This window comes from Girardinichthys multiradiatus, chromosome 7, assembly GCF_021462225.1.
Source record: "Girardinichthys multiradiatus isolate DD_20200921_A chromosome 7, DD_fGirMul_XY1, whole genome shotgun sequence".
NCBI classification, from domain to species: domain Eukaryota; kingdom Metazoa; phylum Chordata; class Actinopteri; order Cyprinodontiformes; family Goodeidae; genus Girardinichthys; species Girardinichthys multiradiatus.
In genome coordinates this window covers 12,346,137-12,400,538 of record NC_061800.1, presented here as the reverse complement: position 1 = coordinate 12,400,538, position 54,402 = coordinate 12,346,137, and the positions used below count along the sequence as shown (strand labels likewise).

The following is a 54,402-nucleotide window of genomic DNA, read 5'->3' as shown; positions in this document are numbered from 1 at the left end:
ATTTAAACTTTGGTCTAAAGATGATAAAACATTATTATCTCTCTTACCCTGGTTAGGTGTGGGCAAATTAATGCTGCGCGTGGAAACTTTAAGTTATCGATTTGGATTGTTTCTAAATAACTCCATAATAGTAGAAGAGGGTCAAAACACAGAAATGAGCGCTATGCGAGCCATGGTAATTCAGAACCGCATGGCTTTGGATATTCTAACAGCATCAACGGGGGGCATTTGTGTTCTATTGAATAACACCTGTTGCACATATATCCCAGATAATATACACTCTGCAAACATAACGGGAGCATTAAACAACCTACGGAATCTGCAAAATGTCATGGCACATGACCACCCAGATCCTAACTCTTCTTGGTTAGATTGGATGCTCACAGGGGGGTGGATAAATCTGTTTAAGGTTCTCCTAGTTGCAGTAATAGCATGCATGGGCCTTCTGTGTCTCCTGTCAATATGTATTATCCCATGTTGCAAATGCATGGTACAAAGAATAGTAACTCAGTCAGTCACGGTGGCATATGCAACACTGAACCAGGTAGAAATGCACGAAAATGAAGGGGACGATTATGATGACATGTTGTAAATAAATCACATCAAAAGCCTGAGTGTACTCATACATTGTATTTTATAAAATGACCTTACAGCAGAAAATCGAAAGAAGTTGTTGCTTAAGTGAAATGAGAAAAAGTACAATGATGACATAAACAGGGCAGATTTTTAAATTCCTTTATTATGTTTTACTCTTTTCATTAAGTATTATTCTTTTATTTTTATGATTTCAAGTATTATTCTTTTGTTTTTATGATTTCAAGTATTAATCAACATTTAACTTTTAATGGTTGCCGAGGGCGGCGGGACCGTATGAGTATTTCCCACAAAATATAATCTGTTTACCGTCCGTGGGTTTCTGCTCATACAGAGTATTTTTCTTATTCGTTTTTATATTAAATGTTTTTACTTGTGATAAAAGGAGGGACTGTTGGATGGGTGCAAAAACTTGTTATCACTCAAGTAAAAACTTTGTGTTGCAAGGCACCTGCACTATGCCTTCCTCCCTGTGTGTGTGAGATCATTGTTGTCTCTGTGTGAACCAGCCTCCTTTCTGTCTCACACACACACACCCTGTCTGAACTGTCTGTTGAATTGTGTATATAAATAAAGAGATAGGGTGTCAAAACTTTGTAGTTGCACTGCAAAGTGGGCTACCCTTGCTGCAAGTAACTCTGACTGTATCGTTCTTACCTCTGAGTTGACTAATTAATACCCAACACATTCCAAAGAATCTCAGAGTGCTACAATTAAAACACAAGAGCAAAACACTAGAGTGCAATAAGTATTTAGCAGTTAAAAGCTTTCCTAAACACAAAAAAAAAAAACAACACTAGAGTAAAATAAGTATTTAGCAGTTAAAGGCTTTCCTAAACAGGGATGTCTTCAGTCCAACTTTAAACGAATCCAGACTCTTCACTTTTCTCAGCACTGGAGGGAGGCTATTTCAGAGCCGGGGTGCAGCAGAGCAAAAGGCTCTGTCCCCCATGGTTCTGAGCCTGATGGAGGGGACCTGGAGGAGGCAACCACTGGACAACCTGAGGGTCCGGGTGGAGGTCTGGAGTAGAATGACTTCCTGTAGATAAGGTGGACCATGGCCGTTGATGAATCTATGGGTGAGCAATAGAATTTTATATTGGATGCAAAATGAGACTGGGAGCCAGTGGAGAGAGTAAAGGAGGGGTGTGATATGATTGTACTTGCGTACTTGCATGAGGGCTCTTGCAGCACTGTTCTGAATATACTGTAATTTTTTTATGTTTTTGGAGGAGATCCCTGTAAGAAAAGAATAATGACCTGGCTGTCAAAGGAGACCTGGGATATAGAAGAGTTGGTGATCTGGTGAGTTGTGCCAACAAGTAGTGCCTCAGTCTTACTACTGTTAAGCTGAAGAATGTTGCTGTTCATCCAGTCCTTAATCTCTTCGAGACCGGAAGCAACACATGACAGGGCTATGGAAGGGTTGGGAGCAGTTCTGATGTATAGTTGTGTGTCATAAGCGTAGCAGTGGAATGACAGATTGTGTCTGCTGATGACACAACCAAGTGGAAGCATGTAGGCGACAAAAAGCAGGGGGCCCAAGACTGATCCTTGGGGGACACCACACGTGGGTCACACACGAATCCAACATTCTGCCAGAGAGCTATGATTCGAACCACGCTAAGGTGCTGCCTGACAGTCCAGCAGTGTCACGGAGGCGGTCCCGTAGGATAGCATGGTCCACTGTGTCAAAAGCAGCTGACAGATCGAGGAGAATGAGGAGAGATGGTGATCCAACATCAGCTGCCATCAACAAGTCATTTGTCACCCTAAGCAAAGCTGTTTCTGTGCTATGTCCTTAACAAAACCCTGACTGGAACTTTTCAAATAAGTTGTTGTTCTTCAGATGGAGTTGGAGCTGGGAGGGAACAACTTTCTCGAGGACCTTGGACAAATAAGCAAGGTTGGAAATAGGCCTATAGTTCGCAAGGTCATCTAGATCTAGACTGGGCTTTTTGAGAATAGGGCGGATTATGGCTGCCTTCAGCACAGTTGGAACTTGCGCAGATTTAAGAGAGAGATTAACAAAGTGGGTGATGATTGGACTAACAATGGAAGTCAGCGATTTCAACAAAGCTGTTGGAATGGGATCTGAGATGCATGATGAAGCTTTTATTGCCTGCAGGATTTCCTCAATGTGGTTGCGTCAGACCACAGTAAACATTTGGAAGGATGGCAGAGTCCCAGATGAAGGTTCAAAGGCAGGTGGAGACACAGAAGAACAACCTGTTAAGGTTCACTTCTTAGTGAAGCAGGGTGCAGAGCGTTCAAAACTGACCTCACGTGACCTAACAAGGGGCATGGAGGTCAAAAATAGCGCTCAGGGAGGAGTTATAATGCACCCCTAGTTCATCCACTGCTGCAGGAATGTGACAAAGGGTACATTGGAGGTCAGCAGTCAAGGTGGTAAGGCCAATGTGTCTCCAGTTGTGGAAAGAAATTTGCCGCTTTTGTCTCACAGCAGGTAGCAAAGATGTGAAGGCCATTGATTCCACCAGGTGGTCAGAAACACTAAGATCATAGACTTCCAAGTTGTTGATGGAAGCTTTGTCAGTGATGACCAGGTCTAATATGTGAACATTCATGAAATGTTGGAGACCAAGACAGTCCAGCAGACTCAGAAAGTCTTTGGCGAGATGGCAAGAGTGGTTGTCAACATGAATATTTGCATCACCAACAATGACAATGTCAGTTGACATGGAGCAAAGTATAATGAGTTTTTCATGTATTTCTGGAAGAAATGAAGGGTGTGATTTGGGCGGGCGGTACAAAAGAAGCACTGTCATGGAATGAGAAGGTTTGGATTTGAAGGCCATACATTCCATGGAGGTAAAACTGGGCAGTGGGACTAGGGTAAATTTCAGTTCAGACCGAAAAATAATGGCTAAACCATGCCCCCGCCCAGTACTGCCGGCCTTCTCAAAGTTGCTGTAACCATTTGGACAGGCTTCTTTCAGCTCAAAGTATAGACTGCCCATAGTGCAGACAAATATTTGATAACAAAGGAAGTTAATGCAAATGAAGGCCAGTCAACAGGCAGCAAACAAAATTTGCCACACCTTTAGCTTAGTGCATCATGAACATGAAACAAACTTTCACCTTTCATCACAAAAGCTGCAGGCTCCATCACTTTGTTCACAGAAAACATCCACACTGTTGGTTAATAATATTACATACCACAGAAGAAAGAAATATCACTTCTCCTTAAATACTCTTTACTCTTGTGTATCCTCCCACAAAACATTCGGTAATGTGGAATTTCTTCAATGTAGACACAAATTTTTGTCCCAGTTTGTGAGGATGTAATTTCTTCAGATTCCCCTTCTGAATGTAGCTAAACGTAACATTCAGGGACAGTGTCAGGGTGGTTTCTGGGCTTTGTTAACAAGGCTGGTGGCAGATGGGAAAAAACTGTTCTTGTGGTGTGAGGTGCAGCATCATAGTCTTTGGCAGGTTGAATTTCTTCAGCTGCCGCAGGAAGAACATCCTCTGCTGGGCTTTCTTGATGAGGGAGCTGATGTTTGGCTCCCACTTGAGGTCCCGGGAGATGATGTTTCCCAGGAAGCGGAAAGATTCCACAGTGTCAATTGTAGAGTCACAGAGGGTGATGGGGGCAGGTGGGGCTGGGTTCTGCCTGAAGTACACAACCATCTCCACTGTCTTTAGAGCGTTGAGCTCAAGGTTGTTCTGGCTGCACCAGTCCAACAGATGGTCCACCTCCAATCTGTACGCGGACTCGTCACCATCAGAGATGAGTCCGATCAGAGTGGTGTCGTCCACAAACTTCAGAAGCTTGACAGACTGGTGACTGGAGGTGCAGCTGTTGGTGTACAGGGGCAGCTGTTGGTGTACAGGGGAACACAAAGCCCCTGCTCTGACCACTAGGACACCACACCCCACAGTTGGTCTTGCTAACATCAGGGAATATGTGGCAAGTTGTGTTTCACCCCATACAGACACAGTTTGATTGACATAAAACACAGGCATGCCACAATCAAATTGTGGGGAGAATGCTAAGAAGGGTTTAAAAAAAACACGCAACCTACTCTTATTATTCTCAACTGAAAGCAGGGGACTCTCACTCCCCTTTAAATACACAAACAAATAACCAATATAAACCCATTCGGAGACCGATGCTTATGCACTCCCCTTTCTAGTGCCATCCTGGTCAGTTACCCATGTCAAAACCCATCAGTGTCACTGCTTATCTGAGGTTGGGTTGTGAAGATAACCCCTGCTCTCTTCACAAAATCCCTGATACGAGCCTCCTGGGGGATTCCAAGGCAATACTGTGCCGGATGTTATACATAGTGCTGTCGATGAGTTCTGGGTCTGGGTTTTTCATACAATAACCCTTTAGGTAATTAAAGTATTATTACAGTGCATTTTTTTAAATAAGTTAAATAAAAAAACAGTTACATCATGAAAAATAGAGGCTTACTGTGAGGTTGAGGAGGTGCCCTTCTGATCTGCTGCATTGCTGTGCTTCAATGTGCCCCTTCACTTCTGTCCTGTCAACACTACAACAGACAGGGAGACAAGGTGCTGAAACTGCTCAGCTCCCCGTGGGACCCAACCAAACTCCCACTGCTAGAATATGCACACATACACTGAGTGTGCATGATTATACACATGCAAAGGTTTTTTTCCCTGCAACATCAGCATATGCACAGGTAGAACTGGTTCAACTAACAGAAAGATAGCAGTCAGGAAAAAAACCACAAATGACGTAATGATAGAAAAAGAAAGTTGTTCACATGAAGATGTCTGATAAAATCTCTCTGTTTACACCCGATGTGGCTGGGCTAAAAAAAAAGTACATTTTAACATATTTTCTCGGCTAAATAGATACAAAAACTGTATGTCCACGAATGCCCAGTGTGTAGGGTATTTACAGGGGTTGGACAATGAAACTGAAACACCTGGTTTTAGACCACAATAATTTATTAGTATGCTGTAGGGCCTCCTTTTGCAGCCAATACAGCGTCAATTCATCTTGGGAATGACATATACAAGTCCTGCACAGTGGTCAGAGGGATTTTAAGCCATTCTTCTGGCAGGATAGTGGCCAGGTCACTACGTGATACTGGTGGAGGAAAACGTTTCCTGACTCGCTCCTCCAAAACACCCCAAAGTGGCTCAATAATATTTAGATCTGGTGACTGTGTAGGCCATGGGAAATGTTCAACTTTACTTTCATGTTCATCAAACCAATCTTTCACCAGTCTTGCTGTGTGTATTGGTGCATTGTCATCCTGATACATGGCACCGCCTTCAGGATACAGTGTTTGAACCATTGGATGCAAGAATGGTTCGGTAGTCCTTGGCAGTGACGCGCCCATCTAGCACAAGTATTGGGCCAAGGGAATGCCCAATGATATGGCAGCCCAAACCATCACTGATCCACCCCCATGCTTCACTCTGGGCATGCAACAGTCTGGGTGGTACGCTTCTTTGGGGCTTCTCCACACCGTAACTCTCCTGGATGTGGGGAAAACAGTAAAGATGGACTCATCAGAGAACAATACATGTTTTACATTGTCCACAGCCCAAGATTTGTGCTCCTTGCACCATTGAAACCGACGTTTGGCATTGGTTTGGCTATAGCAGCCCGGCCATGTATATTGACCCTGTGGAGCTCCCGACGGACAGTTCTGGTGGAAACAGGAGAGTTGAGGTGCACATTTAATTCTGCCGTGATTTGGGCAGCCTTGGTTTTATGTTTTTTGGATACAATCCGGGTTAGTACCCAAACATCCCTTTCAAACAGCTTCCTCTTGCGTCCACAGTTAATCCTGTTGGATGTGGTTCGTCCTTCTTGGTGGTATGCTGACATTACCCTGGATACCGTGGCTCTTGATACATCACAAAGACTTGATGTCTTGGTCACAGATGCGCCAGCAAGACGTGCACCAACAATTTGTCTTCTTTTGAACTCTAGTATGTCACCCATAATGTTGTGTGCATTTCAATATTTTGAGCAAAACTGTGCTCTTACCCTGCTAATTGAACCTTCACACTCTGCTCTTACTGGTGCAATGTGCAATCAATGAAGACTGGCTACCAGGCTGGTCCAATTTAGCCATGAAACCTCCCACACTAAAATGACAGGTGTTTCAGTTTCATTGTCCAACCCCTGTAAACCACACGTTACATTTGTTTGACAGATTTAAAAAATCTCTTAAATATTTCAATTTCTGTGAAATCATTTAATATTCTCTAAGCTTTCCCTTCCAGTTTTTATTGTGGTTGTTTTATTTGTGTCTAGTTTTGTGAATTGAATTATTATCCTACCTTTAATAAAAGTGTAATTTGGGTTTGTTATTGAAAATGCTTTGGTATACATCTACTGTAAATCCAAAATTCTTGCTCCTGGTGGATATAGGTTTACATAATCTTTTAAATTTACCAACAATGTTCTTCTGATTGGCAGAAATATTAATTTTGCTGGTCCCAGCAATGGATAGAGAACAAAATCTAAACTACACAAACAAAGAGACTGGTAAAACTCTGAATCCCAGAATGCACAGCACTGACCTACTTCAGGATAGCCCCAGGAAGGAGAAGTCACAGCTGGAATCCCCATAACATCATAATACAAAATTCCCATAAATAGGCCTGTTTGCCCTCTTTCCCCCTGCTCTTCAGTAGAGCGGCATTGGGGAGAAACACGTGGATATCTGACTGCTGACTGAGTTAGACTACTTCTTTGTAGAACTTTGGATCCCAAACGTTAAGTGCGGTGTGTTGTTTGTGCATCCAACAACCATATCCTGGCTGAAATTAAGACAAACTGTCTTATACCTTTCTGTCTGAGCTTCTGCAGAATAGGAATCTGAGCCAAAGATTCCCCAAGAAGAGAGGACGAAGCAGTTTTCCCAGTCTGAGTAGAACTTTCCCTCCCAGCAGTTACTGAGAGCAGCCACAGCTTCTCATCACATCTTTGAACCTTCTTTCCCCCTGTTTACTATAACAGTTCACATAAGAGGTTGTGTCTGGGCAGAAAAAATTAATTTAGGATAAAAATATTTTTATACTTTTAATATTGTTTATTTCATTGTGTTTTGCTTTGTGATATTTAACTGCCTGAGTGCTAACAGGCCTTTAATCCTTGAGGCTATTGTATTTATTTTGGTTTGTGTTAAAAAATCAAGACTTTATTTTAATGAGTGGTTGAAACAATAATGGTCTGGTAACATGGGTTTGCTTCTTTTTATCTGTGTTTTCCCTCCATCTCCTCTCCCTAACCTATATTAAATATGTCCGCATAGCCTTATAAACATGCTAAACTGTGTCTCCAGTATCTTTTATCCGCAAGGCTAATGCAAAACACTGCTATTACAAGAGCGGAATGCACAGTAGCTGTGTTTAGCTCAGTCATTCTAATCTAATCATTCTCAAACTATTGTTCTTAATTAGGTTACTAATTTGACCTCATTCCAAAGTCCTCAAGACAAACCTTGGTTCTTAATCATAATGATCCACACTGAACTATGATATCATTGCATCATTTTATTGGGTATGTTAAATTTCTCCGAGAATTAGAAAGTTGTAATGAAAGAGGTCAAAGCTCAGGTTACAAATTATATGCAGATATGTTCAGTATTCTGAATGCTGCATAATTTCATGATCAGATCAAGGGCTAAAATTCCATTTCAATTATGGAGGGACAATAAACCGAGAGATATCTCAAGAGCAATTTTTGGGGGGTTGACAAAGGTACAGGGAAATGTAATGTAAAATGTACAGTTCAAATCTTATCAGTACTGTCTACAGTATACTGAATAATTGGTAATGGGGGGGGGTGCCTATGATCACAATATTTTAGTGTTAATAACATAAAAATTATTAACACTAATATATGAAGGAAAAATAGTTCATGTTGTCAACGTGAATTTAACGTGAATTTAGTTTAAAATGTTTATATGATGAACTATTCAGTTTTATCCAGTGTGTGAACTGAACTTAATAAGAGTAAACCAGCACAACACTGCTGATAGATTTTCTCCCATGGAATAAGACGGAGTCAGCAGCCTGTTTAGAGATTTTGGATTGAAATGATGCTGGCAGATTTCATTTAATTGAGCTCTTTTTGACTGATTATATTAAAATTGTTCTTTGTCTGTCCTGCCTGGTTAAATAAAATGTGCAATCCGGACACAGATAACGCTGAAATTGCTATCTGTAGCCTATGACTTGTTGGGGTCTTTGCGGGGTGTACCCTACCTCTTGCCCATTGATTGCTTGAGGTGGGCACCTGTTGTCGTCGTCGCCCCCCCAATTGAGATTAACCTGATCTGAGTGAGAGGTTCTCCAGTTTTAGAAACTAAAGATGTCCAGGTCCTTTGCTGTATGGCTTCACAGAGATTCATGGTAACACTTGATACACCATGTTAACTGTTCATTTAATAACCGTATGAAAATCAGAAAAACCTATTGATAGCTTGAGTATCCAAATACACTTTGCTGTTATTGTAAAGGAGTAGAGAAAATAGTCAAACTCCCCTTTTCACACATGCACAGTCACATGTATTTGTAATGAAATCCAGATCCTCCTCTGGGAACCAAACATTGCTTTACACAAAATACTTTGTCCTGGATGTTTATTATGCTTGCTGAGGCTTCCCATCAGAGAGCAGTGAGAAGGCTGTGTGAGGTCGGCCCCACTTTTCAGTCTCTGACACATTATCTGCATTTCTTGTTATCAGACTATATTGTTGTTTTTATTTTTGATTCCTTCAGCCAGATTCTATTCTCTGGTGTTTAACTTATGATGTGATTGATTGTCCCGCCGGCTGTTCGAATTTGTGTTCATCTGCTCACATCTTCTGCTCAGTCAGTGTCTGTCCGTCTGCTGGTTGTTCCTCTGCCCATCCTTCCACTCAGCTGCCTGGGTGGTGGATGTCCTGTTGTCTCTGAATGCCTGAAATGTCAGAGGGGACACCCCATCTTTCATCATCAGGCAGTGCCCCCTTCCCACCCTTCCATCAAACGTTTCTTGCTGTATTATGACAGGTGGACTGTCGGTCACCACCAGAATGACTTTCCTACCAACATCGCTCCTGTGCTCAGGATGACTGCTGCTAAGAGTACATTTGTGTTTTCTGTCATGTATTCTGTCTGTGAATATAGCATACAAAGCTTAGAAGAGAGACAGATAAATCTGATGAATAATAAGGATAAAAAATGAATACGGGTTTCCAACAAATTAAAAAAGAAATAACAGACTGAAGACAAGGAAAACAGAAGAGAAACTTAACTGATTTTTAGAAACAGATTTCATGCAGACATATGAGATGCTTTTGGAAATATCTTGATAAGTATGAAAAATGAATCACCTTAATGCTGAAAAGTGGAAAAGATTTCTATTAAAAGCATAAAATCTTCACTCATCACCTGGTCGGCCTCTCGGTCCTCCCTGGAGATCAGACTTCCGAGCTTCTGTTTCTTCTTTTCAGCTACAAATTGAGTGATGGACAGTTTTTAAGTTATTTATTCTAGGCTCAATGCAATATTCTAGAGGGCATTATGTAAGACAACCATGATGAAAGAGGAGTGAATGACAATCTAATTCTTATTTAATTTTCATCAATAACTGCTTTGTTCTTCTCTGGCTGCACTAAAAACACTTTTAAGGTGTTCTGCCCTTTACTACAAAATCACATTTGACTTTTAAATATTCATTCATACAGTGACAATTTTATAACTATTTTCCTTTTCATTAAAAGTTACAATAAAATGAAAATGTGTTAAACCTGTGCTATATTATAATACAGAATATTGTAAATATAATAGCATAAAATACAGATCCTCACCACAGTTTTTAATGGATTTTATGTGTCAGACCAACATTAAGTAGCAGATACTTATGAAGAGGGAGGAAATACTTTGTTTTTTTATGAAAATATGAAAGGTGGTAAGCATTTGTATTTATTCCCGTTTATTCTGATAAATAAAATCTAGTGGAAGCAACTTCCTTCAGAAATCACATACTTAATAAACGGAGTCCATCTGTGTGTAATTTTATCTCAGCATGAATCCAGCTTTGTGAAGGCCTCGGAGGTTTGTTAGAGAATATTGCAGCAAAAACAGCAGCATGAAGACCAATGGAACACAGCAGATAGCTCCGGAAAGCTGTGGAGAAGCTTAAAGTAAGATTGGGTTATAAAACAATATCCCCAGCTGTGAACATCTCACAGGGCTGTGTTCAATGTATCACATGAAAATGGAAAGAATATGACACAACTGCAAACCTACTGAGGCATTACCATTTATCTAAATTGATCAGCTGGTCAAGGAGAGCAACAATCAGAGAAGTAACCAGGAGGGCCACAATAACTCTGGAGGAGTTCCACAGCTCAGGTGAGAATCTTTTGACAGGTCAGTCATTGGTTAAACATACAGCCAGAGTTTGTCATGTTTTGGTTGTAAAGGACTCAAATGCAAAGATGAACTGAAGTCAAGCTGAATACTTTAATGGCAAAAAATAAGAAAACTTACAAAATAGTATTTATTGCTCAAGGAGATCTGACATAAGTCATTGAAAATGGACCATGCATAGAATGGCATTAAAACAGAGAGACAAGAAATACTGGAGGAAATTGAGAAAACAGCAAAGAACAAAGAGAAATCAGCAGCTTAAAAACTGAGGCAAAGATGGAGAAATGACAAGAAAATCAGATGAGCTAATCAGAGAAAATGAGTTGCAGCTGAGGCAGAGAGAAAGTGGGAGCAGCTGAAGGAAAGAGAACCATAAACCAGATAGAACTGAACAGGAATACAAAAAAATACAAGGGAAATATCTAACTGAGATCTAGGGGACTGTCAGGTTCTGTCTGTGTGTTTTCTTCTGTTTTGGTTTTTCAGCAGGTTCAGTTGGAGGGTGGAGCTGCGTGCTGCCGTCTCACCAGTGTTGCCAGGTGTACGATAATTATCGTATTTGTACGATCATTTTGCTCTCTGTACGATGTACGATCAATATTCCTAAAATAGGCCAAATGTACGATAATTTGACCATTCCGTGAATTTGTGGTTGTAATCAGTTGTCATCAACCTATCGCCAAAGTCTGTCGGAGTTTTTTTGTGAACCTTGAAGGCATCTGTGTCCAGATTCGGAAACAAATGCTGGAAATTCCAGCCAATCGTGCTTTTCTAAATGTGACCTACAAGTGACGTGAATGCGTTGGCCTCAGAACAACGGCCATAATTGGCTGAATAGTCCACTGCGCCCGCCCATGATTGAGGAAAAGAAAAGAAGAAGAAGCAGAGCCCGACACTGTGGGGCTGCAGATGTTGATAAATCCATTCCGTACTGACGCCACAAAGCTGCGAGTGTCTGTTAGACGCTATTCAACACATCAACAGACATATTTTGGTTATGACGAGTGTATGATAATTTCCCCCAAAATACGATAATTGTATGTCTTTAGTACGATAATCCTACATTTCTCACCTGGTAACACTGCGTCTCACACCTGCCAGCTATCAGGCTCCTTAAGGCAGCTTTTTAAGGAGCGGGTTGCTGAGCATTCGACGCCTGAGTGTCGTCCTTTGCGGTACCTCAAGTCCCCCGCATCTTGTCCTTGACTGAAAACCCTGTGAAAGATTTTTGTAACCTTAAGCTCTGCTCCTTCCTCCAAGGTGCCTCCTGAGGCAAACTCCCTGGATCCTCCCGGTGATCCTTGTGCAGCCTGGTTCAGCATACCTCTGGAGTTCCACGTTAGGATCGCAGGCTGACTTCCACCTGCCCCAAGACGCTCATCAACCGAAAACGGTCCGCCCTCCAACGAACTGCTTACCTGTGGAAAACACAGACCTGCCTACCCAAAACTGACCTCCCCTCCCGGACTCCTAATCCACCTGCAACCGTAAGCTCTCCTCACTCCAACTATTCATCTACGTTCATGAAGCCAAGCTCACCCATCTGCTTTCCTTCCCCAGAGGGCGAACCGCCGGAGCAGCCGAGAGTTCCTCACACATATTATTGTCTCTTCAAAATAAATATCTTAAACTTCCCTAGTCTCCTGTAAGTTTCTGCATGTCGGTCAAGAAGCTCAGTAAAACGATGACAGGGACACCTACTAACAATAATGAACACAGAGAAATGAATTAAGTAAGAACATAAGGAAATGATCAGAATACACACACAAAAGAACATCAAAATCCAAACACTTCAGGATTTGACAAAGCTACAATAGAATGGTTTACATCAAAGCATATTCGTGTGTAAGAAGGTCCTAGTTAAAGTCCAAATCTATATCCATGACAAAATGTTAAAAAAAAAAGTACAAATACTTTTGCTTAACACATACAGTAACACAACATCAAGTTTGGGTTAAGGCAGTAAAAGTATTCATTTCAGTTAAGTAATTAAAAATGTCACTGTACTTGGGAAAGATCATGGTTTGGACTGCACATTTAATCAATTAATGAATCTTAGTGACCATGATAAACCCCATAGAAGACAAAGGATTGTGGAAAACGTGAAAGTTTCTTCACATTAAATAAAAATCTAATTTCCCTAGAAAATAGTTCCTGTTATTTATTTTTTTATAGAAAGTAAAAATAATTTCATCCAAATAATAAAATTCTGTGATATTCATAAGGAGACCTAAATCCAGTAGGGGTCACATCTTTGGATGTAATAGCTGACAGGATAGAGGGATGTTCTGTACCAAACACAAGTGTGAACCCACTCAAGAAGCATCGAGGCCAGTATTCTTCAGACGACCTTCAGAGGGGGCCTGGGGAACTTGTACCTACATGAGTTTGGTAGTCTGAACACGATCAGTCCTGAGATCCTTTGAAGTACCACCAACCGACTCCCCTCAAGCAGCAGTGTTACTTCGGACAACAAAACAGCACTCCTGTCAGCTGAACTAAATCAGTCAGTCAGTCAGTCATTTTCTACCGCTTATTCCATAGTGGGTTGCGGGGAAGCTGGTGCCTATCTCCAGCAGTTTACAGGTGAGAGGCAGCGTACACCTGGACAGGTCGCCAGTCCATTGCAGGGCTAAACTAAATCAATTAAACAAATATCTGGAATATTGCTAATATAGGATAGTTTTTAGAAAAAGGTTTTTCCTGTTGGAATTCACCTCACAAGCCATGATTATATTGATCAGTCAATATCAGGATGCTTTAGGAGTGAGTAACTTTCTGTCAACAATATAATTTTGTTTTGAAGTTGAAGGAACTGCATTCACTGAGTTATAAAATCTTTCTTTATGTGGAATATCCTGTTACCATTACACGGCTAATTGTGCGTAAAGTATTCAAGTTGTGCAACCAACCCTTAGCTGATTTACTGCAGTTGTTGCTTCATAAATTAAAATCTCAGTCCTCTTATACTCATCTTTATATACTCCCACATTTTTTATTCTCCTTTTCCATTGTGAAGCTCAGTTAAACTATGCAGGTGAGCAATAGTCTTTGGCCAAAATAACTCCATAAAATGTGACTCAGATGTTTCTCAGCCTGATTACTAATGCAGTTCAAGTGACCGGATATATCTGTGATGTTACAGACACATCAGTCAACCTGTTTATTGCTCAGCTGACAGTCCACGTGGATCAGCCAGGATGCATGTTGATACCAGGCCTGAACAGGGCCTAAAAGTCTCTGGTTTAAGATGCTAAGATATACAATCTGAAATAGCTTTGATAAACCTATAAATGTGCAGAACAGCCAAGGCTTCCAGTGGAAGCAGTTACAGTGCTATGCTTATATTTTCAACCAGGCTGATGATATTTTTAATTCCTAACTTAACAAAATGGAAAAGGTAGAAACAAAAACAACCTCCAGGGGAAGTCACAAACTCCCTCATTGCTCAATAGTGTGGAATTGGTACTTTATAACCTCCTGAAAGTTTTCAGTGTTGTCATATAGCAAAGTGTTTAACATCTGCATAATTTTTCAGAATGATGTTTGTCACTCTATCATTGTACATTCATTTTAGGATTTACTGTTTATGCTATGGACCTGAATAATCCAGTTGGCCAAGCAGGGTTTGATAAGTTTCAAAGTCCTGAGGAATTCTGCAGAATAATAAATCATTTCACATTCTGATTTAAACTTACACCAACAGAAGCCAACTTCTCCCACTTACCTCACTATGTTATGTTGGATCTGCTTTGTTGTTGCTGATCTCTAAAACATTTTATTTCAGGACAGTATTCTGTGCCACATATCACATAACATGAAAACTTGTTTAATGAGATTCAAATAGCCGAACTATGGGCTGGTAAGAGAAGGAAAAGAAAATGGAAATAAGAGATGAAGCACAGGAGGACCAACATCTACAGGGTGGCCAGGAAAAAGGAGCTGAATATCTCTGCATACACACGCACACACACCAGCCGACATCCAAACCTATCTCCCAACCAGTCTTTCATGGTTGGCCCAAAACAAGATCTCACATCAAGCAGGCGTGAGAGAACATACCAGCTTAGGTCTAAATTTGACACACCAAAGGGCTCTGACACAGTGCCTGGGGAAATAATAATGAATATGGAAAGACAGTCTGTATTTTGTTCTGCAAATGCAACCAGATGCATAAGGTGGAGGGGTAGGAAAAATCAGGAGCAGATGTTCAAAGAAACAAGAGGTCTCAGGGACTGTGAGCAGCCGGTGTGCCCTGCAAACATGTTGTAACCTTACCCAACATGGAGCATAATCACTTGTAGCATGTATATCGCCACTTTGTAATGAGGCAAGGTATAGAACAGAGGAGTTCTGCAGCTGCTGCCTGGGAAAGTTTGCTCGTTGAGAAGGCAGCCAGACACAACACCGGTTAATTGACATGAAGACGAGGAAACCACACATGTCTGATAGATTTCTATAGCCTACTGCAAATATTGCGGTGGGGACGAGTGGAGCTGCATATCTTCGCCTTTTATAGGCTGCCCAGGGCTCAGACATGCATAATGAACAAAGAAGAGAAATCTGGAGTTCAGCTCAGCAAAGAGACCCGAAGGTTCTGTGGTATTCCCACACTATAGAATTAGGGAATGAGGTTTTTCAAAAACGTGTGTCTAATTTATTGCTAATTTACTTTATGTTGATGTAATAGCAATTAGTTCTGCAAAATACATCTGATTTTTGCAGTGATATTTGCACAAATTGCCAAAAGTTTCAAAACTACAAATAAAACACCCTGAAAAAGAGTTACTACTACTATTCAGTTCAATATATTTTTGAACATGTAAACTATATAAAGAAATACATTTAAGAGTAAAAACAAGGAAAAAAACAAACAAATAATAATATCATTAATATTTTCTAAAATAAAACAAGGCAAATAAAGAACAAGAAATGGCAATATTATTAAATACTTTGCTGATTTATTAACAATTATTATTATTATTATTATTGTTGTTGTTGTCATTGTTATCTATAACGAAAATATTTTAAAATCACAAATTAGATTAAAGCGATCTTTCTGTTATTTACCTTTATATTAGAGACAATGGTCCATCTTTTAAAAACAAAACAGCAAAACAAAATTCAAAGAAAATCACTGATAAAATGAACCAAAGAAGGAGGCTGTACGCTACCATTTATCATCCTGTGAACTGAGATTGGAACATGCATGTTTGAGCTAAGTGTCCTACACAAAAATGTCGTACCAATTTATAGTGAGTATTTTCTTATTGTTTTTATACACAGTCTTACTTATTTTATTCGGCAGTCAATATTTATGCTCATTCAAAAACATTCAAAAAAATTTTATATTCAACTATTTAATTGTCTTGGTTGACCTTGCATCCTCTTATATTTTGTAAGATTTTTTTTCTTTTTGGCATACGGCATACCAAGTCCAAGGTTGCCGTTTTCTTGTTAGATCCTTCCAGTTAGTATCTACTTTGAATACTATCTCTTCAACAGATGTTGGATCAGTTTGTGTAATATGCCCAAGCAAAATAAGAGAGTTTTGTTTTCTTTCTAGAAAACTGCCTGTTTGACTCTGGACTGGGTCTGAATCTGAATCCTTCTCCTCCAATTCTAACAATGTTAGATGCAATAACATTTTTACTTTTAATATCTAAAGAACATTTAATTGGACATGATAATTAAAACATTTTTATGTGTAATTATTGTCTTTTAAACATTGTTTTAACTGAGTGCACTTAACTTAACCCTTGCTCGGTTATTTCCTTTTGAGCTGAAACGGGGTTGAGTTTATTGTCCTTTCACAGCCACCGTAGAGGGAGCTTGCCCTAACCAACATGGCGCTTCCCTTGCGGACCAATTTAAAACGTTTCTTCTGTTTCATTCAGAAGTTTAAACCTCCGAAAAGGTGCTTCTGCGCTGCGGTCTGTCCGGAAAACAAGGTACGTGTTTGGGTGAGAAGAGAATGTGGTTCTTGGCCGTGAGAACGTTGTTTCAGAGCATGCTTGTAGTAAAGTTTGGACTACATTGGTCCTGTTCGAGCAGGTCATCTTGTCTGTCGCTGCTGCAATCCCAGCGCTGAGCAGAGGAGCTGTGTTGGAGGTATAAATCTGTACTAAACACGCTGTCAGCACTTGGGTGTGTAAAGAACAAAAACTGGAACAACTGCAACACCTTCCGAGGTGCTTTGAAGCAGTGAAAGACTGATAAAGTCAAATATGCAGGATGCGTTTAGTCTTTGTTGCTGAAATGCTGAAAATATCCGTCTACACCGGGTTATTGCTTTTTATATGTTGTTCAGGACCAACTGGTTTGCGACGTGTTGACGTCATTATGTTTATGTCGCAGAACTACGTGAAGAAATATGCCATTTAATGTCAATTTTATTCACGTATTTTATCTGGGAGACTGAAGGTAATCGTATCAATCATGCAAACTCACTGCCATGCCATTTGATTGTGAATATTATGTAGAAATCTTTGCATGCCTTAATGTGTACGGTCTATGATGGTTGAGAATAATAGCTGCATGCTCCACATACCTGCATAACATGACAGTGCAACTATTCAGAGGGCACCAAGGGTCACAGAACAGTTTTATTAATAAGAAAAATATTTGACACAACTGGAAGATGTTTTAAAATAGACATGAATAAATTAACACACATGAATTTCTTGAAGGTTTTTCTTAGAGGCTGATGTTGTGCATATGTGCTGGATCTTCTTGGTCTTTGCAAGGTTTTTCCAATGCTGCATGTCAAGGTGCTTTTCTATAATTCTTTGCCATCTATTACTGTACAGCTCCAACACAGATCCTTCCGCTCACTCTGGGCAACTTCTCTCTAAAAACAATACTAAATACTAAAGAAAATATTAACTATCGTCAAAGCTAAAGATGCACCAATCAGCCTTTTACGGACCGATAACAGTCCTGGTTTTCTTTCAGATCTTACCTGCCAATTCCTATTTGGTAGTTTAGGAAATAAGAGTTTTTGGTTTTGTGGTTTAATACATAATACAAAAAAAATCTTATTTTTTCTTATGTTTACTGGTCCACGCTGTTCAAGACTAAATTAGCTGACTTGGATCACTGGTTGATAGATCACTAATGTTAAGTTGTTTTTATTTTATTTGAAGACAATATTCGCCCCTGATGGTTGCTTCTGGCTCTGCGGCCTATTTTACATGTTACCGAGAGGTTATGCTTGGTTGAAATAGGTTTCACTGAATCTACTGCCTTCTCACTATGAGCCTTAACTAGTGATGCTTTTGGTAATGTCTGATTTATAAGGTTATTTAAATAATATTGGAAAAACTTCTTACTGCTTACAGTCTTCATTTAATCAACCTTACACTTTACAACCAGCTGGTAAATTTGATGTGTAACAAGCTGAAAGGATTTAGAGACTGTCCATTAGAAATGCACTGATCCAACATTGTGTGGTCAATTTCCAACGACCAGTTTTGGAAAAGTTCTGGCCTTCTGATTGCGATTTTAGCCATATCAGATTTCCTTCATGAGCTGTAAATAACAACAAACTTCTACTTTATGGATAAATTGAAAATTTTTACAATAAAATGTTAACAGTAAATTAAACATTTATAAAGCTAACTAAACAGGTTTTAACTAATATTTCAAAACAAAAAACAATTATCTTTTCCCTTTTAACGTGTGTTTAGCATTTTACATATATGTCCCTTAGCATGATTAGCAAGGTTAGCATTAGCAACCCCAAGTACGTTCCGTGCTGCTCCGTCACCTGTCACAGACTGTGCTGTGCCGCAATTCATGTTGGATATGTTTTACAATCCGTTCCTGCATTTGACAACAGCAGAGGCAACTGGACTCACGAGTTCAAGAGAGAGTAGCAAGTTTATTGAGGAAGTTAAGAGTTCACGGGGTGACAGCCATGAATATAAAGAGCTTCAAATAAACAAAAGGTCTCGTGTCACCGATTCTGACGTAATGTTTACATTGCAATCTGATTGAGGGTCTCTTATTTTGAAATGTATCAGATGCACTTTACTTTTTCCATGTCTAACATTTTGTCTGGTTTGATCTGGTTTTTGGAACTTTACATGTTTGTGTGCCGTCATCCGTGAAAAATAGACTTGATCAGGATTTCTGATGGACATCATGCCACAGCGCCACGTATCCAGTTTGAAATACAGCATTGACTAGAATGGCTTCTATTTGTGACGGAGAGCAAAATGCACAGATGACGTAGTCCGTGTGAATTCGAGGTAACTAAACCAGAAGTCTGTATGTCGATTCCTTGTAGGGAGAGTAGACCCTCACCTTAGCTGTGAGATATCCAACATGTCCTAATCCAGCATGTTCAGTGATGTACTGAAGTTGATGTAATTTCTTTCAACTTTCCTGTTTTTAGCTGAGATGTAAGTCCCTATTTATGGGCAGACTGGATGTGCAGCTGCCATGCCTCTGCAAAACAGTAGAAAACAGTTTCCTTTTAAGCAGTTTCTCACAACTTTTATGTATTTGTCCGTCCGTCCGTCCGTCCGTCCGTCCGTCCATCAAGACACACTCAATAGTTACTACAGCTTTTATAGGAGCGTTGAGATGTTACTGAGACACAGAAGACAACATGAAATGAGTTATGGTACAAATAATAAATAGGTGGATAGCAGACGATCTAAAAACAGTCTCATGAAGTTTTGAATTTGATTTTTATATTTTCACCAAATAAACACCTTTATGGCAACTACTGCCACAGGTTTTGGTATTTATGACATCTGCTCTTAGTTTGTCAGCGGCATGTATTTTTAGAGACATGAAACCTCAGCAGTAACTTTCAGCTTTGGTTTCAGTGGCTTAGAGGTGATGGGGGAAGCACACATGAAAGCAAATATTTAACCCAAACCCTATAAAAAAAAAGGTATTCTGGGAAATAAAGGAAATGATCAACATACTAAACTTAAAAAGAAAAAGGTATCAAATTTTCTTTTTCCTTGAATCCCTTTTATTTTAAAGAATTTGCAACAGTGTGCCACAAGATATTTATCTGACAAGCATCATTTATTTATTCATTATTAATAACAATATACTTGTATGCTTGGCCAATTTCATCATAATAACTGTGACAAAAATAATATTGTCCTTATATACAAATGTTCGCCTATTTGGAATTTTTAAGTCTTAAAACATAAGTTAGTCTTGATCATATATTAATTGGCAGCTGGTGCTTGAAAGGAAACTTGTAGGTCTTTTTATCCCTCATCAGTAAAGGGAGTAGCAGATGTAGACTACTTCTGTAGAAAATGTGTTTATCCTTTTAGCAGCCTCTTATGGCTCTTATACTTCCTCTAACTTGAAGGTTTTAAAGAAAACAAAATCACATTTCTGCTATTATTAGTATAATATAGCTATTTGATTGTTGTGCATTCACAGACTAGGACTTGGATAAAAAACATGAACATGTCATTGGCAAAAAATATCTTAGGGGTGTATTCACACCAGGAAAGTCCTTTAGTCCGCTTGTTTGGTCCGGACTGAAAGTGGACTTTTTTCTTGTATGGTGCGGTTTGCTTTCACATTGTACTTTTTGCAAGTAAACTATTACTTGTAAACAAAGCCACGTTGGTTACGATCATTGCTCCCATTGGACAGAAATGACAGGGGCGCAGAGGCAGCACAAACAACTGTAGACGTGCTGCGTGCAGCAACTCTGTTCTGCTTATTTGTGCTGTTATTACAGCTGCATTATTATTGTAAGGGTGAAAAGCAGCTCATTCAACACAGATTTTGTGACGTTCTATTAATAATTTTGGAACGGCATCGGAGAATGCATGCTGAACGCCAAAGAAGACGACGTTCTCTACGTGCCCACTCCCACAACATACGGTAGCTTGTTAATTCCAAAGAAACGTACGTTTTCTGTAGTTGGTTCGGATCGGGGGTGGTTCGTATTTAGACCATAGGCGAACCGCACTAGAGTCCGTTTGGAACAGACTGAGACAGCCTCAAAAAGTGGGTCTCGGTCCGGTTGTTTGATAATAGAAATAGAAATAGTCAACAATTCATTTTGCTCTGGGGCCTCAGAGGAACACAGCCACAGTTTTTATCCATAGATGTAGATAACATGGAACAGTGGTGAACTTTCCCAGGAGTGGTCATCTTATCAAATGTAAGGATTATGATTATTGATTAATTAATATTTATCACAAATTATAATTAAAAATCATAATTCAAAAAAGTAATTTCTTAACCAAAAAACATTACTTACGAATAGAAGTCAGAGATGTCCTCTGGTGTTGTGATTATGGGCTCAAAGCCCTTAATAAATACAATTAGTTAATTATCATTAATAATTATTAACCAAAACCATGCTAAATGTCACTGTTTAATCAACCGCTTCACCGAAGTTGGGGGAACTTTGACCTTATTTTGACAGATAAATCACTCTTGCATGAAATAAACACAAACGCTTCTGTTTATATACAGTTCAGACCAAACGTTTGGACACACCTTCTCATTCAAAGAGTTTTCTTTATTCAGTGACATCCGTATAAATGCAGACTGTGGAAGAACCACAGTGCTGGTATTATTGGACCTTAGTGCAGCATTCGACAGTGTTGATCACTCCATTTTATTAGAGCGCCTGGAAAACTGGGTCGGCCTTTCTGGTACAGCACTCAACTGGTTTAAATCCTACTGGAAGGACAGGGACTTTTTTGTGTCAGTAGGTAACTTTACATGAGAGACCACAAAAATCACATGTGGCGTTCCCCAAGGGTCCATGTTAGGGCCCCTCCTATTCAATATCTACATGCTCCCCCTAACTCAGATTTTAATAAACAACAACGTAAGTTATCATAACTATGCAGACGACACACAGCTATACGTTACGATGTCACCAGGTGACCATGAACCCATTCAAGCGCTGGGTAAATGCTTAGAAGAAATCAATGCATGGATGGGCCAAAACTTTCTTCAGCTGAATCAAAACAAAACTGAAGTAATAATCTTTGGACCAAAGGAAGAGCATTTAAAAGTTAACACACAGCTTCAGTTAATACAGCTAGAAACCACCAGTCAGGCTCGAAACCTGGGTGTAGTGATGGACTCAGACCTGAACCTTCAGAGGCACATAAAGGTAGTAACAAGGTTGGCCCTCTATCACCTAAAGAACATCTCCAGGATTAAAGGACTAATGTCTCAGCAGGACCTTGAAAAACTAATCCATGCGTTCATCTTTAGTAGAATTGATTACTGCAACGGCGTCTTCACAGGTCTGCCTAAAAAGTCGATCAGACAGCTGCAGTTGATCCAGAAGGTCAAGTATTTTTTCTCCCATCCTTATAGCCACACATCAGCTATAAAACTCCAGCTCTCTGCTCAGATATCCCTGGTCCGTGGTCCAGTTATTGGGTGATATCAGTCATGTCAGCTTCAGGCTGCAGGAAAGAGGAAGTGACTTCTAATTTGCCTCTCTTTTTTCCCCCGTTAGCCTCAAATTCAGTTACTCGGGTGTCAGCTAAAACCATTAGAGCAGCTCCTGCACCACATGGGAGAGGCCAGCAAGAGTGAGGAAACATGGCCTCTCCTTTGAGGATGTTCATTAACTGCCCTATTTATTTTCAACTGTCAGAAACGCCGGCTAATTCACAGCAGTCTCTCCTGTGTAATTAACTGTGTCATAATCATTCTCTAGCCAGAACCTTTACTCAGATGCTCTGCATTTTACTTTTTTTCTTAAAGCAGTCCCACATGTCTACTTATTCCTGTTGTTGAAAATTCATCTCACTAAGTCGAATTACAGAACCAGTCCATAGAAAAGCAACCACAGCGGTGCATTGGGAGTCTTCTAATGGTTTAGTTGTTTGCTGGATCTTTTTTCCTGATTCTCTGACATTTAATTAAAACATACCAAGCATTTGATACTGTGCCTTTGAGCTGCACTCGAGTCACCATTTGCTGCCTTTGCAGGAGGAAATGACTAACCTCCACAAAGATGTTGGTGCTGGAGGTTTTCCCCGAGTGTTACCATAATTACATACTTATAAATTTACGATGTGTGCACTCTGGGTATTTTTTTTGCTGTGGTGGAACTTTTTTGTGTGTATTCAGGTATTAACTTTTCTGTCAGTCATTTGTTTCCTGCAAGTCAAATAAAAACTGAAGCATGTGCTTTGTTAACACTGGAGGTGAAGGAAGAAAAAAACTGTTGATCGGAGGTAAGAAGCCATAGGAAAACTAAGCTATTGAAAGCTTTTCTATCTGCTGCTCTATATGTGATCATACAAAAGTGACTGAAGTGGATACATTTTAGCAGTGTGAACTTCTAGATATATTTTATATTGGAGAACTATCAAACACTGGGATTTAAGTATAAAATTAAACCTAAACTTCTTACAGATGTAGTTGTCTAAACTCATATTTTCAAAGTTGATATTTTTATGTTTATCATGCAATAAGAGCAGCAGAGCTGTGAAAACCTCACATTTACATAATAATCATTTGAGCCGCTGATGATTTTGTAAGTTTGTTGACTTAAAAAGAAATTAACATGCTTAAATTTTTACAACAGTTTCATTTTGTAGAAGAGAGACAAATCCATAAAATAGTACAATACATTTATGTTAAATTTAAAACCTGATTGAAGTCTTTGAGATAAGTATTTGACCCCTTTTGGCTTTCATACTTCGGTATTGTGGACCACTGACCTGATATCTTTTGGACAAGTCATTGTTAGATATTATGAGCGTTAGAAATGAAGGTGTGTGCCTAAACCTGGACACATCTTGATGTAGCTCTTTTTGAGGACTTATTTTGTGTTTGCATCCCAGCTGATATTTGCACAGCTTTTCCATTTCTTGTAGTCTGTTGTAGTTTTTTTATGCACAAATATACATGTCCATTTTGTGTATTTTTTTAAAATTACCCTACTCAGTTGCACATTTCTTTTAATCAGAGTATGCTATTTTAAATAACTCTACAGTCTATTTATTCTTCTTAAATGTACCCTTACTGTACAGTTTTATTTCTTGTTTTTGTTTTTATATTTTTTTACCTTTGTATCTGCATGCTTCGCTTTGCTTTTCACTTTGCTGCTGGTACGCCTGAATTTACAGACTGAGGGATAATAAAGGATACTTCTTTTATTTTATTTAGTAAGTAAGGAAGTATTTCTTGCTTTTTCCCGTTGTGTTAGCAGAGGCAATGCTTGAAGACATCTCATGAGGCTGGCTGACACAACTCGCTTACAGAGTGACAGATAAGATACAAATACAAAACACTGTAAGCACTGTAAGAATGCTGGGACTTGCTAACCATTAGTTGCAAACAAACAAAATCTAAAATGTGCCTCTAAGCTTTCCATTGGCATTTAAATACATTGCTGTTTTAGTTTTTTAATGAGCATGCATTTTATCATCTTTAGTTTAAATTCTAAAAGACAACCGGGACATTTTATGCTCAGTAAGCCACACCCGCGTCTTTAGATCTCCCTGAAGGTCTGCATACAGATGAAACCTGAACTGGACAGTTTTGTACCGAACAGAGATTCCTAAAATACATTTTGAGATTAACCAAACCTTTTTTTTTATTTTAGAAAACACTAAAAGAGATCATTTTCAGTGCTTTTTGACATCAGCATCACCTTAGAATCAAACAAGAAATAAAACCACAATATATAGAATAGTGCAACCTGGACTGAAATATTCTTATACATTCTTTAAAAATCTATTTTTTAAACCTCTTACTATTATCAAAAAAATCAAATGGAAGGCTATTGTTTGTGTACTTATGAAGATTTATTTTTTCTCATGAGTAGTAGTTTCATCCGTAAACTTTGCATTTTGTAAGTCATTGAAGTACTCACATCTTGTCTGGTTTAGTAAATCTGTTAATTGTGGGCCACATTCTTCAGTGGCTTAAAATATGATTATTGCTTTGATTGTTTATTTTCTTTTATAAATGTTGAGTATATTAACATTTGAAGGAAGCATGATACTGTCGTTGATACATAATTTGTATAAATGCCTTCGAACAGACCAGAGATGTGTTTTAATGATCTTTTTGTATTGAGCTTGATAACAGCTTCCGACCCTGAGCAGGAGCCACTCATCTCCCCCAGGCTCTGTTGAAGTGTGGTTCCTTCAGAAGCCTGTTAGGGCTGGAGGCCGGGGCTGCCACCCCTGCCAGGTTGTTTTTGGAGGACTGTCAGGTCCCGTCTGCAGGGAGGGCTGTTTTTGAAGGGCCTCCAGTCCCATTAATCAGCCGAGGGACCCCACGGCGCGAGTGGGCCCTGAGCGGGCCCTGAGCCCTGTCCTGCTACACTGCAGTGTTCTGTTCCTGTACCCCCTCTGTCCTCACAGTGTGAAACTCAGAGGAACCTCATCAATCTCACCTGTCCCACACGTCAACCGCAGATTTAATCAAACGCTCCTTCTGGGCCTTCCCCTTTGCTTTCCCTCCAACATACAACTCCGATGGAAAAAAAAGAGACTAATCACACAGTTATTTTTTACAGCAGACTTCATCCCCAGTTTTTACTTGTTGTTTTTCCATTTATATCTTCTGCTCATTCAAATTGTTTATGGACATTCATGTATGAATGTTTTCTTTGTGGTCAAATACACTGTGTTTCAAGTTGTGGCATGTTCAAGCAGCTAAGTACACACATACCTTCAGGGATAAGGAAGGGTAATACAGTAAGGCCCATTTCCTGTTTGATAACAGACTGAAGTGGCGCTCTGTTGGTCGCTGGCTTTAACAGGCCCCAAAGTGAGCAGAAGGCAGAGATGAAGAAAGACACGCAGGAATGAGTCGAGCATGATGCTGGTGTTAATGGGAGCACCCGTTGTGTCCAGGAAAGAGGAGAAACACTGAATCCTGTGTGCAAGACACCCAGCAGGAGAGACATGAAAACCCTCCATCCGTGGGCCTATCTCTGGGCCAGGTGGATGAAGTCGGACCTGGAGCTCATCGGTGGCCAACAAAGAGCTGATGGTAATTCACAGCTGGGCGAGCCCCTCTACTCCCAGAGGTGTTTCTGTTACGTGTTGAAACTGGCGTGGTAAAGTGTTGTGCCCTCTCCTCGGCTTCGTGTTGAAAGAGATGTTGGTGGACCGCTCCAGGATACAGAGGCTCTGATATGATGGATGGGCCCCGATAAGCAGTACAGAGCAGGTCGGAGATGAGAAATGGACCGTTTTGCAAGCTCAAGCTCAACCATTGTGAATGATTTCCCGGAGTGTAGCAACACTTTAAATCCTGCAGGCCACAGCTCCTCCTCAGTAAATAAAAACCATATAAATCTCTGGTCTGTTTTTGCTGTGTTGCGTATACAGACCATGACAATCCAAATATGTCCCAATGTTAAAGACATACATTAAGAATGATGAATACCTAAAACTGTCTTTGATAGAGACTCATCCAAAAAATCACCTGGCGACCAGATTTTGATGATTTTTTCAGATTGTTTGGCCCTGAACCGGCTGGTCATAAACAAAAAATCGAATTTGGATTTTCTTTTCTGATCAGTGAACACACCATCAGTACTACCAGGTGTGGACTTGGTAGCCTCAGTGTGGACGCTGTTAGCGAGTACAGGAAAGTCAAAGTTATACAGTTTAAAGTATCATGAGATATTAAAAATTAAGTCAAATAAAGCACAACATGTGTAAGAAGCTATTTTTTAAAGTAAGCTGTAATTTCTGTAAGGAAGGCCATTATCTGTTAGCTTTCAACCTGTCATAGAACATGATGAGTTTTAAAAATTTAAGGTACATTCTCCAGGAATACCGCTGTTTTGGTAATTATAGCCCGGCTATTTGTTGGTAAAAGATGCTAAAGATGTCTTAAAGTGTCAACTACGTAATAATTTTGTCTTTAAAACAGTAAAACCCTGCACCTCCTATCTCATACAGGGGCTGACTTCATCTCTGATCCAGTTATTAGAGCTCTTAAAGAGAAATCGCAGTCAGCTAAAAACAGTATCCACTGTTCAGAGCTTTTATAAACCAGAGATCAGTAATTGGCCTCAAAATTTGTTCTGCATTCTTTTTTTTAGCGATAAAGGTTAATTATAGATAAAAGTGAGATGTTTCCATAGCTACCTTGGGTTATACTTTCTCTAAAATTGTAGGGAAGGGGACGGTTTCATTCTTTCATTAGTTAGATAAAACTGATTAGCCCAAACTGAAATGCCATTTGTATTTTAAATACTGCAGCTGATGTGAAGAATTTGGTCATGTTACTCTTTTCAACTGGCTGTCATTTCTTTCTGCTGCTGCCAGACCATGATGTGAGATGTCAGATTCTTATGAACGGACACCTTCACAACTCCACTAATGTTGATGTAGGGTTAAGACTACAACACGTGTGGATGATTGTCTGTGTTTGCACACGACCTCTATCCCAACGGATATTACCACACACACCGGCAGACGAACGTGTATTCTGGGAAAGGAACTGCAAGTGTAAAAACATGGCCTTTTAGTGTATATAACCTTCTAGCTGTTGGTGTTGATGTCACATGCGCATGGCGCCTAATGTATTAAGCATATGGCAGACATGGATGAAGAAGGCTTTCGTCACCTCTGCAGTGGTGCAGTCCGGCCATGTTGTGCCTGTCTAAAATACTGTGGGGAAAACAGCGTTTTGTCTGTTATATTTTGAAGGTGTCTATCCAAAGAGCTCATGTCATTTATTGTGTGAGATTGTACACCTGGTTACAAGCCGCTTTGTTCAAGATGCCAAAGTCACAGTTCGCGTCTCTAAAGCCTTTGGGCATTCCTTGGCTTTTTCCTTGCAGCATTATAACTCTGACTTTGGTGACTTGTTTGAGCGTGTCTCAGTTACCATATGATGGATTGCCATGAAACTTAGCATAGACAGCCAGGTGCCCCTCAGAGTGAACTACAATAACTTTAAAAACCTCTTCATCTGGAACTTTGATCTGCTCTGCTCAGTTTTGTGTTTTAACTAGTTTTGTGACCAAATCCCTTGAACTGCCAGATTTTCAATTTGAATGGAGATTACTTCTGTCAAATAATTCTTAATTTCCAAGGTTAACGCACTAATAAAATGCTTGAAAGAAACTGCTTATTTTTGGTTTGGATTTATTTAAAAACCACCCTAACTGAAGTGGTTAAAGCTTATTACTTAAGAGTAGCAGTCTATTAACAAATCTGATATTTTATGTAGAAAAGCAAACACGTTGCAATGATCCACCTGTGCTGAAAAACCCACAAGGCAAACTCATATGGTCAAAATGAACTCTTGCTTTTGGTTCTTCAATACTATGAAAGATTTATATCATTGCCAAATGTTGTTTAGTAGTGTTATTTCAAAGTGATCAATTCCAGGTCAGAATCGCACACTTAGTGTGACACGCCAGATGAAGTATCTGACAAAAGTTTTGTTGTGCCTCACCTTTCCATTGTTGTTGTTTGTTGTTCTGAGGGATACATATAACCTTTTTACAGTAGCAGCATGTTGCATAAAAACTGGTCTTTCTTACTGACTGCCTGTGTCACTGGTTTTGTTGTAATTAACTGTAGACCTGTTTTTAGTAAATTATGTAGGTCTGAAGGGTGATAAAACAGCAATTGCATTAAAAAAATAACATTTTTTTTTTTGGAGTAATTTTATTGTGGCTGAACATGTTCAAACTCAATCAAACTAGCCATTAGCTTACAGCGATTGGCCCTGTGTTTTTTTTCCCTCCTTTTCCAGACTGAGGAAATTAAGTTTCTACTACAGGTAAGATGTTATCTGCTCCTAACCTCTCAAAACAACCCTGATTCAAAACTGTCCTAGCTACCTTTAAACACCCACTGACCGCTGTAGCCAAAACACTTTATGCTTGTTCTGCTTTAATTTGCAGCAGACATTTAAAACTGGTGTAAAGTTTTCAGTGTTGTGAATCAGTGTGTTTAATTTCATGATTGACATTATTATTTTTAATTTAAATAATACATATTTTAAAGTTCTAATTCATAATTTATCAAAACATGAACAGTGTTCTATTCGAGGGAGACGGCTGCTGCAAACTGAAAGGGGTAAAACTGTAGCCACAATAATAGTAAATTATGTTGTTAATTTCTGGATGTGAAGGTTTTTTCAGTGACCATGTTGAAAACACAGCAAATGGGGAAAATCTGCAAAAGAGAGCAGTTTCATTGGAATATTGACCATTTTAAAAAGCCAATTATAAGACAGCAGTAATTATCATACAAATGTAGTCAGCTGCCAAGGCCCCAGTTGAAAATGCTATGCGATGAATTCATCTCCTACCATTTAATCAGTCTTCATGTCATGAAAAAATTATGAAAGATGTAAATTACACCGGAGATGTTAGTAACTCAGAATGAACATCAATGAATTCATTTTTCTATGTGTTCTTCATGAACCTAAAGTTAGTTCCTCTTAGTATTTGCTTTACAAGAACAAAGAAAATAAAATTGATTGAAAAAAGGACTTTAAGTATTTTAAAATACTACTTTACTAGCACATTTTTACAGAGTGTTGATGTTGAAACTGCATGAAGTGTATTTACTCCTTTCAATAATTTTAATAGGTCATGAGGTATTATTACATATACAGGAAGTGAATGTAAGCACACTGAAAGTATTTCAAAGGTAAAATATGCTAATGTACACAGAGGCATTTTAAAATAAAGTATAGTAGATTTTTCATTATTTTTGCCTTTGCAGTGTAGGATTCATTACAAATATAAATTGCTTTACAACACTCCCCATCTTGTCTGTCAACGTGCTGCAGTTGATTTACCTCTTTTCCCTCCAACAGCTATGTTGGAGCAACAGCACATGTTCCTGTAGCTGTTGGACCCCAGAAGTTAACACTGAGGTGTCTGGTGAAGTAGGGTAATGTGTGATAGACCCTGATTGCCCAGTGGCCAGTAAGTCATGGCGTTGACTCTTATTTGACACTCAATTGGTTCAAATGACACCATTACCATGTCTGCGTGGCTAATAGCCTCCCCTGGGGCACAGAGCGGAGGGGGAACATGCGTTAGGCGTGTCGGCTTGAGGTGAGAACACACATGAGCCAGACTCAGGGCCCAGTCCACACCCAAATCAATCCTGACACCCTTTAAGAGGCTCTCAGCATCAATGGCTCTCCAGTGCAATTACCCCTTCGGTAATAACATAAGCACCTAGTTCCTTCCTGCCTGCCTCTTACTCGCTGGGCAGAAAGCCTTTCCCGCAGGCCAGTAGATGGGGATGTTGTGGACCATGTTGGCCTCAGAGCAGTTGTTACGTGATCCCTCTGGACTCCCGAGATGTGGAAGCTCTAGGCCACGCTGTTGAGAGAGCAGCTTTTATCTGATCATAGATGCTGTACGGAGGCCATCATTCAGCCAGATTGGAGGTGATGGAGCTCAGCAAGCTATCAAGATAACCCGTTTCTCAGCAGTGGGCGGAAAGGATTTCCTCTGAAAGCTTCAGGTTTTAGTGGTTAGTTATGATAACCTTGGAAAGTGCAGCTGGGGAACATATGATCACCAGTCAGATTTAAGGCGATAACACAGAGATCCCAGGGGTTTTGGAAGGAGCCGGTTTAAAAGGGGTCCTCTGAAATGTCCAGGTGTTGCTGCTAAGGGCAACAAATCAATGCAAATTCGCATCAGGCTGAACCTCTTTTTAAACTCTATTACATTTAACGAGGCAATCTAGCATTCAATGTTTTGAAGAGGGAATTTTTAGCATCTGCACATAATAAATAAACGAATAAATGGAAAAACCTGATCTGTCCATAAAAAGAGCAGCCTTCATTATATATTTCAATTAGCCCTGAAAGCTTAAAGAGGAAACCTCCTAGAGCAAGCCTAAGAGAACACATTTTACCACACTGTATTGCAGCAAGTTCTTAAGGTAATTTTGTAGTTAATTTTGAATAAAATCTGCTCGTTTTGTGTAAATGGACATGAACCGTCTGCCGTTCATATCATGGCATCTAACAGTGATGTCATGGTAAAGAGTAAAGCGATGATTTTAAGTATTGAAGTATTTTTAAATGAGGCTCCGAGGTTCACATGAAACACCCATTTTTCAGAAAGAGTACCTACTTACAAAACTGGGAAGCTATCGATTCATAGAAACATGCATGTAATAAGCCATGCACACGCCTTATCCTTCACAATTTTAGTTGAGGAATGCTAGTGACTGTAAAACACATGCTCAGTGTTACATAAACGACTACAGAAAACATAGGAGTATAAACTACTGTCTACAGTGAAAAGTTCTGTTTCACACATTTAAAAATGTTAGTCTGACATAAAGTTGATGAGACAGCCACTGGTTGGGGCAAAATGAATTAAATAAACCAAAAAAAAAAAAAAACTCCTAAGTGGTAGATAGTTTAAATCTGACTAAAACCTGTTTAAAAAGGAAAGCCTTCATCTGCTTTTTAAAACAATCAGCAGAGTCTAAACAGCACAAGTAGAATGGTGGGTTGGTCCACAGTTTGGGTGCCACTGCTTGGAAGGAACGATCACCTCGTATCTTAAAGCGAATTTCTGCAGCCACAAGTAGAAAGTCACCGGCTTACCTCAAGGTACGGCTTGGGGTGAAAAACTGTTGCAGGTCTGAATTATAAGAAGAGGCTAGGCTTGTCAATGCAAGGCTCTTAAAGTTAATACCAAAACTTTAGAACGGATTCTAAGGTGTACTGGTAGCCAATGAAGAAAGTCCAAAACAAGCATCAAGTGAACTCTTTTTTGAGCACCGGTTAAAAGTCTTGCAGCGAATATTTGTACCCTTTGAGGGCGGTACAGCAAGCTTGTTACAGTAGCCCAGGCGTAACGATATGAAAGCATAGATAATCATCTCCATTTAGACTTCAATACAAGGGGTCTCAGCCTTTGCTCTACAATGAGGTTTGATTTGGCTATTAGCAAATAATAATACTTATAATTGATAATTATTAACAAAAATATTAATAAACTTGTAATATAAAATTTTCAGATCAGGAATCATTAGCCAAACATTTCTCAGTCTGTCAGGTATTGTCCTGTGAATACCAGCCCAATATGCTGTGGTATTATGGAGCAGTAGATGGAAAAAGGAGATTTTAGCACTGGTGTTCTCTAACAGCAAGCCCTTCACACATATATAGAATAAACACACAACTTCTCGCCAAAATATAAGAATTTATTTACAGAATTATCCAACTCCAAATTGAAACATTTCTATAAAAAAAAAACTAGTTCAGATGTTCTCCATCTATGGCTGGGCGCAACAAAGCTTTAAAATATTTTGGAGATGAAAGAGACAGTTTTTTATTAACTGTTTAGAGTGGCGCTCTGTGAATATAGCAGTCAAAAATTACACCAAGGAATTGTAAATGAGTTTGGAAAGAGGAGCCTAAAAAAACTAAAGTATTGCCTTATTCGTAGAATAGCACTGTCACGGGCGACAATTATTGTTTCAGTTTTCAAAAGATATAAATAGGCTGTTTCGACGCCTGAAAACAAAAAAGGCCTCAGGACTTGATAATGTTTCCCCATCATGCCTGAGAGCCTGCGCCGACCAACTGGCCCCCATCTTCACTGACATCTTCAACAAGTCACTGGAGCTGTGTGAGGTTCCCTCCTGCTTCAAATGCTCCACCATCATCCCAGTACCCAAGAAATCCACCATCACAGGATTAAATGACTACAGGCCTGTAGCCCTGACGTCTGTGGTCATGAAATCCTTTGAGCGACTGATGTTGAAGCCACTGAAAGATATCACAGACCCCCTGCTGGACCCACCTGCAGTTTGCTTACCAGGCAAACAGGTTGGCAGATGATGCAGTCACCTTGCACTTCTGCACTTCACTATGCACTTCATGCTGCAACACCTCGACCACCCAGGGATGTACGCCAGGATCCTGTTTGTGGACTTTAGCTCGGCCTTCAGCACTGTCAACCTAGACATCCTCCACCAGAAGCTCATCCAGCTCAAAGTCCCGGCCTCCACCTGTCAGTGGATCACCAGCTTCCTGAAGGACTGGCAGCAGCAGCAGGTGAGGCTGGGGAGAATCTTCTCCCTCACAAGAACCATTAGCACCGGCACCCCCTCTGTGTGGATCACTTCCACTTCCTACGAACCACCATTTCTCAAAACATGAGATGGTCCTCACACACAGACAATGTTCGGAAGAAGATCCAGGAGAGACTGTACTTCCTGAAGCTACTCAAGATGTACAACCTTTCCACAGGAGCTGCTGGTCATCTTCTACATGGTCATAATTCAGTCTGTCTTGTCTTCGTCCATCACAGTGTGGTTTGGCTCATCCATAAAACAGGATAAGTCCAGACTGCAACAAAAAATCAGGGCTGACGTTCCCTCTATCCAGGACCTATATAGGTCTAAAGTCAGGAAAAGGGCTGCTAAAATCTCTGCAGACCCCTCTCACTCTGCACATAAACTGTTTAGACAATTACCTTCAGGTTGGTGCTACCGAGACAGTTTCTTCCTCCAGGCTGTCTCTCTGATGAACACTTGACAGTCTCAGTTTCAGAACAACATCATGCATACTAGGACTGATCTCATGTTGTATTCCATTGTAAAGTCAATTGTGTATAAATGTACATTTAAAAAAAGATATCCTTTCATATTGAGAGCAAAGTGTACCAGGGTCAAATTCCTTGTTTGTCTGTACAAACTTGGCAATAAAGCTGATTTTGATTCGGATCTGAGTTTAGCTTTATATAATTATCATTTACTTACTGGTTGATGGTGGGCAAAAAGTGTGTTAAGGAAGAAAGTTTGAGGAACTCAGAATACTTAAAGGAACATTAAAGCTGGATAGCATCTGCACATTAGGGCATAGATGTCCTAATGGGAGGTCATCTATGTCATCTGTTGGTGGTCCCAAACAACCCTGGGGTATCCCACCGGTTTGCTGACAGGATTTAGACATAACTTGATTCATGTAATCACTGACACTGGACGTTGAGAAAAATCTAATGAAACATAAAACTGTGAATCACCACCTTGTGATCAACAGTGTAGACTTGAGAGGTCTAGTAAAAGCACCACAGGGAAATTTTCAAGAAACGGGTAAACTTTTCTGTTTCTATGGTTTAATGCCCTTTTTATTTAGAAACCAGAAAAATTATCCAAGTAAGTGGAGTTTTCTCTGGTTGTTCGAAGCACAGATTAAGGCACTGCTGCACCTCCCCCACTTGTTGTTTCAACCACACTCCCAGTCTTGGTGTAGGCTACAACACATTTCTCACCCTGATCTTAGAAAAAATTCAGTCTGGAAACTAAAGGAGCCTCTGCTTTATAAGGAGCAGATGGCAAAAAGTACCATATTCTGCACAATACATTTTTTTTAATCACATTTATTAGTTGAATAGCACTGTCATGGGTGACATTTTTTTATCAGAAGTGATAGCGATACCCTCATTCTAAATTCTATTGTAAATAAATGTTATCTTTGCAGCTTTTGAACAAAAACAGTTATAATATTTTGTTTGTTTATCTTTGTGCTAATGATATGGTGGTGTTTTTATTTAAGGTTATCATATCATCTGCCTATTTCATCTCTTCTTTGACTTCAGACATCTATCATACCTGGCCGGTGGTGATATCACCCAAGCTGCAAACACTGTGTCTTTTCCTTACAGCCTGTGATTTTGTGACCGCCACAGTTTTGATAAAGAAGCCCAAGTTTGTGGATACCATTGCGGTTTCATGTCTCATGTCAGGTGCTGCTTTTCTTACACTCCAATTGCACCATTTGGAAATAGTGCCACAAGCAGTGGTTAAACTCTCTCTCTACAAAGCCAAAGTTAAGCAGTGGGGGTTGATGCCAGAAGAAACAAAGTGGTTTGATGCAGCTAGACTCAGCACATGGAGCAACAGTGTTGGTGTGATCATACAAACCGAGCAGAACCACTCTGCTGGTGCTCAGTCCACGTTTTTAGGGTAATGCATGTCTTCTTGTGGCCCCCATCTTCCTCCCACTGTCCATCACTGCTTGAACCACGTTGGACTCTTTATTAATGTGGTGTTTCTTTTTATACCAGATGCATTCTGAAAATAATAGGGAGGCTAACATCCTGGTTGAAGAGCTAATGAAACTACAATTTCTACAGGCTTCCTCCTAGTTCTGATTTTTTCTTTTTGTTTGTGTGAATGCGTAATTAGGCATATCATCAGCACTTCATGTTTGACACTGATGTTATGTCAACCACGGCTATACTGACAGTAAAACATGTTGTATGAGCTTGTTTATCCAAAGTTAAGTAAAATTAATTTGACTTAAATGCAACTTCAATACATCCTAAGGGGCAAATTATTGCTTAAGATGTGTCCTAAAGAAATAGAAAACATTCAGGAAGGGTCTGCAGCTGGACTAGACTGACTGCATAAGACTCTTTGTTTGTTTTTTGGTAGAAATTTCCCATTGGCTGTCGGTCTGCTGATGCAAAAATACCAGCTGTTCCTTTAAAATAGGTATCATTGGCAGTTTTCTCTGAGAATCATCGAAACGCCTTCAGAAAGTACTTAGGACAACTTTAAGCATACAAGAAAGGTTATTACACATTAACAAGAGATTCTGCGTTTTATTCGAAATAAGGCCAGCTTTAACTTCCAGACTAATACCAAGCTTGTTTCCCTTCTTTTCCAGAAGCCTCCTGGAAGTGCTCGTGTATTCTCAGGGATCCAGCCAACCGGAGTGCCGCATCTAGGCAACTACTTGGGTGCACTGGAAAACTGGGTGGCCCTGCAGAACCAGTACCCCTCAGTGCTCTACAGCATAGTGGATCTGCATTCCATCACTCGGCCTCAGGATCCAGACCAACTCAGGAACAACATACTGGACATGGCAGCAAGCTTGCTGGCCTGTGGAATAGACCCACAGAAGGTGATCCTGTTTCAGCAGTCTCAGGTGGGTGGGAGAGAGTGATTGATGGCTGCCTGCAGTGTAGTCTAAGATTTGTAAACCAGAACTAATTCTGATGTTATGAGTTAAAAGACTAAGCCTGTATTTGTACCGTAACACGATCGAAAGAAAAGTCAGACAGAAATAGAACTAATTAGTAGACACATGTTTTGTCTCTAATGGCAATGTTTAAAGAGAAATGTGGGATGCTATGGGTCGAATTACCTCTTGTCAGTGTCAACTGTTTTGGTGTCAATAAAAATTAACAACAGGGGCACTAAAGGGACAACAATGAGACCCCAAAACCGGAAATGGTTTTGCAGGTTGAGACCAAAGGCATAGTTTCCCTCCTCATTTGTTTTGACAGCCTTTCGGTAGTTTTAGATTTGACCAGGCTCAGTGTCACTACTGGTAGCATGAGGCGATACCTGGACCCTACAGAGGTTGCACAGGCAGTCCAACTCCACCAGGATGGCACATAAATATGTGCCATTTCCCGAAGGTTTTCTGCATCTCCCAGCACAGTCTCAAGAGCATGAAGGACATTCCAGAAGACAGACAGTTACTCTAGGAGAGCTGGACAGGGCAGTCTGAGGTCCTAAACTCATCTGCAGGGCCAGTATCTGCTCCTTTGTTTGGTACTGGTGCCTGTTTTTACAGATGAGAGCAGGTTCACTCTGAGCTCATGTGACAAACATGATAGGGTCTGGAGAAACTGCCGTGAAGGTAATGCTGCCTGCAACACTGTTTAGTATGACTGTTTTAATGGTGGGTCAGAGTTGGTCTGGGGAGACACATCCATGGAGGGGACTACAGACCTGTACAGGATACATGATGGCACCATGACTGCATTCTTATGCCCCAACGTTGTCAGACCTTCGTACAAGCACATGGAGGCCATACAGACTTCTGAGTACCATTTTGAGTTGCTGGAATACTATATCAGTAAATTGGACTACCCTGGGTTTATCCCACTGCGGGTTCATAATTTTCATTTTCTTCAAATGATGTGGCAACTTGTTCACATATATCAGTCAGGCAGTCAATTCTACCGCTTCTTCCATAGTGGGTCGCGGGGGAGCTGGTGCCTATCTCCAGCAGTGTATGGGCGAGAGGCTGGGGTACACCCTGGACAGGTCGCCAGTCCATCGCAGGGCAACACACAAACAAACTTGCACATACTCATTCACACACCTAAGGGCAATTACCCTGTCTTTGTACTGTGGGAGTACCCGGTGAGAACCCACGCATGTACGAGGAGAGCATCCTAACTCTATATAGAAAGACCCCCGGCCAGGAGTTGAACCCAGGAGTTTCTTGCTGCAAGGCAACAGTGCTACCAACTGCGCATAGAAGTTGAGACGTGTAAGATGTAACTAAGTACAGAATACAATTATTTGCAAATCCTGCTCATATGCATTTGAATCCACTACAAGGACAAAATATTTAATCTTCAAACTGATAAAATTTGGTTTTTTTTGGAAATATTCACTCACTTTAAATTTGCTGCTTACAACATGTTCCAAAAAAGTAAAAGGAATACTAAAAAAGGTATTTGGAACATTCCACAGGCTAACAGGTTAATTGGAAACAGGTGAGTGTCATGGTTTACAAAGGAGAATGGGGCAAGCAAATAGTCAAACATTTTAAGAACAATATACAGTTGCTATGAATTTAGGGATTTTGTCATCTAAAGTCCATAATATCATCAAAAGATTCAGAGAATCTGGAGAAATCTCTGCACGTAAGCAGCAAAGCTGAAAACCAGCATTAAGTGCCCGTCCCCTTTGATCCCTCAGGAAGCACTGCATTAAAAACCTACATCATTCTGTAAAGGATATCACCACGTGGGCTCAGGAACACAGTTCATCACTACATCTACAAGTGGAAGTTAAGACTCTACCTTGCAAAGTGAAAGCCATATACCACCATTAATGCTGAAAGATACATACAGGTTCTGAAGGAATATATGCTGCGATCCAAGCAACATCTTTTTCAGGGACATCCCTGCTTATTTCAGCAAGACAATACCAAACCACATTCTGCACGTATTACAACAGCGCGGCTTCATAGTAAAAGAGTGCGGGTACTAGACTGGCCTGCCAGCAGTCCAGACCTGTCTCCCTTTAAAAATGTGTAACTTATTATAAGAAGCAAAATACGACAACGAAGACCCTGGACTGTTGAGCAACTGAAGTTGTTCATCAAGCAAGAATAGGAAAGTATTCCACCTACAAAGCTTCAACAATTAGTGTCTTTGGTCCTCATTGAGTGTTGTTAAAGGAAAGGTGATGGAACACAGTGGTAAACATTTCCCTGTCCCAACGTTTTTGGAATGTGTTGCAAGCACCAAATTTAAAACAAGTGACTATTTGCAAAAAAAAAATAAAACAATAAAGTTTGACAGCATTTTAATCAGATTTAAGTTTAGTCTTTGACTAGGCCATTCTTAAACCATCATTTTGCCTTGTTTTAGCCATCCAGAGGTGGGCTTGCTGGTGTGCTTTGGATCATTGTCCTGCTGTGTAATCCAGAGATTAAAGCCACAATATGATGGCTGGATTTTCTCCTTCAGGATTTTCTGATAGACAACAGTAATCAACAGTATATATAATTAATTACAGCAAGTTCTCAAGATCCTAAAGCAACAAAGATCTCCCAGACTAACACTCTCACTGCCATGTTTGACTGTTGATATGATCTTTTCTGAAATGCTTTTTACTTTTCTGACTGCTACAGTGAGGCCCACATCATACAAAAGTTCTACGTTTGTTTCGTAAGTCCACCGAATATTTTCCGTCTGGTCTTGTGGATCAAGATTTTCAGACATGTCTAAAAACATTGACATCCTGGCTCTTGCTGGTGACCAAATTATGTATGTTGCAGTGTCAAATGTGCATTAAGGCAATGTGTTGAAATGAAAGGCACAGATTCAGTAGCTGGATGTGACTGTGGCTAGGTATGAAGAGTTGTCTTGCAATCTAAATCTGATGTGCATATCGGTGTATGAATATGTACGCATTAGTGAGTGCAACTGGATGAATGTGGCTCTAATGTAAAAGGCTTTGAGTGTTCAGTATGACTGAAAGAGCACTATATAGATTCAGTCAATTTATCGTTAGTGTGACAGTAGTGGACAGTCCTTGTTTTTTTTGGTTTAGCTCATTATGAAAGAAACCTGAGTACAATGTTAAAACAGAAGTTACAACTGCATCCAACTGCTTTGACTTACATTTAATCAACACATCAAATCATCCTTTAAAAGAAAGGTTCTGTCCTTGATTCTGTTGTTCCCCCTGCTTCTAGATATGCATCGGATCATCTTACAGGACAAAAATACAAAGAAACCAAAAAACAGCTTTACTGTTCCTTTAAGCCTTCTGAGTTCCTCAAACTTTCTTCCTTAACACACTGCTTCCCACCATCAACCAGTAGGTAAATGATAATTATATAAAGCTAAACTCTGATCAGAATCAGAATCAGAATCAGCTTTATTGCCAAAAAATAAATAAATACAAAAACACATTCTGCACTGAAATCAGTACGTTATGTAACACATCACCTCTGTGTCTTTGAACTCTGAACACACACCCATCTACAGACTATTTGCACACAGTTTCTTGTATATTTTGTCTTAGAGAAACTGTTTATTTTTGGCTGTCAGCTCTGATGTTCACCTTCTGACTTGCCAACCACCGCAGATATCTGTGGTTGATTACTTCTGAATGCTATCGCCACCATTTCTGCTGCTAATTTGTGGAGAGCGCAAAAACACAAACTGCCATGTAAACCACTGTCAAGCGTCACTTCAGCCACATGAAGGATTTGGGATAACAGCAGTCTAAATGTTTGCATTACTTTGGTGCGACCCAGATTTTAGGTTTATATTCAGAGTGAAGAAGAAAATGTCAAAAATCAGAACAGCTGTTCTGTTCTCCTCGACTCTGGGTGTGTTTTCTTTGCTTACAAGTTTGAAAGTTGGTACACAGTGTGTGTTAGGTTCTGTCCATCTGTGTTTCTTTACCTCCCCTCCTCCTCTGCACACACATCCAGTCCTATTTTTATTCCTGCTTCGGTTCGTGCCACATAACTTGGCAGCGACACGACCCCCGTGTCGAACACGCCTGCTCCACATGTAAAAATACGACGGCCTCCCAAAGAAAATACTCAACTTCATTGAAAAAAAATGAGCAGGGCCTGTGAGTAGATGAACTGAGGACTTGTGGGTCTGCTGATTAATGGACTTGCTTTTTAATACTAGTTTTATAGAAGTATTTACCAGAAAATGGAATGCACTGTGAATATGCAGCCAACATTCATTCTTTCCAACCTAAATGAGTTGTTGCAGCGGCTGTATGATAAGTTAATCACTTAATCGCTGAAACGAACTGCCATGTGTGGTACCTAGTGTCCATGCGATGAGTTTAATTACTTCTCATTCCCTATTATAGTCTTTGTGTGGTCATCAACTTATGGCCCATCTCTCGTTAGTCTGCAGCGCTTGCTAACATGCCCCCAGCATTACAGTTTGTGGAAACGTCAGATCCACAAATCCTCGGTTTAAACTGAAGTCAAGTATTTTCCGGCTAACACGGCCCCAACATGTTAGCCAGAAATCCTGCTTTATGTTCCTGCCGTCTGGTTGGTGACTTTGAACTTTTCTAGCTACAGGAGACAGAAACGATGGCAACTAAGCAGACATCCATAAACCTTCCTTAGCTGCAGCAGAAAAATTTCTCCTGCACACTCTCTCTTTCGCTAACACACACACACACACACACTGCCTATCACCTCGAATTGGTTCTAAATATTGAGATAAACACTTAATGCATGAACAACATTAAATAATCAGCTGTAAAATGAACAAAGGCAAATTAAGAAGCTATTCTTAATCTGTCTTGCAATTTTCTTTCAACATTTGATTCACTTTAACCTCTGTTTTACCACTGCATGTTAACATTCTTCATCACTCCACAACGGGTCGGTTCTGTAGTTAACGGGATGCAGAGCCCATTTTATTTTCATTCATTTACAGAGCAAAGGCATTAGCAATCTGCAACAGATATTTATATCTAATAACAGTTTGAGTTAATCTAGTTTTTTAAAGGTATTTGCAGTCCCTTATTACTTAAAAAGCCTTTATATTTTTAAATATAATATAATAATATAATTATCAAAACTTCATTTGGCATGATAAAATTGTAAGTTGTTTGGTAAACTATACAAGTAGGAATAGAAATATAACATAAAGTGCTCTAAACCCTTTGCAAATAGCAGATGTTGTACTTTAAATTCATGTTTAGTAATTATGGTATTTTGGGGTATTTCTTAATTTTTTAATTCTTTCAAAACTGGTTCCATAGTGTTTGTTTATTTATTGATATTTACGTTGAATACTTTTAGATTGTTTAGTGACTCTCATGTTATTGTTCTTTAGGTCCCCAAAATTCAGGTTGTTTACTTGACTTTTAACTATTTTCCAACAAAGGCAGTAGAATAAAAGAACAAAACCCAACAGCAAATAAATGAAACTGTTTAATTTTCTAGCATATCTTGAAATCTTTACATATTAGTCTTAAAATAATACAAAAACATTTTGTGAAAAATTCTAAAATAAATAAAGCATTTCTACGCCAGAAGATAGTGGTTATTATAATGCTGCGTTGTTAATCAAGGAATTAGTCATTCAAGTTCAAACTCGGTCAGACAGTGAACCCAGGTGTGACGGACTGCACCTGTTTATGTGAGGAGTGGACACTCAGAGAGGTGCAGTACTATCCCTGCCCACCTGGAGGCGCTAGGGTAACCAGCACAGTACTCTGTCCCACAGCAGTCTCCTTCTCTGCCTGCTTGTTTCATGTCTGATCTTTATCTTGTAAATACCTGACTTAAGTTGTGTGATTTTTGTTCTGATTTAAAAAAAGCAAAACACATGGCCAGTGGTCATAGTGTGTGTTTGTCATTATTTATTACACTGCAAGTAAAAAATAATGTGTGGAACTTATTAACTAATGAAACAACTTCTCCTTGGATGAGTGTAATTTCTTCAGTACTAAGGAATAATCTGGGTTTTCATCACTGTGTGCTGTCAAATACATAGACATGTAAATCCATGCTGTTTAAAGATCCTTAACTCATAAATAATGGTAATATCATAAATGTGCAGGGGTTGAGTGTGACAGGAAATGTTCTGTATTTTAGCTGAATGAATTCTGAAGGTTTGGTTGGTTGGGTGAATGTGTTTAAATGTTTGTGTTGTTCCTACATCCTCCCTGCAGGTGCCTGAGCACGCAGAGCTCTGCTGGATCCTCGGCTGCCTGACCAGCATGCCCCGACTGCGCCACCTACCGCAGTGGAAGGTTAGGACTCCTCTGCTGCAGACTACACAGACACACACACACACACATACAGCGAGAGACTGAGTAGCTCAGTAGGAAAAGTGGGAAGAAATATGTATGAACATATTATGACTTATTATATTATTATTATTATATATTTTTATTATTATATAAACATTACATGTTAAAAACTGTTGAGTTCAAAACAAACCAGTTCTGATTACTTTGCTAACCCAGTCCTGAGTTGGGTTATGGGTTTGACACAGCAGACTTGGTTGGGTTATCAACACAAAAACTCTGCTAATGCCTAACGTTGCATGGAAGAAGTGTGGTCTGAAAAGAATAATTCATAAACTGGGTTATCTAAGTAATATTTGGGTTAAATTGAAATATTTTCAGTTTTAGTTTTATTCAGAAAAATAAGCAGATTAATAAAAGACAACAACCTCTTAATGTTTATTAGCACTTTTGTCGACAAAACATTGAATTTAGATAGCAACATTCATACTCAATGTATAACACTTTAAAATGTTTCTGCTCCTACGTCTTTCTTTGGTGTAAACTCCAAAATAAGTTGAATTTGAAAATGAAGTAAAGTGAATCAGAAAGAAAGGTTAAGAATAACTTTTTAATCTGTCTTTATTTATTTTACAGCAGATTATTTAAGTGTGAATGTTGGACATAGCTAACACTAGCTTGCAGTAAGTATTTATCTCAGATTGAAAGGATAATGTTTTCTCTACTGTGAACTAAAGTCACGAAAACAAGCTGCTGACATTAACATGCATTATTTTACCATCCTGCCATTTTTTCATCCTGAGGAAGAGTTTCAGTGAAGTCTGATCAAGTTGTTGTTTAGATCTGAATGTAAATAATAATGTGCTGCTCCATGAAGAACCACTTGTGTCCCAACAGCACAAAGCCAGCATTTAAATGAAAAAAAAAAAAATAACCCAGTGGTTTTTAGTTTTTATAACGAGGCTTAAATTTTAACTAAAAGTAGAAACTCAGATTTATTGTTAATCAAAGACAAATATTCTGTGTTTACTCAGCATTTAAATGGCGACGGCAATATTTAGCTGTTCAACAGCAACATTTTAAAAATGCACACATCCCCATCTGTTAACGGTTTGATTTCCTTTCCGGCTGAATGAGCTGCAGGGTTCCCGTTCACAATTAAATATGAACATAGATCACCAGAGCCGCAGTTACGAGTCTCTTATAACTCACTAGTAGTTATTAGTTATATGTGGATGTTTCAAAAAATACAAACACACACCAGTTCCTGTGGATGAATCTTAGACTCCCAACACATAGAAAATACTACAATAGAACATAACCTTGAAGTTAAAAACTCTATGGGTGGGTTTGTTTGTTTCTAGCTATTGTGTCATCAACTTTGTTGAGCCAGTGACAAGTAAAAATTGACATCACAACATGCAATAACTAACAGTTTCTTTTTTTGTTATTATAATGTAGGATAACCCCTTCTAAGCAAACAGTTATTTATATCTAGATATTGGTTTATAGCTGTAGATGCATATTTTATGTCGATCTCTGGTGTTCTGCACAGCTTTATGAGTCGGATCTTCCTGCACTCTCTCCAGGTCCAGATCCATGTGGACGTTAACGTTGCCACGTCTCAGCTTGACTCCCTTTTTGTAATTTCCTGTCTTCCTGTGTGACTGTTGTCTGTTTTATCCTTACGCTGCCAGAGTTTTGAAATCATATAATTGCAGTTATTTTCCAGACCTCATATATTTTAAAAGCAGGAGAGCCACTGCGATGACCCCCCCACCCCCACCCCTTGTTTGGCCTGCAGATGAGCTCATGTCAGACATGGTGGAAAAACGGCTCCTGAAGGCACGCTTGACGCCTCCGTCTCAGAGTTGATGAGTCGTAAAAGTGAAAATGGCTCTATGTGGATTGAAAAGGAAAAAAAATCCACTTGTTCTCCGTTTCACTCTTTTTCCTCACTTTTTTCCTCTCTCTCAAAATGCGATAAAGATGAAGACCAAACTGAAGAACGAGGGCAGCGTTGGGCTGTACACATATCCCGTCCTGCAGGCTGCCGACATCCTGCTCTACAAGTGAGACTTCCCTTCTTGTAAAATTCTCTGTGGGTGTTTATCATGTTAGCTTCAATATTTCAGTGCACATGTTTCAGATTAGGCATCATTACTTTTATTATCTACAGCTTATGTGAGTTTATCCACTGAATGTGTTAAATTATTGTCCATAATCCAATAAACCTAAACATGGTCTCTGTTTAAAGGTGTTTTTAAACCTCAACCTATCAAGTGATTTCTTTGTTTCGAATCGGTACAGGCTGAGAGAAATAGCTCGCACATCACTGCTGAAAGCAGAGCTTGTAAAGTTTCTTTATGTTAGAATGCAAAGACATCTGCAGCTATCCTGTGCTCGAAAGCGTTTATTCTTTTACTGTCTGAAAGCCAAAACGATTGTCTGTGTTTAATCTCTTGCAGAGAATAAAGCAATGACTAAAATAGTTTTTACATTAATAGTAAGAATCTCAACCTGCATTCGGTAAATAATCTGCTTCTCATCAGTTCTAAATATCAAAGCAGCATTGAGCTTGACTCTGATTAAGACTACAGCCGTACTGAAAGCAGTTTGATTTCTGAGTTCAAGATTAAATTGCTAATTTTTAACATTTAAAGTTCTGTTTGTTCAACTAACAACTGTTAAAGAGGATCATCATCTATTGGAAAGAGTTGCTATTTTTTATTTAACAAAAAATGAAATGAAATGTTGGAAATAATCCTGTCCAGGGTGTACCCTGCCTCTCGCCCATAGACTGCTGGAGATAGGCACCAGCTCCCCTGCGACCCACTATGGAATAAGCGGTAGAAAATGACTGACTGACTGTTGGAAATAATTTATACCCTTCTCAATAATTAATAAAGAGGCCTTTATTTGCCTTAAAGCAAATATCAATAATCACTAAGCAGCTTTTTGTATGTTTCTAATGGTATTTTTGTACATTAACCTTTTGAAAGTAAGGTACAAAGACATCCGTGCCATCACCCTGATCTTTGGCTCCATCCACACATTGTCAGATTTAAGTCGCGACTCATATCTGGACCACTCTAAAATAATATTTAATATTAGTACATGTCGGTCACATTAAGAAGACTGCTTTCAATCTGAATCAGCACAGGATGTGAATAATTTTTTTTTATAGATCTCCATCACTGAGTTAGACACAGCCCTTCATTTCATTTTAGCCTTTAAAATCAATGGGCATTTGCAGGGGCAACATCCAGAACTTGCTGGAGGGCTTATATATTTGTCTGGCCTGGGAACGCCTTGTGATCCCCCAGAATGAGCTGTAAGGTCTCATCGGAGAGAGCGGTGTCTGGGGTTCCCTCATTGTCCTGCTACCCCAGTAGCCTGATCTCAGATAAGGATTTATCTATACATAAATGTGATACCACCTTGCTGATAAACTAAAAGACTGTATGTTAATTAACTCAGTTGGTGATGATCCCAGTAGGTGGAAGCAACAGCTTCTCTGAAGGAGCTGCTCTTATTTTTTTTTATTGTGCAAAAATCTCTGCACACAAAACAACTCATTGATCTCCTATGTGTGCGAGTGGATTACACGCTGAATGCCTCAGTAAAGGACACATGATTTTCTAAACAAACAGCTGTCAACAATTTAAGATTTTGTTTCATCTCATTTTGTACTTTATAATATTTTAAGGAACAAACTGAGGTAGTGTTGCTAAAGAGACTGAAGCAAACTGCAGCTGTGGCTCCGACTGTGTTCAGCTTGTCCTCACATCTCCCTGTCCATTTGAAACGGTGTCTTTCAGGTCCACACATGTCCCTGTCGGAGAGGACCAGGTCCAGCATCTAGAGCTGGCTCAGGATCTCGCTCGGATCTTCAACAACAGCTACGGAGAGCTGTTTCCTGAGCCGCGCGCGCTGCTGAGTAAGAACAACAAACACACTCCACAGACTGCAGCTTGTATCGCTCCCTCGATGCTTTTACATAGACAAGTCGGTTAGCGCTTAATGTTTAATCATTTTATGCCTCTCCACCTAATTACATTTTGGAGAGAGAAAAGTCAGGGTTTTTTTTATAGGATTTGGTCCTTTTCCAGATGAAAGTCTGTTTCAGTAGATTTCTGTAAATGTAACAGTATGAGACTCAATCTTTAATTTTTCAAATTCAGTTTCAAATATTACCGTTATTACTGTGATTTATTACTGTTGTAGTAATAATCACACCTTTAGACGGTGGCATTATTACTACAACAGTTGACAACAAAGATTCAAACTAGCTACTTCTACAGGTTCCTAGTTTCTGGGCCTCCCAGGCTCTGGACCACCCTACCAAACCAACTGAGATTGTTCCAGGGCTATAAATAATTCAAAAACTTCTTAAAACATTTCTCTTTAATCAGGCTTTCTGCTCTGGTTCGGGTATATGCAGGTTTCTAGTTTTAAACATTTCTCTTTATTTTGTGTTCTAGATCTTTAATCTGCCTGTACAGCACTTTGATGCAGCTGAAGTTGTGCTCTATACTGTAAATGAAAACTGAGGCACCAATGATTACAACTTCCTGCACCATATTGGGGCCTTGTTATGAATTTGTTCCCAGTCTATCTCTGTGGATTTTAAACAGAGATCTGCTTTTAGAGGAATATGTTGTATATAGACGTTTGTTACCACATATTTTCCAGTGGAACAATGAAATCCGTATTTTCTTACATCACTTGTTTGCGTAATTCAATTTTAACATGAATGCCATTTTTAGATGCACAGTTGATGGAAGAGCAGCTTAATACATTTAAATTAACTGTGGAGGCTGGTTTGTTTTTGCAGATTTAGGTTGCTGTAATCTTTAACAAATGAGTTGAGACAAATTGTTTTGGCAGACAAGACTAACATAAATATTTATTAACAGAGCTGATATGTTGAACCTTATTCATCATCTGCCGAACTAGAAAACTGTTTAAGCAGAAAACATAAATGTTGAGCTGCTTGCAATGATGTGTAAATGAAAACTGGAAGTCACACACACTCCCCAGATATCTGATACTGATTATTACGATGTAATTATTCTTGTTTTATTTTGAAATGATTGCTATCTGCTTTCCAAGTTGTGCTCTGATCATTTATGAACACATGGCCACCACCCTCCTCCCTCTGATTATTACCATCATAAAAGCAAAAGATGGACCCAGTGAAGCATATGGTGAAGCTTTGATTAAAGATATTTTTTTCTTCCTGTTGCATCAGAATAAATCAGGGGTAACAGATTAACCTGTCCAGTAAAAAAATATTCATGCCTCTATTACGTTTTAACATCTTTCTATACTACGACAACAAACTTCAACAAGATTATTGGGATTTTATGTAATAAACCACAGTGGGATAAATGGTTTATTTAAATAAATCTAACTTTATGGTATGCATTTGTATTCAGGCATCAATACGCCATACAGCCATTACAGCTAAGTTTGAATGCTGTCTCTCCTGATCAGAGCGCCTTCCCATGGTTGCTGTGACTCCTACATGACTTGTAGCAAACTTAAAACAGGATTTGTTTGTGGCTGTCTTCTTGCCACTTTTCCAGAAAGAGAAAATTTGTGGAGTACATGACTCATTGTTATCTGCTGATAAATTCCCCCACCTGAGCTGTGGATCTCTGCTGCTCATCCAGAGTTACCATGGACATGTTGACTGTTTTTCTGATTAATGCTCTTCAGTTCAGGTAGGCAGCCATGTCTTGGTAGGTTTGCAGCTCTGCCATACTCTATCCTTTACCAAATGATGGATTGATCAGAGCTCTGGGATCTATTTAAAGCGTTAGAAATTGTTTTAGAACCCAATCCTGCTTTAAACTTCTCCTTATCTTCCTCCCTGGCCTATCTGCTGTGCTTCTTGGTCTTTCTGATGCTTTTTACTGGGAATAAATTGCCAACAGGTGGAGTATATTTATTTATTAGGTGACTTCTGAAGCCAGTTGATTGCACTGGACTTTATTTAGACATAACAGAGTAAAGGGACTGAAGATGTATGTTTATTTTATGCCTGCTTTACAACCATGCAGTACTTTGTGTTGGTCGTTCATATAGTGTCAACAAAATACTATTTAGTTTGTGGTTGTATTGTGTTGAAACATGTAAAAATGTAAGGGGTGTGAATACTTTTGCAGGGCCTTGTATTGAATCAGCAGTATTTGACTCGATATTTGACTCTGATTGGTGGATCTTGTCCTTGTTTCTCATCATTAAACAAGCCAGAGCTGCCACTTAACCACCTTCACTTGAAAGCAAACCAAAGCCTCAAAGGCGTTTTAATCCACTTGAGATGAAGACATCTCCAGAGTGATAAACAGGACGCATGTGGACAACTCATATGGAGCTGGCAAGATGGCGGAAGGAGGCCATTGATAGATGACAAAGGAAAGGAAACCCCGGCTCCATCGTCTGCTCATCACTTCACACTGTGATGCGTCTGCATTACATCTGGGCACTTTCACATCAACACAGCCACAACAGGCGGCCATGCTGGGACTGTAACTCCCATTCCTCTCTGCATGGGGCTGTTATTGAATCGTCTCTCTGGGAGAGACTTGGTTTCATCTTCATCGTCATTGTTTAAAACTTAAAAAATATGTTTTAAATTCAGAGTTTGAACAGGATTGACTGAGGACTAATGAAATTCAGATTTCTGACCTGCTTCAGGTTCTGTAAGTGATTTTATTTATATTAGGTTCTTAACAAGGACTTCGGAAAAAAAACATTCTGATGTTTTATTCCTTCTGAAACCTGCTGTGCACTCTTGTCTTTTACCTTTCCATATGAAGCTGTCATGTATTTCACATTTTCACACCATCTCCGTTTGCTCCCACACTGATTTTTTTTCTGCATGTTTTTCCTCCACAGGTTCGACACGAAAGGTTAAGTCCCTCCGTAACCCTTCCACCAAAATGTCAAAGTCCGACCCCCAAACGGTGGCCACCATCACCATGACTGATTCTCCAGACGACATCGCACTTAAGATCCGCCGCGCCGTCACAGACTTCACCTCCGAGGTCACCTTTGACCCAGAGACGCGCCCGGGCGTGTCCAACCTGGTGATGATCCATGCCGCCATGGCAAAGATCAGCGTGGAGGAGGCGTTGTTGCAAGCAAGGGGCATGGACACGGGGGCCTACAAGGGACTTGTGAGTGAAGCTGTGATCCAGAGGTTGACGCCCATCAGAGAGGAGATCCAAAGGCTGAGGGCGGACCGGGTTCACCTGGAGGGGCTGCTGGCGCAGGGGAAACACAGAGCTCGGGAGCTGGCTGCACCCGTCCTTGCAGAGGCCCAACAGAGAGTGGGCTTCTGCTGAAAGGCGTCGAGGGCGGAAAATAACTTAATTTCTGCTGCTGGTGTTAATGATCGGTGCTTCACTAATGAGAAGACATGTTCCAGGGACTGTTTTTCTGCTGTGATGTTGTTTTTGGCTGACTCATTCAGAGTGGAACTGGTTGCTGGTCCAGCTGTGGTTCTGAATGAGGACACTGCACTGCCTGTTGGGTCCTTTAGTCATATCACACATATGACTCCTTTATTTAGCACTTAGTCCTCTTCTGAATACAGTATAGGCTGTCTTTGATGTTCTCAACTGTGTTTTTCATCTTTCTACTCAGTTTGTGTTCAGGCAGAAGTCATGTGCTGCCAAAACATTAAAAACGTCTGAAAACTCAACAATACCACTCACCTCACTCGAGTTCGGGTCCGGCTGTTTCATTGTGAATTGTTCAGCAGACACCAAGCAACATTGGTTTTATTTTTGGAAATGGACAGAAGGATTATTTGATTCTTCCAGGAGAGGCTGGACCCATCATCTTCATACATTTCAAAACTGAAGATTAGACGTATGACAGGATCTACTGGTGTGTGTTACTTTCCTTAACCTAGGTTGTTTAATTAAATGTTCATTTTAAAGCGGAATAAAATAAGTCCTTCAGTCTGGATAGGAATGCCTTCTGAGCAACACTTATAATTCTGTGCCACGCTTCTGTCTTTCATCCTCACCCAAACATTTTCACAACCTAAAACTTAACGGGTGAAAGTCCAAGACCGTTTCAGACTGAAATGAGCATATATCTGCAGCTAACGCTACGGGAACACAACAGCACATATTCGTCTCTGGTAACGATTTCCAAGGTTGGAGCAGAGAGAGAGAGATCTCACCAGCTCACCCCACAGGTTCTGTACAGGGTTTAGGTCTAAGGACTGGGTCCATTTAATGAGGCTACGTTTTGTACCTGATAACACATTTCTGTTGTTTTGGGTCATTATCCTGCTGAAAGATCCAGTGATGATGCCCTTCTAGTTTTATGACAGAAATCACCACCTGTTTTTATTTATTTCACAGTTCTTGATGTCCTGAACAAGGTGCATTGGGGTCTTTAGTAGAGAGACAGGCCCACAGCATCACAGATCCTCCACTGTACAGTGGTTGGAGTTGCTTTTCCACAATTTGTTTTAATGACAGACACACTCTCTTCTGACCAAATCACAAGAGTTCAAGTGAACTTAGTGAACTTCCTATATTTATGTTTGTGTTGCCTCATCCCAAAACAACCAGCTGGCATGGTAGGGTCTAATGGTCATTAGTCAGATATTGTGACTCAAGATGTTCATTTTTTCAGCAGTTCTCCAACAGTGAGCTTTTTTTCTTTGTCTAACATTGTACTCTATGCCAATTACTGCTCTCCCTGCTATACTCGACATGGCTTGTTTATCTTGGTCTTTCCCATTTTGAAGAGTGCTCAGAGAAATTGGCCTTTATGTCCCAGCATATTTATACTCCAGAGATAGAAGACCTGATGGATTATCAATTAAAAGTTTCTGGACTATCTGAAAAACCTAAAAAAAAAAAAAAACTAAAGTATACTTCCAAAATGGCTTCATTCCGATTTTTAAGGGAAAATGTCCCAAATGATTAATTTGTAAAAAAAAAAAACAACAAAATTGATTGAATGCAATTGCATGCAAGGTTGTATTTTTCAGTTTGACATTATTCTGCAATAAAAGATGCATTTATTTAAAGGCTTTTTCATATCTTCACCAGGGCTGCTAATACATGTTGGGGGTTTGCTGTGCTGCATATTTTGTGTCCAGCTCTGTAATATGTCAGTTCAGGCCTAAAACTCATACATTTTACATGGCAGAGGGCAGAAAACGAAGTAAACCAAAATGTATCCTTTGAATGTGTGTAAAAGCAGCTTTGCTACTGGGGGTTCATGTCATCTTTACTGTTATAGAAACGCAACCATCAGCAGTCTAATAGAAAATACTGGGATCCAATGTTTAGACACGTAAAGTAAGAACCGAAATGGAGCGTTTAATGTTAATGTTTAAAAGGCCTTTATTGTTGAACAGGATGAAAATACACATTGAATTAATCAAGCATGCATCATTTATTTAAAATAAACATGCTGAGTCCAAATGTGAGCACAGTGCTGCTGACTGGCTGTTGATGCACAAACCCATGTCTAAAATGGCCTGTATGTACAATTAATATGACAGATTATTATACTTTTAAAAAAGTGCAACAAAGGGCTCAGCCAACATTATGTGTGATTAAAAATATACAGTCGTTTTTTTATTTTTCTTTTTACTGCTTCCAGTTTTTTTCTGTTACTTTTTAGTTTCTAGTTCTGTTTTCTCATTTCTGTTCTTCATTAAAACCTTGCGACATCTTTCCATTCTTTCGCAGATTTATTTAGATTCCAATCCCCCTGGTTCCTCCATCTGTTTATCATCCCTTCATTTTCCCCAGCCCCGGTAAGGGTCCATCCTCCTCCTCCTGTTGCTGCTGCTGCGTTTTCTTCTGAATAGGCTCATCTACAGGTCCCACAATCTCTGGAATCTCCGCTCAAACATGGTCATGAGTCGGACCGCGCTTCAGTCTTTTTCTATCCACATACTGCGAAAAAAACAGGACCTTTCCTGAGGTGCAGATGCATATTTGCATCCGCATCTGATTGACCAGAATAAAATAAAAAACACCAGTAAATACATTCGGATACTCAGGGCGTAGATCACCGTAACCAGCTTGGACAGCTGCAGTGTGACGGTGTGTGTTTAGGGCGGAAGGCGAAGCACTAATTGAACCGTTTTACGCACAGAGTTTAAACCTTTCAAATATTTGCAATAAAAGTTGCTTTTTAAATACATACGGAAACAGCTACAGTGGTACGAAAAGAAAAAGGCATTTTACTACTGTTGGTTTTGGGTAAAACCCCTGCTGTGAGCAGAAAGGAAACTCGAATCCAGCTTGAAAATAATTTGGTACTAACGTCAAAGGTCTTTGCGCCTTTACGCAATGCGCCAGAGTGAGGTCTTTAAGATACAAACGTTTTTCTCGGTTTTGCTCGGTTACACATAAACCCATGCTGGGGGCAAGCTCTCAAAGTAAGTGAAGTCCAGAGTCGAATTTATTTCGTTCTTTTTTGGTCTGGCTTCATCATCAATTTGCAGCAATCGCATGAAAACAACCGGCACATGGAAACGGGTCAAACGGAACCAAACTTGTGATTTTTTTTTTGATCACCTAATTTCATCTAAATTTTGCATCTAAACGTTTCAGTAATTCAGTACAACTTAAACCTGTTGGAGAACCGTGTCTGGATTTGACGTTCAAAGTTAAATCTTCTGAACCTTTATAGTGCGTTTTTAAATATTATTGTCCTTATAATGCATTCTCCTCTCCACAAACAGAACTGTAAATAATTCGAGTCTTTCCTTATTCTTTTACCTTTTCCTTCTTAGCATTTAGACCTTTCTGTTATCTTTTACAGAGGACCAAGACCGAGTTTGATCTTAAAAGTGGTAAAACTGTAAATGAAAAAAAATGAAGGCCCATTTAAATTTATATATTTTTTTACATATTAAACTCCACCTTTTATGAGTTTTTTTTACGCAGTACTTAAGTTTATGTGTTTTCAATGTTTAACTTAGTAGTAATTGTTCTGTTATAAAGCCTGTCAGAGTGGAGACCATGCAAATCTGAAAGTTGACTTTACTCATATTTTAAAGGAGCATAACATTTATTACAGTGTTAGAACCCTGATGATCAGATGACGCCTGAAACAGGTCCCAACCTTTGGGCTTAGGCTTCCTTCTGAATTTGACAGTTGTTTCAGCACACAGGCAGTGCGCAGCCGCGGGGTGGTTGGTGCTTAAAGTCTGAGCAGAAAATGAGTGAAAAAAAAATCAGCCATTGGGAAACTAAAACCTTCACCGTAAAACATGTTAACCGGAACGTCTGCGCCCTTGGAAGGAAATGAAGCAAAACGTTTACAAAAGGTTTATTTTTGTCACACTGTAGTCTCTTTTTATTGCACATTTCTTCAATTTAGCGATTTTATTTTTTAAGCGCTGTTTTATTTCTGTCTGCTGTTTATCTACTCGTCTGGTCTGACATTAGACATTTCCACAGGTTTATTTTGGTTTTTGCTGTTGCTTTTTTCGCATGAATGGTTTTAAAAACGTTTCACAACTCCATAACTTGGAGCAAAGTTAATTCACGTTTAGTGTAGCTACAGTGGGTGATTAAATGAAAGATGACGCATCTCTCAGGTCATGTGTTAAATGTTTGCGCCAAATTTGATCGGGAAATCTGATACATCTGCAGTGGCCCGGTGAAATGGTCCTGGCGACCCCTACGCTTATTTTTTATGCAGCTGTTGCGAGTTCAAAATATTCTCTAACAGGGATGACTACAGCGCATAAATCTATTTGTTTTCTACCCGAGGAAGAGAGAAAAATTGTGCGCCGTTTGTCCAACGGTATTAAATAATTCAGTTACTCCAGTATTGTTTACTGCCGAACAGTTTTTCAAAATCACCTCGCGTTATTGAAGTAATTTCCCTTTAGAATTAGGCTGACGATTTGTTAGGCTAACTTATATCCTAAACCTCGTTATGCACTTTTTAATTGCGGGGGGTTTTGCGAAGAATTCCCTTCGTCCTATCATGGGATTGGATTTTATTGGGAATATTCACATAGATTTTAAATGTATGGAAATAGAAATATATATAAATTTAGGTATAAAAAATGACAAAATTTTACTTTCTCAATAAACCAACAACGAATAAAAATAACAGCATGTTATTTTTCTATCTGACTTCAAAATGAATGAAAGTAGGATAGCAGAGTGATAAATGTCTG

At 39.6% G+C, this 54,402-nt stretch overlaps 1 protein-coding gene and 1 long non-coding RNA gene across 3 annotated transcripts; both read left to right on the top strand.

The window, feature by feature from the left end:
• Nucleotides 1-11,887: 11,887 nt before the first annotated feature.
• LOC124871898 lies at nt 11,888-12,611 on the top strand. The gene is made up of 2 exons (XR_007039148.1): nt 11,888-12,464; nt 12,538-12,611. It is a non-coding gene; the product is annotated as an uncharacterized LOC124871898 (long non-coding RNA).
• Nucleotides 12,612-16,785: 4,174 nt separating this feature from the next.
• wars2 (tryptophanyl tRNA synthetase 2, mitochondrial) lies at nt 16,786-51,276 on the top strand. 2 transcript variants are annotated; one of them, XM_047369674.1, is made up of 6 exons: nt 16,786-16,928; nt 35,602-35,838; nt 42,135-42,215; nt 44,202-44,284; nt 46,034-46,152; nt 49,119-51,276. In XM_047369674.1, the coding sequence occupies exons 1-6, from the start codon at nt 16,824-16,826 to the stop codon at nt 49,565-49,567; spliced, it is 1,074 nt and encodes a 357-aa protein (XP_047225630.1). In that variant the 5' UTR covers nt 16,786-16,823; the 3' UTR covers nt 49,568-51,276. The 2 variants fall into 2 exon arrangements, with proteins under 2 accessions (XP_047225630.1, XP_047225629.1); XM_047369673.1 differs by having other exon boundaries at nt 35,602-35,862.
• The last annotated feature ends 3,126 nt before the right edge of the window (nt 51,277-54,402 follow it).

Excerpts from the sequence above, each read along its gene's own strand:
- wars2 (XM_047369673.1), top strand. The coding sequence starts at position 16,824 with ATGGCGCTTCCCTTGCGGACCAATTTAAAACGTTTCTTCTGTTTCATT. Across the intron at positions 42,216-44,201 it reads GCCACCTACCGCAGTGGAAG|ATGAAGACCAAACTGAAGAA; the intron begins GTTAGGACTCCT and ends AATGCGATAAAG. Across the intron at positions 44,285-46,033 it reads GCCGACATCCTGCTCTACAA|GTCCACACATGTCCCTGTCG; the intron begins GTGAGACTTCCC and ends GGTGTCTTTCAG.